Here is a 71,925-nt window from a genome sequence, read left to right as displayed (position 1 = left end):
TTGGGAAAGCCATTACATGGCCATGCCTCAATTTTCCATCAGTAAAATAAAGTTAATACTTCATTTATCAAAGTCCCACCCTTTTTATGCCTTGTCTATTTAAATAGTAAACCCTTCCTTCAATGCTGGTAGTGCCTCTTATTATGTGTCTACACAATTCCTGGCACAATGAGTACACACTGCAACAGCCGTCAACAATGAGCGGTAGATTCTGCCCCACTTTTTAAACCTTTAAATCAAGACGGACTGTCTCGCTCCAAGATATTGTCTATTTCAAACAAAAGTTATGGGCTCAATGCAAGACTTACTAGGTGATATTCAATGGCCCATGTTATGAAAGAGCAGACTAGATAATCATACTGGACCCTTATGGTCTTAAAAACCTATGAATCAGACTCTGATTATAATTGGAACCACTGGCCATTCTGTAATAAAATAACCACTCTATAACAAAGTATAAATCAGGTATAAGGGAGAAAAACTTTAAAATCAGCAGGTGTGCAAGTCTGCTCTGTGAGAAGTCTGGGGAAAGGACATAAAAAAAATGAAATGCTGGGGCAGACCGATTCCTGAGTTTTAAGTGTTGTGTCTGTTAAACCTGGTTTGAGATGGTGAAGATAAAGCAGTGTCATTGGCCCTTCCACCCTCCTCCTGGTAAGGCTGGTAACTGAAGTCAGTTGTTGAGGCAATGCTTGATGACCACCCAGGATGCCATAGTGGGACTGACACTAGGACTCTCGCTCAATGCTTGAGCCTGAACACTTTTGAAGAATATTACTTATTAACCTCTTAACAAAATCACCCCAGTGCACAGCTTAAGGAAAGAAACTATATTTATTTTGATTTTATTTGGCAATTTATCTACTAAAAGATTAGCTCTTCCAGTTACCAATATTTACCCTGTTTAACAGTTGGCTAAAAACCTTTTAATCACTTGGCACTGGCTAGATTTGTCCATAAAGTGGGTTTTTAGTTGATACTAGGCTCTTATTACCATTCATAGGCCTTGGATTATGTGTCTGCTCCAGAAGGCATCCCCCAAAAAGTGGCCAAGTTGATTCAAAATATTCCATTGTGCTGTGGCATACACCCCATGATGATTTCACTTTATTATTTATGTCAAGGGTCCTGTGAAATAGCACCAGAGGATTAACATGAAAAAGAAATATTCTCACAGTGTAGTAGGGTTGGAGCGTTGTAGTAGTTGTGATGGTCCAGGAGATATACAAAAGCTGACTGCGATACCATTCATCTGCAGAGATTTTCATAGATGGCTTCACACCTGTATGATATGACATCTAGATGTCCAGGGTGGGCAAAGAAAGTACTAAGCTGGCATTGTGTCACTTGACCTGCTCTCCCCACTACTTCAGCAGGGAGGCAGCTGGCCCAGTGCACGACCCAGGCTCAAGAGAATCCAAAATCAGACCTGAGTTATCTTAGCACAAGTTGCTAGAATATGACCTCTCTTCCCCATTGAACAACACAATGAAAATATTTCTCAGTTCAATAAATGCTCATTTTAACTATTTCAGATCAGTGGCATTCATAGATTCATAGAGTCAGAAGAGACCCAATGGATCATCATGTCTGACCCCCTGTCCCTGGCAGGAAGGAATACCGTAAAGGAAGAGACGGTCCTGGGTTTCCCAAAGATCCCTGCTTCAGCAAGGATGTTTTATGATACAGTACCTTCAACTGGATTGTTTGCGCAGTTGCAAAGCTGGGAGGTCACCTGAAGAAGGGCAGCTGATGCCCAAAAGCTTGTTCAACAGCTCTCCCAACTATGCAGATATTGCAATAAAAGGTATCACAAGAAATGCTCGCCTATTTATCTCATCTAAGAACAATGTGGTCAGCTCATGGGTGTTTCTGGGCTTGTATTACTTGTTGCCCGAGTAGTAGGATGGGCCCTGGGTAGTGAGGACGATGTTCATGAATTTTGCAAGTTCCACGTGCCCCAGCAGGGATTGTTTTTGCTCTCAGATATGTGCATCTGAGCTACTGGGGTGCTGAAAATATGGAAGTATGCAGAGAATCAGAAGGCCAAAGTGCAGATAATCTGGAAAACCATTGGCATCCATTAGCATGACTGTAGTGGTGTTTGTCTGTTAAGCAGAGGCAGCATCATTAGTCTTATACGGTAGATAAAAGACATAATCTTTCCTCAGGCACTTGCTTAGAAAAGGAGGTTCAGACCGTCAAGATGTTACCGTATCCTAATTCATTTCATCATAGGAAAACCCTATGGTGATGGCGAAGAGGCTTCCCCCGGATGAGACAATCTCTCAGTAACAGAAATAGCATCACAGTTCGCTGGCACCCTGTACATTATTTATTAAACGAGCCTGCAGACTGCGCCTCAAGCACACGGGTTAAGGATGGGATTTTTACCGCAAGGTACGGTGCAGGGTGAGGGTTGGGGACGTAAGAGAAAGAGAGAAGCTGTTTGTTCACTGGCTTCGTAGCCGTGCGACTGACTGATGTCGGGGCCTCTGAGCTCTCGGAAAGACAGCCAGCGCCTCAAAAGGCAGCGAGGGACAAATCCTCAGCTGGAGCAATCAACACAATAGCTCCATTGGTATAACTCTGTTGAAGTCCAATAATTCAAGCTGTCAGTTCAACCCCAGGGCTCAGTGGAGGGGTATGGCATGAGGTTTGTTTTTCCCTGCTTCGCTCGAGTCATGCTTCCAACCCTTTCGGTGCTGGCTAGCCTGGAAGTCTCTTGGCAAGAAGTGTGAGTTGTAATAAGAGGGGCTAAACGTGTAAGCCCCGCAAGAAAAAATGCAACCATCAAAACATTATTGAAGGTACAGCTATTCCCCCACCAACCTCAGGATGTCTACAACTGCTGCCTAAACCATTTCGACAGACGTTCTCTTCTTTAATTGGAACAAGCTGCTGAATTATGTAGCACAGGTTCTGACATGGATTTTTTTTTTATATAAAGTTAATTACTTTATCTTGGCTCGCATGAGGAAGCGCACAGTTTTGTGCGAGCTCCTTGAATTGGAGACAGTTTCTATCCATGTTCACAGAATTAAAATCAAATTGCATCAATGCCTTAAAATGCAGCAGAGGCCCCTTTAATAGAATCCTTATTGGACAATCGGATATAATGCCACCTCCTCTGAGAGGGGCATAAAACATGGGGGTTTGCTAGATTAAGGAGCACTGGAATTATTTGCCAGAGGAAGTAGCTTTGGAAAAGAAGTGTTGCAAATTAGGAGCAAAATCAGAACAGACTCCACCGATGAGCCAGACGAATGGAAAGATTTGCTTGCATCGGCTGTTGCAGGACAGAAGAAGGAAGAAACGATGATAACTTAGTTTCTCTCTGCTAAACTTCAGGGAGCCGGGAGGATTTTTACTCCCATTTCACTTCCTATGAAGCTTCTGTCATGTTTGTCCAAGGCATTCATAAATAAATGATGCCAGCCACAAGTGTGGGAAAGCGTTGCACAGAATATATTGCAAACATAAAGTAAAATTATACATGCATCGGCATTATCGGAGTCAACAGAAAGTACCTTGAGATTCACACGAGCAGACTCGACATATTCAGATACTTCACGGCTCCTCCCTGTATAATCTCAGCGCTCCTTTTGCTCTCAGATGATTTCAGAGTGCCGTAAACTGCTGTTTTACATTTCGTCGGGTTTTTTCCAGTATTATATGGTAATTCAATACTATCAGTATGCGTCAGTGGGGACGAGTATGATAACGTTTCATTGAGAATTGGGCACGCTCCCAAACCTATGCAAACCTGAACGATCTAGTTTGGGGCTGAGAGTTTGTCAGGGGAACAGGTGAGGTTTTCACGGTTCCGTGTTTTTGGCAGGAACATTTTGCAGTTTTATCCCTGCCCCCACGTGGCGCTCAGTTTGTGCCCTGAAGCAGGAGGATTGATAGCCCTTGTCATTCGATCCCGCCTAGTGCAACTGCAGTTATCTTAGTAAAACACACCCCACTGTCACTGGACTCCCCTGGAGGACAATTAGTGATGTAACGTCTTGCAGCAAGGCAGCTGAAATAATGATACCACGGTAGCCTTGAAGTGCGGCAAGAGTCAGGCGGTGCAAAAAAACTGGAGTCTTCATAACACAACAGACCTGCTCTCTGTACGCCTCTGAGCTCTAGCTGCCTACTTGACTAACAAAAATGCGTTCATGTTGTGTTTTCCTCCTGCTGCAGCCCCTGGGGCACGTGCGGGGATGCTACTCTGACTTTACAATGTCCGCTCCGTTCTGGCTGTGGGACCTGAGCCCGAAAGAGCACAGCTCTAGACTGAGATTATGCATGAGCGTATGGGAGTGAAGTAGTCAAATGTCATCACAATTCAGATGTCAACACTAGTGACTTGGGGTGCTTCATTTTTTAAGGACCCCACTTGAGATATTTTGAAAGGCTTCAAGTTAGACACTCAGTGGCGACAGCTTCTTGTCAAGCTTTGGCCCGTGAGTTTCAACATTATGATCCACCTGAGGCTGGTATAGTTGAACTTGATACATAAGGCCCCTGGCTGCACAGTTGGATGCAAGAGTCTAGGTATATTTCCTTCAATTTTATATGCTATTTTGGAGAGTTTTCTTGATCAAGCATGCCATATCCAGGCTGCATCACAGCGTGGGCTGGATGTACTTGCATGGCCTGGATAACTCAATAATAATGTGTCCATTCCAAATACATGCGGATTTTAAACTTTTACCATACGTACCTACATGCCTCAAACACATTTTTCCCCAAAATCAGACTTCCAAAATTGGGGTGCATGTCTTTAGCAGGGAAGCTGGGTGCATGGAGGGGGTGGTTGATGGCGGTGGGTTATTTTTTGTCTGGATGAGGAGGGAAGAAGTATAGGTGACCCCCACTTAGCGCTCTTAATTGGTTCATGAAAAAACGAGTGTTAAGCGAAATGAGTGTTAAGCAAAAACGAAAGTATTTGATGACCCCAGATGGTGACCGTGAGCATTATAGCAAAATGTGCTGAGCGCTGAGCGAAATCAGGTATCAATTTAAAAGGAGCGTTATAGTGAAATAGCGCTAAGCAAAAGAGAGTTAAATGGAGGTTGCCTGTAAAGGAAGCAGACACTGTGCTGAAATGGCTGGCCCCAGCAGCAAAAGGGGCAGAGTCCTGTGTCAACCCCCTCAGAGCCACTGGTGAGGCCGTAGCTTTTGGCTCAAGAGCCACTAAGATGGATGACAGTGAGTGACCTGCTGCACGTGTCTTCATGAGGCCTGCAGTGTGGAAGCAATGCGTTATTATTTAGAGGAACGTATATACTAACTAATACAATAAACAAGTAATACGGCATTTGCAAGGGTCTGGGATCCGGCCATACCAGGAAATTCCTATTGCCTCACCCAGGCTGTGTCCTGGGATCACGCACTTCCTAGAGCAGGGGTGGGCAAAATGCAGCCCAGGGGCCGGAGGTGGTCCGCCAGGCCGTTCTATCCGGCCTGCAGGGCCCCTAAAAAATTTAGAAAATTCATATTAATCTGCCCTGGGCTGCCTGTCATGTGGCCCTCGATGGCTTGCTGAAACTCAGCAAGCACCCCTCTGCCCAAAATAATTGCCCGCCCTTATCCCACTGCCTACTCTGTGTTTCTAGGAGGACTTACTGTACGTCACACAGTCAGCTAGGACTCCAGAAAAATCATTTTTTCTGCATTCTGCTTTTCAAAAACAAGGTGCCTGCCTCATTTGGGGCATATGGTATGGAAGAAAATACGGTATATGGCACCATAACATAAAGTACCCTATAATTTTGCTGTGTGTCCTCGCTCCAATTCTTCCTACCACTTCTTCTCACTCTATGCAATTGAATTGGAAAGAGAGAAACCCACTTCTTGTTTGGATCCTGAACTGCCTTTGGAAGGATTGCCTCCCTTCCCAGCACCATTGCTTTGGTAAAGGACTGCTAGCAGCCAGGATCTGAGAAGTAAATCATGATTTAGCCTCCTATCCTGGCTCCCAATTCAGTACCATAAGGTTTAGGCAAGGAGAGACTGACCAAGAAGATTGGCAAAGGGATGACTGAGGAAACATTTGGCTTTCAATAAGTTTGTTGCCAAAGCCTATGGTATTGTAGAAGGAGCTTCTCCTCGGCTGATTAAGTTAAATGGGGATACAAGTAACACGGGGTAGAGAAGGAAGACAGTACATGAGTTTCCTCCCTCCTCTTTTCTTTTCTATCTTCCCCTCTTGCACAGAATCAGCTATGGAAAATTCCTCAGTGATTTCCCAAGCTTGCACCAATGGAGTGGACGTGTGACTACGGCATCATCCAAGTGACCCAGTGGGTCTGTCAGAACCGAGCCTCGAACAAGCAGCATCTTCAGCCAGGCTCCCAGGGTGCAAGCAGAAGTGCAGCTCCCTGCTGTAACTGAGAACGGCTTGCAGGAAGCGCTCCGAGTTGCAGCGGTGCCCCGGCCCAAACAGAAGTTCGCTCTTGGTTCCAGGGGAGCGGGGGATCTAGCCGCTGGTTTCCTCTAGCACCGGCCCCTCCTCCTTACGAGCCTGTGCTGCTTTCAAAATGGGAAGGGGGAAAGGGAGCAGAGGGAGCTTGTTCTCGGGGCTCCCCAGCCAGTGCTAGAGAGCGGGGGGGCTGAACTGGACCCCCCACCCACCTCATAGGGCTCTAATACACCTGCTCCACCCTCTAGCAGAAAGCAGAAAAGACTCCCTCCGCTTCCCTCCTCCCGCGCTTTCTGAAACCAGCAGCAGGCTGGCAGGCAGCGCAGACAGAAGTTACAAAAGGTGCTCTGTTTCAAAACGTCTTCATCTGACCCCTCACGCAATGAGGGTTCAGATTTTCTCCCAATCGGCCATTTTTGAAGCAGTATCCTTATGTTTGGTCACAGCTATAAACCGTTTTCTGCAGCCAGATCAGGTGAAAATTGTCACTTCTGTCTGTGCCCCAAGAAAGCACTTCAGTCTCCATTCAGCAAAGCACTGAAGCACTTACTTCCCCCCGCTACTTAGGTGAATCCAGTTCTTAATCAGTTATGTGAAAGGCAAAATCATTTGACTAACAGCTGACTACGAGGTGGCACACAAGGGTATGAAATCATGTGTTGCACTGTCCGCTCAAGGTTTCCACTGGCAGTCCCCAGACCCGTGTAGTTCAGAGTTCGCTTTGGTCTGGAGGCGAGTGAGGCAGGACATTTGTTACTCTCTTCTGAACAGATTCCCCATCCAGCCCAGGCAAGTGGCGTGAAAAAGAAAAGTGTAAAACCACTTGTTCCCTAACTGAAGGAAGCATATTAAAACCGGAGGAGAGTTTAAGCTGAGCTTGGCATCCCGTGGGGAAGCTTTTTCCTGACAGCCCAAGTAATGATATTGAGCACCATCATTCTCAGCTGTGCACATCTTTGCCTGACCTTATCCTGGATGTGTCCCCTTTTGACTTTCTTCGTTAAAGAGCCTAATAGATTTTCTTTAGCTTGAGGCAGAGCAAACCTCTGCTGGTTTGAACTAATGTAGAGGTATTAGAAAAGATTGGTGCTGGGAATTTTTTTTTTCCCTCCTCCCCTTGCAGTGCAATGGGAAGAAAATATATGACCTAAATCTGCCAGGCACCTTCAAAGGGAAGGAAGAAACGCATGTGGAAAAGCATTAGCAAGCCACCCAGCACCCTTTAATTATTATGAGAATGCCAACATTGCTAAATGAATAGAAAATAAATAGAATAAGTATTAAATGATTATGGTTTCCCTCGCTTTCCTTTTCATCTATTCACCAGCAGATAGTTTTACAACATAAATAAATCTTTTCAGATGTAAACAAGTACCCAACACTCACCGAAGGAGGTGGGGGGAGTATTGGCAGCTCTCGATAGACCTAAATTGCAATCTCTAGCATCCCCTGCAGCATCTTTGCAAAATAACAGTCTCACAAGTCCTTACACTAAGAAACTGGACATGAACTAGACCTTATCTATTCATGTTCTTTTGATTTCGGATCATAACAAGGGCCCAGGCAAAAGTATTAATGTTGTTCATTACTTATAGTTGGAAAGACATCTTGCAGCTCAGTCCACGTAGCATCTTTTAGTACAAAACACCACTCGGTTCATCGCCACTTCTTCAATTTCCCTTGACTCTATTAAGCAGCCACATAAACCCCATGGGGTCAAGCAATTTGTCCTCAACGATGGGAAGTGCAAGGGGTGCTGGCCCAGCAGCACGCAGGCACCCCAGGAGCCTGGGACCCTTAAGTAAAACCCTCCCGGAGCAGCCCCCGGTGTGCCAGAGAGGAGCCCGCACTCTGCTCATCGCTGCTGTGGCAGCGGATGGTGAAGACGGAAGAAATCAGAGCCTCTCACTGAAGCTTTGCTGATTCACAGCAGCTGAGCGTCTGCCTTCTGATTTTCTGGGGCTTTTTAGGAGAACAAATAGGATGCAAAAAGAAAATGCAGTCATGGTTACTTGTTTGTGACACGTCATAACCAGACCGGGATAGCGTCAGCCGTAGCTGCAGAGCAGAATCTCGCTCCCCCTTGGTGCAGCTGATGTAGCTCCTTTAAGGGCCAAAATCTGGAACCATTTATATAGCACGGCATGTGACGCGTGTTACTAATGTGATGTTCATATGGCAGGGAACGTGCTTCCCTAGCTTGTCAGAGTTAAGGAAAGCAGAAGACAGCCCTGTAATTTTTCCCGCTGAGGGAAGAGGTCCTGTCACAGCAAGCAAAATTCATTGCAAGCTGGCATACAAAGCCCATCTTTTCAGGCGTTGAAAATAAACGTGAGATGCTGCTCTGAGTTGCCTCGTGGGTACTGGGCAGAGCTGCCGAGGACTTTTTGTTTGGAAAATGCTGCGTTGTCAAAGCTGTTGTCCCACTTGAACCCGACGGAAAAGTTTCCGTCCAGGATGGGATGGATGGTCAGACTGAGAAAGAAAGAAAAACCTTAGGGTACCTAATGGGCTGGTGATTAGAGCAATCACCTAGCCTGTGAGACCAGTGAAGTAGGGACCCTGGGTCTCCCCCCCCAACCAGATGACTTTTGCTGCAGGGAGCAAGCTACCCAATGAATAGCAGAAAGAGGGAGTTAGAGGGGGTTAGTCCGAAGTCAGGCAGAAGCCAGGGTAGAGGTGCTCTCTGCATGTCCTTTAATAGCATCGGATGAAGTAAGCTATTGCTCACAAAAGCTGATGCCCCTCTGATTCAGGTAGTCTATTAAATGAATAGCAGGTTCGTGTGACAGGGTGCCAGGAAATGTGGCATCCCAGGAGACTGTCTGGATGAGGACCTCCTGGGTGGCAGAGCAGGAACAGGCCAGCCCAAGACCCATGCACTAAACCTGACATTTTGTTGTAAACAGGTGTGCATGCCATTATAGGGTTGTTCCCTCATCAAGATTTGCTTCCCATGGGTCTGTGCATCATGCACAGCTTCCATAGGCCATGGCTGGCTCTCCGGCCCCATGTGTAACGAGCCGTGCTTTTCATACCCGGGCTGCCCCGCGCAAGACTGTCATGCATGCACTGCCCCATGCACGGAGGCAATGAGATGGGGCAGGATCATAAAGTCCTGTTCAGTCGAAGTTCACTGAAAGAAACCACCCCGTCAGTGGTGCGGGTCAAGCGCGCCCCAGGGAAATGGGAGGGCAGGTTCTCCCCTGGGATAAACGCAAGTGAAATGGAACTGCGCCAGTTTGCACCAGCTCAGTCTCTGGTCCAAACCAGTCAGCAGCCAGATGTGGTCTCTTTCTCAAGCTCTGTCCCTTTTAAAGGAAGCAACTGAGGCACTGAACTGCATAGCGGTGCACTGACTCTGACCCAGATCGCTTCCGTGAAGATAAAATCGGACTGTGTATGCATGCGTTACAGAACCCAGTTGCAATGAGTTTGCTTTCTCCAGTCCTAGGCAGCAGAAAATCTACAAAGCTGTTCTCCTTATAGTCCAAATGCTTTGCAGATATCGAGTGAAGGCATTTGGGCTGGCTATGCTGCAGTCGGACGTGGAACATCTCATGGAGCTGAGGGCTCGGGGGCGGGGGGGCATTTACATTTCTGCTGCTTGTAGCCTGATCGTTTTGGGAACCAACCTTCACCCACTGCGCTTCCTGCCTGTTCTCCAGACCCACCCCCCGCCCCCCAATACCCTCTCCTTACTGCTAAGCCATCCCCCTGCATCTGTGAGAGCAATTGCAAAGTGGCTGAGTAAGAGGGGATAATATCAGCTGTGACACCAGAGCAGAGAGGAAATGCATTTTGGGAGCATATAGATTGCTCACCCACGAGGACAACAGCTTCCACCATCACGCTGGAAGGAGCCTCCTTGAAGTTTAGTATCTGTCTGGATCTAATGCCCAAGCAAGTTTAAATAACTCTTCCCTCTTGCCAGCCAAAGCACAGCTTGTGCTGACTCTTCTTGTGTGACCTTTGGCAAGTTACTTACCAGCCTCACAAGACTGACTATTAATAGTCTGCAAAGCACCTTGGAGGGCCCTAAATGGAAGGGCAATTATTTCATGATCTCTCTCTCAGCTCACATCTTTATACCCACGTTCCTTTGGTGACTACAGCAGGGTGCTGTAACACTGGTGGGAAGGCGATGCGCTTGCTTCCTCCAGAGGGAGAAAGGATAATAGTGCGGCTAATGAATCCCCCCGGGCTTCACAGCACTTCCCCGCTTTTACTGGAGCAGGCTTGGGGAGGGGGGCTGGCCAGGTGCTGGGAGTGGGTAGTTAACAAGCAGCTACAGCAATGGCAGATAGACTGCTTATTGAAAGGGGATGCTGAACTGATAGGTCTGCAAGGGGGAATTGTGTTCGAGGAGATCAACTCAGACTGATGAGCTACTGGGAGGAAGGTGAAGAGTCCTCTGAGTCAGTGTCCCTCACTGTGCAAGTGTGTCCAGGGTCACATCGCCTGCTCACACTTCTGTGTGAAGCTCCCCACTCGGATACCTTCAGGTCCAATGCAAATTGGAGAAGCAGCACCGTAACCAGAATGGCTGTGCTGAGCTTAGAGGAACATGAAATGCCGGGGAGACTGGAGCTGGTCTCAGATTAAGGGGAGGTGTTTTTTCCAGTGTGAACGTTGACAAGAAACTAATTTGTTTTGTCCAAAATTTCCACATACGGCTGAGTTTTCGGTGAAAAAAAATGAAAAAGCCAGTGCGTTTCAGTCAAAGCCTAAATTTGATTCTGAAAAAAATGGAGTTTGATTCTGAATGATCACCGAATCAAACTCCCCCCCGGAGAATGGGGGTATTAGATCCTGATAGGGGTTGTGCTTTGGGGATCTAATACCCCCATTCTCCTGCATGCACCGGTCTCTGTGTTTGGAGGGTGAGCATAAGTATGTATATCTCCCATGATGCACTGCTGCCTCCCCCTTTTGGAAGAGGAGTCTCATGGGGAGTCCAACCTGTTGGTGTAAAGGATACCGCAACAGCACGTCACCATCAAAATATTTCGTTTTCAGCTTCCAGATCTGAGCGCTCTCACTTGTCAGGCACTTGGCACCTTGGGTAGAAAGAAGACACATTTTGACATTTTACTCCATTGAAAACATGGTCAAAAAAACAGCTGAGGTGGAAGATGTACCACCAACCCCAGCGTGGTGTCTCTGAAGGTGAGTGATACTGCTTCACCGTAGCAGTCGGATCCATGTTCCTTAACAGCAGACCAGACACGGGCACCCTGATAGCAGACCTCTTCCAGTGTGTGAAGCCAGCCGATGCAGAAATGAAAGTGCATGCAATATCAAAGCGTGGCCTGGGAATCAAGGACGCGTAACCAAGCCACGGTTCGCAGCGCTCGACAAAATGTGCCACGTGCTCACGCGCTGCGTTTTTATTCAGATCCTTCACCCAGGCGTTTTCGCCGCCCTCTGACACATCAAGCACCAGCCACGTCTGCAGAAGAGCAACACGTGAGAACAACCGATCGGCTGGAAAACTCTTCGTGCCCATACCAGAAGCTCCCACTGCTCCCCCTTTGTTCCCCTTTCAGGATGATGTTTTTTTCATGAAAAAACCTCTCTGCCACATCTTGGAAGAGCTTTTTCCCTGCTTTTCTAGGGCCAAATTCCCCCTCGGTGTAAGCAGACTCTAACGACTGCAGCGGAGTTGCACTTGCTAACACCGTCGGCAAAGGGCTTACTGCCTCCCCCGGATAGCTTCCTGAATCTCTAATGGAAAGCCCTTTTCCAGCGATGGGAACATTGCTGTTTTAATCACTCTAACAAGCATTGCCTTCAGGTTTCTTTTTAACCTGTTTCTATGCCCAGTTTCTTCTCGGGATCTGGTTCAACACGGCATGCACAACTTGCAGTATTCTGCTTGGGCAGAAACCAAATAATGAATTCTCCACAAAGAGACGAGAAACGAAAGTGTTTAGATAACCTTAGGCTTTTTCTGTTCAGAAAACCAATGCAGCTAGGAACTCAAAAAATACGGACATCGTCAGTGGAGTCCAGCTACAGCGCCACGGAGATCCCTATATAAAGCTATGCAACAGCTTGGCTTTTACAAATCAGAAAAGGCTCATTAAGGTACCTTTGTTTGCAAAAGTTGCATGTGTTATTTGCCCACTAGTGCAGATGGTCCTGCATTTCCCAGAGGATACCAGGATTTGGGGAATTTTCATCCTAGGAAATACCAGACTGGGTAGGACCACAGGGCCACGTAGCTCAGTATCCTGCATGTCTCAGTGACAGAGTTGGTACTAAGGGGCAGCCTCCAGGGACTTTCTGAAGTCCCTAAAACAGGTGACGACTATTGAGTTGGTCTAATGAAAGATGTCGCATCTGCCCAAAGACTCTTGTCTGCCTATGACCGACACGGCTACAACCAGCAACCTAAAGCAGGTGAAAGTCCCACCCCTCTTCCCCCTGTGCCCAGAGGTATGTGCCCTACCTTTCCCCACCTGCTGCTGCTGGTTTCCCCACGCTGTCGGGGGTAGTGGGAAGCATCAGTGCCGGCTGGTCGGGCAGGAGCTGGGCTCACCTGGGGAGGAGACAATGGCATTGGGGATGGGTGAGGGGCTCCCCTTCCCTGTGCCTGCTCCTGCGGGGACCAGGTGGAGAGGAGGGGACCACTTTCCTGCCTTGCTGTTGCCGCTCTCCCAGTCCCCAGCTGAGCCCAGCCAGCCCCTGTGCAGCCTGGCTGGCTCTGGTGCTTCCTTGCCCCCAAAACAGCAGCAAAAGCAGCAGGGGCAGGCAGGAGGGAAGGGGGAAGGGAGGGGAGCTGTGCCTCTAAGCACAAAAGGGAAGGGAACGGAGATTTTCACCTGGTTTTGAGACTTAAAAAAGTCTCTGATGGCTCTCTAGGCGAGGTCTGCCTGTACTAGCGCAGGCCAAGGGGGCTGGGAGCAGGGGGTCCAAACACGCCTGCAGCGCCGGTTGCTGCTTGCACACCTCCTTTTTGGAAACCTGCGTCCGCCCCGGTCCCTGCCTCCTTTCCTCTGCAGCTTCCAGCATTCACAGACCTCAAAAGTCCTAACTAGGAGGTTGCACACCTAACTATAATGTTTAGCACCCTGGGGCCGTTTAGCCCGAGCGTCCCTTTCTTTTCAACCACTTCTCATGATATTAAATCATCCTTCTAATCAGCACAGACGTACGTGCAGACATCCCCTCGCACTCAGAAAGCGCCACCGTCTTTCAGAACTGTACCGTGGCACGAAGCACAAACGTCTTGTGATGAAAAGAAGAAGAAAAAAAAACCCCTGTTGTCAAGTAAAAAGGATGCTCAGCTCTTTAGAGGCAATTTGTTCTCTGCTTGTTTTCAAGTTCGTTTTGCAGAAGCCTGATGTGGCTAGCTGATCACGCTCCTTTTTATGAATTATTTTGTCTCTGAATAGGAAGGGCCCAGAAGAGAATCAACTTGAGACATTAAGGGATTTTAGCATTTCGTTAACACCCTCAAATTTGATTCCCCAGCAGCTGTCCAGCTCCAGCTGTGGGACCCCAGAGTGCAGCCCTTTCCTGGGCTGGTCATGCAAAGCATAGCATAGGCCAGCCTCAAACTTCCCACCCCTTTCCAAGCACTTTTGCAGTGCTTGTGTGACTGTGCATTCGTCGTAAAAGGCTAATTTTCTGTCTGGTTCTTGTGGTTTGCTGCAGGGAGTGAAATGAAAGAGTACTGTGCTTATCCGAAACTCAGAGATTTCCCTGTAGTGGCCAAAGATACAAGCATTGAAGTGATTGCTAACAGATGAATCTCTAAAGCTGTGATACTAAAGGGTGCTTTTTTTTTTTTCTGTAAAGGAAAGAAACAGGGCTGAGCAGTGTGAGATGAATCATTCCTCATGCTTCCCTTGCAGCTCATTAGGTCTAAAGAAAACTTCGATGCTGTTTCTTCCAAGCAAACATGGGTCACCAATGGATGGGCGTTTCACCTGTCTAGTGACTGGATCACTTCAAGATCTGTATCACACTTGACACGCATTAGTCCAGACAGCCAAAGTGATAACACATTGGTTTGGGGATGGAGGATAGTTGTCAAGGGAGGTTTCCTTTGTGGTGGATTATCTTGTCCAACGGGAGCTGCATGCACAAGCGAGTGGTGGCCCAAGCAAACCCCTGAGTGTCTTCCTTCATTGCCCAAGCTGCACAAAGCTCATCTGTTTTGCTGGGTGAAACTCCCTGGAAGAATACCGTCACGGGAGTTTGGATTCCCTTGAAAAGCAAATCTCAAAATGAAGCCACCAGAACAGATTCGCTTTGCCGCGAAGCAGTGATTTTGCTCGAGTTCCACGTAAAAGCAAAAAAACTGCCCGGATTCACTTTGATCGGGACCCAGTTCATACATGGACGTGATGGCAGTATTTGGGAACCGTCATTTGGATTCAGAGCAGTGATTCAGTTCAACCCTGTGTCGTGTCTCTATCAGCTTCTGACATTTTTCTGCAGCAAACATTCCTGGAAACATATTTTTGCTTGAATAAACTTTTGGGAAGTGATTGTTTTTTCTAGGCCAAAAATGGGATTCATATCTATTCTGGGCTTTGCTATTTTAAGTTCCATTCACCCGTGCAGAGAACAGTATCATGGGCTTTGCATGACCGATCTGCCCCCATGAAAAATATTGGCAATAACCAGAATATTAGTTCTGTCCAAAATATTTTCAAATTTAGATTTGTTTTGCTCAAAATTCAAACATATGAAATGTTCAGGTACAAACAATAAAATGTCAATGCTATTGTCATTAACAACCTTCCTCTTGTTATGACTAGCGAAATGTTACATGTTCATTCAAAAAAGGTGTTTTGAAAATTCACTCCCTCCCCTTATATTTTCAGTTAGAGTGAATACCTTTGTAAATGACCTAACTGTCTTAAAGTGAAATAGCAGTGAGTGATTAGATGAAGTTCTCTGGAGAAACGATTTGCAAACAGGAAGACAGACTACCACTATAATCCAGAAAAGACAACATGCTTAATTTTATGCAGCCGATTTGTCCCTGTGTATTAAAAAGGATGAAGTTAAGTACATACTTAAGTCTTTATTGAGCCAAAGCTTGAATTTGCAACAACGTGTTTTTGCAACAAATAATTTGCTGGGGTCTGTTTGCTAGCATCCAATAAAACCACACGGCCTCTCTCTCTTCTGCAACATTTTTTAAGTCTGGTGTGGTTTCAGCTGGAGAAGGTCAGGACACCAAACGTCTTTCTCATGAAAAGCTGCAAGCAAAAAAAAAAATTCCATCTCAAACGTTTAGGTGACAAATATTGATTTTCCCATAAGGAGTTTCAAACCAACAAAAAATATCATTTTGAATTCACTTAAAACATGTTTTTGTTTCCTTTCTCTATAAAAAATGGCATTTTACGTTGATATGAAATAAACATTTTCATTTTGCTTGAAAATATGCATGAGTAACAAACTGTTTTAAATTGTCCTAAAAGAAAGCCACAATTCTGAGACAGAATTAACATTTTCCTGGAAAAAAAATCAGTTTAAACTAAGTTGTATTTTTGACAGGAAAACTTTCTGCGTGAAAAGTTTTGCTTAGCTCTAGTTTTGGATTGTTTTGCATATGTTTTTCTATAGCTGTAATTCAGAGGGTGACGTACTTTGGAGATGAATGAACAGATCCACCCAAATGCCTATATGAAACCTAATACTGCATATAGATCTAACGTATGGTTGCCCAAGCCAAAAACTTGCAAAACCTGAGACTTAATGAGTACAAACATTTTTTTCCTGCTATAATATAATTTGATGGCTGTTTTTAACCTATAAAATCTCTTCAGAATACCTAGGAGGCTTACTCTACATATTTCCCGGATTTGAAAGGAAGCAAGCAAGACACGTTATTAAAGAAGCAAGAAAATTACAGAAAATAGATGAAAATCACTCTCTGCAAAACACTTGCAGTGGGATGGAACAGCGAGTCGACCGGGACATGAAAAATAGGGAAATGTTTTCCTGAACAAGTCAGCAAACCCTATAAGAAAAAAAGAAGATGAGTAACATTTGGGAACATTAACTTTAGCTGAAATAAGGTAGTATAATGCTTCCTATAATGCTTCCATCCCCGCCATTATCAGCTTATAAAGAGTCAGGTCTGCCAATGTTTAAATTTTCCCTGCAGATTAAACTGAAAACAATAAGCTCCACTTCCTATGCTAAAGCTGTTGTAGACTGCTGCTAGTAAAGAGCCGGTGCCACTGGTGGTTACTTTCCAGTGGGGAGCGGAGTGATTCCTGCGTTTTGTTTGTCGAGTGCTTTGGCCTCTTTGGCTGAAAAATGCTCCATAAATGTACTGCTAGCTGTTATCTAGTTTTCTAAAAAAGATTCACTCCAGGGATAAGATCTTTTATGCCAACTCTGAGTGCAAAGTAAACTTTTATAGCCAGAATATAAACTTCTGAATATAGGGGGTTCTTTATAATGGAAAACTTTACTGACTGTGGGGTCAGTAGGAACAATGGTACAATACAATTTACTGCCCACTCAGCTTAGATTTACTCAAATAGTACAGTTTATCACCACAGTCTAATACCAGGAGCAGCTCCTACGGTGACAATCGTCCCTTTCTGTTGCTACGTGAAAGCAAAATCTAAACCAGAATCAGTGTGCGTGTTTAATATGAATCAGTCGATCAGTTTGCTTATGCGCACGACTGATTGTCAGTCCACGCAATGCAGAATCATTTGAAAAATACAGAAAGCCAGGTGCTCAACTGATGTCGATCTCCAAAGCACCACTGAATTTATCAGAGCTAGGCTCATTACGCCATCTGACTATATTGCTCTTCATATTTTCTCTTTAGAGCATCTACGCAGATCCATTTTCTCATCACAGTAAAACTCGCCAGGACAAACGCCTGGTCTCCAAATAGTATTTCTTATGGCGCCATAGTGTTCATCCAATGTCTCAGCATTCGAATGAGGCTTGGCCTCCTTCCTCCCTCCTCAAATCATGCCTGATTGTGATCGATCAGTTAAACAGCACCTAAGTCATTCCAAAGTCACCCGGGCAAAACCCAGTTGCTATGTTATTTTTTCCCCCAGTCCGAAAGAGCAGCCCTCAGTGTTTCAAGCCTTTAGCAGATAGACAGGGACTAAGTCCCCTGCACCACTATTGAAAGGGGATAAAAACATTTGCTGCCTTAAGGAGTTTCCTAACAATAAAAATATTTTGTCTGGTTTGAAGCTAAGTGTGTTGTGTGTGACCTTTTCTATGCAAACTATTTATGTCTGGCAAAACCTCTTCAAACTCTTAAGGGAAACCAGCAGCAGTAGACCAGCAGTTAGAGCAACCAGGGAATGGGAAACCTGGATTCTGGGCCCTCCTCAGCCTCAGGGGTGTCAAACCCATATCTCCTACTCCCCCAAAGCATGCCATAGCCACCAGGCTTTAGGAGCACCCTCTTTCTCTTACCCCCGTATTGAAGCTGGGCAACGCAGCAAGGGAAGCCCTGAGTTGTCACCCTTGCTCCTCAGGTTATTTCTGATTTGTTACCAGTGACGGTGTAATCGGAAATGCACACACACTCGTGGGAGCAGGCCTGGGACCCAGGACTCTTCCTCCCAGCTGAGTCCTGAACTGGGTTATCAGTGAACGGGATGTGCTCCAAGCTGGTATCTCCAGGGATTTAGGCTCCATAGCAGCAATCCAATCTTTGATGCAGCAAGTCGTCTTGTTCTGTGTTTGCATGACATCTAACCTGGCTCCTGCCTCGGTCTTTGACATGCTACTGAAGCACAAATAATAATATCTCACAATTTCCTTGGTAATCCTGCAGAAGCCAGTGAAATTGGGAGTTGTCAGTATTTTGCAACAAAAACAATATTTGCAATATATGATTATTTTAGCCTTCTTGCCGTATCTGTGATGAGAATGCGATTTCTTCAAATGTTCCTGGTGCTCAAACGTGTTTCTGGCATGGCTGAACCTGAGTACTTCGTATTCCAGCAGGGTTGCTAACCTTTGATTGGTCAGATAAGTCATGTGTATTGTTTGCATTCGCTAACTGCAAAGGCACACGCACACAGGGTAATGAATGCTCGCACACGTCCCTCTGAAATCCACTCCGTGTGACTAGTGTCATCAGCAAATCTAAATTGCTCAAAAGAAAAGCAAACACCAAAGGTGGAAGGAGCTTGACTGGACCAAAGTCCTCTAAGTACTTAAATGAATATTTCATAAGTAAATAACCCTGTGGCAGGAACACTCTTTTTGCTCTTTGTTTGTGCAACACCTTATACAACAGGATCCTGGCCCTCCAATTCTGGCTCTGAGGCCCTACTGCAATACAAATACATATTAATATTTAGAAAGAATGGTTTGCATTTATTTACCCATCTTCGCTAAAGACAAAAAGGTAAGGGCCTGACATGGCAGCATTTAAATAATTAATTCAGGAGCTAGCTACTTCAATACATAAAAGTAAGAGACTGCTCGACGGAAGTTGCTCCATGCTCAAAACTAGGCTAAACTTACCTCTCAGAGGCAAAGTGAAGCCTGAGAGGGCCTGTTTCTGTCGGCTGCATTTTATCTATTAAAAAACCTACCTCCAAGGATATGTGAAGCCTGTTTCTGCCACTCAACGAGCCAAAGAAATTAAATCAGCCCAGTACATTTGTTGGTGTGTTTGTGTCAGGCCCAAATCAGGCCTAACCCAAAAAGGCCTCTGGGAGGAGGCCAACCTGACACCCCAGAGGGGGGATCAGTGTCACGAAACCGGGAGGCTATAATGACCTAATGCATCTGTTGCAATGTGTCACCACAGAAAAGGGGAACTGCCCTAAATCGACCTGCTGGCCCCAAAAGTCACGGACTTGGCAGGATGCAAAGATTGCAAAAATTCAAATTAGAAAATAACTGCTTGCAAAATGAAATAACGGTTTAGCTCTAATCCCAGAAAAGGCAGTAAAGCTAAAAGTTAACCCCCCTCAGGGAGGGTGGGGACAAGGGAGAGAGGAAAGGTACTTAAGTTACAAAGAGCTGGGTCCCAGTTGGAACTGCTTCGGGGAGGACAAGGCTGAGGACCCGATAAAGGAGGCAGTCTCGCCACCCTGGATGCAGGGTGGAGTTCCCGAGACCTATCAGGTAATAACTGGGGACAGGGTGGGGAGTGCCTTTCCTCCAGCCCGACGCACTTGCAGCTTTGAGGCTTGTTATGATAATTTATGTGTGTTATTGACTTTTTGTTGCAATAAAGAGTGGCACTTGAGTTTTACCTGGCGTGTGACTTGTGAGTTACTCACCTATCCCTGTTGGGAAGGGAGAAAACCCCTAACAAGTGGTGGAGAATGTGGGCATAAGACCCCTCTTTGAGACAGCCTGGCCAGCTGGACTCAAGGAGTAGGAAAATATGTTCACACACCGGGATAAAACCACATGTCTCTCTGAACTTAGTAAAAAGGTGCACCCGTAGTCCCCCTCCGGAGTAAGGGACCTCAGGTCCCTTGTCGCGGTGGAGGGAGTTTTTGCCCAATGGCAAACGAGCAGAAAGCCTGGGAAAATGGCATTGTTAGAAGGCGCTATCTCTTTGTTATGAGATCTAGTGGGAGTCTTGTTGCCCCCAGAAGACCTTAAGCCAGAAAAGGGACAAAAGGTGGCGTCGGTGATTAGCCTGGTCAGGGATCAGAATGACCAGCTGACCACCCCTCCTTCTGCGGGAACTGTGGTACAAAAAACTCTGCTGGAAGAGCTGGAGGTAAGTGTGGTAATGCGATCCAAGGTCCATAAGGGGGCTGATGACCAAAATGCTGGACAAGAGTGGGAAGTGGTCCCCTGGAAGCCAACCGACCTCCAGACTGAACTGGCCTGCTGGTCGAAAGATGCAAAAGACAGCTGGGGCCAGTGGGCTAGCAGAATAGCATCCCAAGGGTTGGATAAATTCTTCACTGCCCAAGAATCACAAGCAGGGCTAACTAGAATTTTCCCAGGGGAATGGTATAAGTTTGCCCCAGCCTCTACAAGGGTAAATCATAACAAAACAGGGCATTATGCCTATCAGTTGATGGGTTTTGCAATCAAGGCACTGGATCATTGGGAATTGTCCAAAGATCAACATTCAAGAGAACCAAAATGAGCAGATTGGGGAAGAGCTACACACCAAGTGAGCGGGGGTGCATTCACTGAAGCAACAATTTATGATCAGTTAAACAAGGAGCCCCTGAATGTTATTGTAGACGAGACCGCCTGGGCAAGCACCCTTCGCAAGGGGGCAGGTTCCTTGCATAGTCTCCTGATGCAACGGTATGATAATTGGCAAAACCGTTCAGTAAAAGACATTATCAGAGGGTTACAAACTGTGATCAATTTGGCCAGGGAGTACCCAAAATCAAAACAAGTAGCAATAGTAAAAAGAATATCAGCAAAAGAGGGGAAGATTCCCCGTCGCCAACTTTGGATCGAGCTTAGGAAAGCGGGCATCCCGTTAGAACAAATTGATGAGAAGCCCACTGGTGAATTATATCGGCTTTGTAAAGAGAAGAACCTTGGGGGGAAGGATAAAAGCAGTTGTGAAGTCGCAGCTGTTACCCCAGCTATAGCCCTGACCCTACCTTCGGCTCCCCCTGCTGAGGGGTTGATACACAACCTGAGCTGTATCCTGAGTTAAAAACCTTGCTCCTAGATTTAACATAGGGAGGCCCCGAGGAAGGGAGACAAAGTACACCCCCTCCCTCGATCTTGATCAGGCAAGTCCCTGGAGATTCAAGAGGGTATTTGCTTGCTCAAATTCAGGTTCAGGGGGCCCAGGTAGCCGAGTGGTTCCTCATGGACACAGGAGCCGAAGTCATGGTTTTCCAGTGGAAGCACCCCCCACAAGGGGGGTGCCCTGTTGTGCTAAAAGAAGTTGGGGAAGGGGCAATCCAGAGAAGAGAGATTGAAGCAGTAGTGAAGCTAGGAAGGTGAGAGGTCTTCACAGTCGTGACCGCTACTTGCCATCCACTATGAATATTGAGAGCCAATGTCCTAAGCCACTGTATAATAGATGGCCCTCACCGGAGGGTGAGGGCAGTTGGAAAAGTAGACCCAATGCCGAAGATTAAGCCTTGGGTTCGATCAGAATGGGATGTGGGAAATACCGAGAAAGAAGTCTGAGTTGAATTGGAAAAGGGGGTAAAACCTCATTTTGTGTGCCTTTACCCCCTAAAGCCTGAGGCTGAAAAGAGAGTGAGTGAGATGCTTCAGGGGATATATATTGCAAGCCGGGTTAGTGGAGCCCACTATATCCCAGTGGAACTCCCCTTTATGGCCCATGCATAAAGCTAGTAGAAAATGGAGAATAGTGATAGAGTAGCGAGAACTAAATAAGAGCACTAAGAAATTAGGGCCAGTGGTGAACAACACCCTGCCCAAAATGTGGGACACAGCCCAGAAGGCAAGTGCCTCCCATTTCACAGTGATTGACATTTCAAACTGTTTCTGGGCAATCCCCGTTCGGGAAGATGATCGAGATATTTGTGCTTTGATGTTCAAAGGAAAACATTATCGGCCGTTGCGCCTACCACAGAGATGGTGCAACTCACCGATCTTGGCACGTCAACAAGTGCAAGAGGCATTAGAATCCCAGCCACAAGTTCAGAGTTATGTGAATGATATATTAATTTGTTCAAATACACCCGATGAGTGTGCGGATATTTCCTGCAGAGTGCTACAAACTTTAAAGGTGGCAAAGTTCCGAGAGGATCCAAGGAAAGTTCAATGGGTACAACGCTTGGTAAGATACGTGGGAATGCAGCTAGATGCCCAGGATTTAGGAATCTTGTAACAGACCAAGGAGGCATCAACCCAACTCCCCCCACCCCGTTCTCCAAAAGAACTACAGTCCCAGTTGGGGCTGAGGAGTTGGTGCCAGGCAGTGGTCCCTGATTTTGCAGTTTTGGCCCACCCGCTATATCAAGCACTAAGGGTCAAAAGTGAGCAGTGGGAATAGAGGAAAGAAATTGAGGGACTCTGTCAGGAAATGCTGCAAGCCATATTAGAAAGCCCACCTTTACTCCCGCCAGACCTCAGCACCCCTAAGTATTTAGAAGCAGGAGTCCTGGGTGATACCATCAGCGCGGTGCTATCCCAGCAAAACCAGCAAAGGTGGAATAAGTGGGAACTGTTGGGGGCCTAGAGTCGAGTTGTGTCCGGTGTAGAGGCTCGTTACAAGCTTCTGCAAAAGGAAATGTTGGCAGTAGTTTTTGGATTAGAAAAGGGGGAAAAATTGGTGGGAAACGCTCGGCTATGGATTCAAGCGTGACCTGGAATTCTGACAGCCCTGAAGAAAAGCCCACCTGCGGGATCCTCCCACCAAACTCAGTAGTTAAAGTGGAGCTTACAACTGGCAGAGTACCCACACTGAGAGGCAGGGGGCATGCTGAAAACCCGGTACTCTTGTGGTTAGAGGCCCTTGTGGATGGAGAGACTATAAACCCCATAAAGCTTGCTAAAAGCTTTGACCCAACCGACCCCCATGCCCTGTTCACCAATGGGGCAGCTGAAGGCTTAGTAGTAACTGTCCTTTCTCAGAGGAATATGAGCGGGAGGACATAAAAGAGAGCGGTCAGCTTGCAGAGTTAAAGGCAGTGGAAAAAGCAATCGCCTATGGAATTAAACAAGGTTAGGAAGAAGTGAGGGTGTACACCAATAGTTGGGTATGTGCAAAAGGAGCCAGCAAATGGATCCCCTATTGAGAAAAGACTGGCTGGCACTTAAAAGAAAGGCCAGTTTGGAGAATGGAGATTTGGCAGCACATTTGGAAAATGAAGGATCAGATCAAGGTGGCCATCGGCATGTAGCCGGACATCAGAAAGATGATTTACCTGAGGCGCGTGCAAACACTTGGGCAGATTCCTTGACATGCCTTTCCATTGTTAGTTCTTTAGAAGAAATATGGGCAGCCCATGCGCCTTTGCCCATGAAAGAAAAAGAGGGATATGAAGAAGGCTCTGGCAAGAAGAAAAAAGGGTTACCAAATCAGAGGTATGGCAGGCCACAGAACAATGCCTGGCCTGCAGCACCCACCGATGATCCCCATATCCCAGAACAAGGAAAACAGACGTTCGAGTACTAGAACCTAGAGAGGAATAGCAGATGGATTTTATAGGCTCATTGAAACCCAGTGAGAAAAAGAAATATCTTGGTGGCAGTGGATGTAGCCTCCAGCTGGCCAGAGATGTGGCCAACATCCAAGGCTACCGGAGAAGTAGTGCTACGGGCTCTGAAGGATTTGGAAGCTCGTTTCGGGAAACCATGCCGTTTAAAAACAGATAACAAGTCTCACTTCAAAAATACAGGAGTCGCGCAATGGTGTGAAAAAAGAAAGGTAGAGCACCGCCTTGGTATCCCCTACCATCCCCAGAATCAAGAAAAAGTAGAACGCTTAAATCAAGAAATAAAAAGAAAACTGAATATTGCCCAAAAAGTGTTTGGAAAAGGGTGGGCTGAACAGGTCCCTTGGGTATTGTGGGCCCTACAGCCTCGGGGAAGAGAGTAAGGGATAAGCCCTTTTGCCCAAATGATGGGCTGACCCCCTAAGTACTGGTGGTAAGAAGAAGCAGAGTTAAGTTTGGCACAAGAAGATTTGAGCCAATCTCGCCGGCCTCCCGTGGAGACCCACGTAAAATTTCATGTCCATCCTGGGCAAAGAAGGGAACTAATAAGTCTCATCCTGGCCTGGGGCCAAAGAAACACGGTATTAGTCGAAACCCCCACCGACAAATATTGGGTTCCGGCTAACCAAACAGTTGTCTTCCAAGAATCACCATGAAGACTAAAATACTACTACTCGTAATGAGACTAATGAAGTTAGAAGCAGCAAGACCCCCCTGGCTCTGAATAGTAGAAGGGCAGATGTTGGAAAAAGTACTAAGATATGGCTACCAAACTGCAGCTGCTACCAGCTACCTGGCCCAATGTCTCTTGCCCCCCCATGGCCCATCACGGATTCATGTCAAAGATGCTTTTGTATAAAATCTGAAATGCTACTGTGAAACCTGATTACACCAATTAGTTCTCTGTTTGGCAACCAGCTGGCACCATCCAGAGCCCCTACAGAGCGCACTAGTGAGTTACCACCACCAAGACTAAAAGATCCCAGATTTGGAGAAACACTCATCGAAGAATATATGTCTCTAACTCCTGAAAAAATATCACATTTCACTATAAATTGTCAGCACTTCCAATCTGGGAATGAAAACCTTCCACATAAATTGTCCCGTTCTCTGTATTTGTAGGATTAATCCAGAGGGTCTGTGCAGAGCACAGCAGCTTTGACTTTTTGGGTGTGATCAAGTCCAGAACTCCTGCAAAAATTAATTTAAAGTAGGTTTTCCATAGATTCCTATCTACCAAGGCTAGAAGGGATCATTAAGACCATCCAGTCTGATCACTGGCCAGAGAACTGGTTTGCTGTGCCGGTGCCATACATGTACTGAAGATAGAAGAAGCTGGTCTTGAGGCCAGGCAACCTCATGCTTTTTATCATCGCTAAGCTAAAAAAAAAATGAAATTCAATGTGAAGTCATGGGATTCTTTCCTGAAATCATCTGTATCACAGAGAAGACCAAAGTCCCTAAATCTTCTAGACATAAACTAAAATCTTGACATGGCTAAGTGCCACAGGACACACAATTTCTGAGATACACATGCTTCACAGTCAGGGATCTGTGCACAGTGCCAAAGCTCAAATAATAATTTGGCATAAAATAATCTCTTCGAGTGAATAGTAAACAAGGATAGAAGAAAATCAAAAATAATAAATGACTCAATAAAGTGGGGAACAGTGCTTTTATTTAGCTTCTCAGGAGTTGTATGGGGCTTTAAAACCATGTTTTGGCCACCCCTGTTATATATTATATTTTTTCTCATTTAATATATTGGCGATCACTTTCTATCTTCAGTCTGAAAGAACTTAACTCCTTTAACTATCAGGGTTCAGTGCAAAACTAATTGGTCCACCTTGGCTTCTATTAATGGCGAGAGGTATTTAACGCATGAGGTCCTGAAATTTTGCTCGACAGAAGAGTTCTTGGCTGACATTGTGTCAGGGGTGATTATACAACGTGATGTCTAGTATCATCTCAGAGTGTGCCAAAAGCCAGTTTTCAGAGGTGTGTTGTGTAAATGGAAAGAATAAATATACAGAGATGCTCACGCGCCCAAGAAAATGTGCAAGTCTCTGTGTGTCACTCAGAAATTTAATGTGACTGACAGATAATCAAGCAGAGCCTCCCAGCCCTTACTGGACTGATGAAAACCCTCTGCAAGAGAGCCTCTCTGCATACAGAGCTGGACATGAACAAGTTCAAACAGCCTGTCACGCCAATAGCATCCAAAGATTTTTAAAAGCTGTCCCAGAAAGACATTATCTGGATTTGCACAAAGGGTAAAATGCAGGAGATGCAAGGAGAAGGTCTCTGAATACCACAAAGTGCCGCTGGAAAGTTGAGGTCTGTCACACTGTGGAAAAATGGTGCCAAGGCTAAGGGTTGAAATTTCAGAAGCTGGGCTGGCCCAGGAAAAAACCAAAAGGAGTCTAGGAACTAGTCCTAGGAGATGGATTATTAATACTGCTCTTCTGCCATTAACAATAATAGCCATGAAGGGATGTGGTAGATGCAAAACACAAACACGCTCCTGGCAGGATCTGAAGTGAGGTTGTCATCAGATGTATTGACCTAGAATCGAATGTTAACTTGACTGTTAATAAATGACCCCTCGCCCCTTGCCTCTCCTGCTCTATACCATCACCCATACAAAATAGTTTAGTGCCAAGTCTTTGCCTTTAGGCCCAGATTCATACTGCTGCCAGTGTCTGAGGTTTCTCCGTGGACATCCAACTGCTTCCATGGTGTATGTTGAAATTCTCACCTTCCTTTTTTAACCACCCATGACATTTCCCCATTTCTACTCCAGTTAGGTTAAACCAGTTTATTGAACTTCTGTCCCAGGTCACCAAGGCCACTTTAATCCTGCCTTTCAGTACTTGAATTGGGAGGCTTTGTTATAACAAGTACATATTACAATCCCTACTCTGTAAGTAAGGAAACTGAGGCACAAGCTAAGCATTGACTTCCCTTAGATCCCACAGTAAGCCAGCAACAGAGCTAAGAATAAAATTGCGGTCCTAAATGTATAAGCAGTGGCACATACTTTTAATTGATCCATTTATCTATTTTGGCAGAACAGTAAAACAGGGTCATACATTTGTTGCAAAACTCAGGTCTGCAAGACTGGGATTATGGCTAAGCAGTACTATCCGCAACACCTTCCACGCAGCTTCACGTAGTCCTGCTAGGAATGTAAATGTATACGTGCAGAGAGCAGTGCAAACGGGTTACTGCCACAGCAAGTCATGTGCATGCATAAATATGCTGACCAGCCCCTACCCAGCATCACAGACTGCCCTTTCCTGCCCACTGCATAGATTTTAGAGGCAGAAGCAGAATACAAATGACTGGTTACGGTCCCAGTGTGAGGATAACGCTCCCCCTAGCACCAGCCAGATTTCAGCTGCTTGTTTGCAAAGGGCTCCCAGAATGTTTTGGGGGGTTTTATTTCCCAGCATGCCGATTGTGATATAAAAACATCCTTTGTATTCATTCCCCTTGCCTGTTTTCATTATACTGTTATCATTGCACATGGATCAGACACCTAACTTAGCCTGTGATGGTCTTGATTCAGCAAAGAACTTGGGCATCTGATTAAAATGAAAGCAAAATCTTTCCCTATGTCCACAGATTCATAGATGCTTGGGCTAGAAGGGACCTTAGCAGATCATCAAGTCCAACCCCAACTCGATGATCTATATATGGCACATAACCACATGCATAAGCCTCACTGAAGTCGCGTCAAGCTTGGACTTTGGTGCTTTGCTGACTCTTGGCCTAACTTCTCTTCCATGCTTAATTGTCTGAAAAACAACAAATAGGTTAGCGGATATAGCAGCCTCTTGACTTCTGCCCCATTAAATAGGTTAAAATATAATGGAAGCGAAAGCTTTTACACTGCTATCCGACCTCTTCCCTTTTCCAATTAATTCAAAGTTTGATACATCTTGCTATATGGGATTAATATCTTAACAGAGTGGTAATGGGCGGTATGACATTTAATCTCTTTGATTAAATTCCATACTAAAAACGTCCTATAAATAAAAGAAACAATTGAAGGAGCCATAAATTCCCTTCATTGTTGCAAAGTGAAGGATTTAGTGGTTACGCAGGGTGAAATTTCAGAGCCCATTAAGAGCTATGAGGTTTTTTTCCCTCCCACAGCCCTGAAAGACACTGTGGCCTAGAGCAGGTTTCCTCACATTGCTTTTACTTAATCAGCTGAGACCTTAAAAGGATGCTGCAGATTTTGTGTGTTTCTGCCTATTTAATTTTCTAACTCAAAATGACTAGAGTGGCAACAGTCTGAATTTTATGTCCTTGTTTAATTTACTTAAATAAATAGTTCGCTATGTGCCTGCAATGTGTTCAGCACAACGTACCAAGCAAGGAAGAGCTGCCGTTAAAGCACGAGATTAGACCTCCTGAGTTCTGGGTTCAATTTCTACCTCTTCCATAGACTTCCTCTGTGAATTTGGGAAAGTTTCTTATGACCAAATAGTCAAGAGTCAAAAACCCAGTCAATGTGAGGGGCAGAGTATCTCAGTTATACTTCATAAAAGGCAAGGCTTAGAGCCATCCCAGTGAGCTGAGCACTTCAAAACGTTTGGCCAGAGGGAGGTGCTGAATGCTGAGCTCGACCCAAACGCCGATGCTTGACCCTTGAAAGATTTCGGAAGGCTGCAACCCTGAAGGCTTAAATTAACCGTTGCCCTTCCTCCTGCGGGAAGACACTAGTCAAGAGCAGAGGTTAAACACTGATTGCTCCATTTTGCATTAATCTAGGCAACAGAAGAGAAGTCCTTTGCAATTGAATCTGCTTACCTGAAAACTCAATTTGCCACCAGTGCAGAATCAGTTGTACTCCTTTATCTCAGTTTTCACAGAACAGTGTTATAGCTGCTTATCAGGTATGACTGAAGAGGATGCTCAGATAGCTTGGCTATAGGACTGTGTTTGCATTGATGAGACCCGTGTGTACCCATTTCCTGTTTACTAATATTGGTGCTACTGGTTTAGGATCAACCACCACAACTGGGTAAACACCATGAAATTTGCCCTCCTTTAAAAACACAGGGCGTGTCTGCATGTGCAGTTGGGGGGCCTGAATTTTCTGCATGGAAAATTCAGGGACATTAAACTGAGCCTCTGCACACATCTGAATATGCACCCATCAGGAGCTAATTTGCTTCTGATGAAAGCAGTTCAGTCTAGGACTGCTCCTACCCTGCTCTGCCCCCCTTCAGCAACCAGGGAGAGCTCCAGGCTCCCTTGGGTGCCAACCCCAGGCTGGCAGGGTGCACCGGGGCTGGTCCCTTTCTCTGTGGGGAAGGGAGAGCTGTCCTGCCTGCCAGGCAGCTGCCTCTCAACCACATGGAGATTGTGGACCCGTCCTGACCTCCTTAGGGCAGGGAGGTAGCTGCCTGGCAGCTGGGGCTGCTTTCCCTGCCCTGTGGAGATTGGGATGAGTCCTGATGTCCACATGGCTGGGAGGCAGCTGCCCGGCACCTAGAACAGCTCTCCCTGCCCTGCAGAGATGAGGACGGGTCCCAGTCTCCATGTCACTGGCAGGCAGCATCCTGCCAAGCTGAGACAGCTGTCCTCACCCCTTGCTGCCTAGGCTGACGGGGAGCAATTTGTTCCCAGTCTACACATGTACTTTGGTGCCTTAGTTTAATGTGCCAATTTCTAGTACCTGTCTTTAAATGGTGCACTAGACTAATCTACTGCACAGTAATTGCTGCACATGTGTAAATGGTGATGCTTTAGTCTAAGGCACAGTAAAGCATCTCATGTAGACGCACCCACAGAGAAGCAGCCTGCCATGGAGAGCCCTGCTCTACAGTCTGTCTACCCCACGCTTCATCAGACAGCCTCAGAAATTCAAATGGGCAAGGGTCTTCCATGACGTCCAAGAAACCTTTGCTGATTAACCCCAAGAGCTGAGGCTTTGTTGGATGAAAGATTAAAATGAAAAGTTTTACTGTGGAGAGGTCTTGTTACTGTAAAAGGCTGCTGGCTGCGAAGTCCCCCACCGTGCAATCTTCAGGATCTTGTACAGGTTTAAGGAGATTAAGTCTGTAAATCCTTTGCATCTAAGCATCTGCGTGGCCCACTGTGTGACTCTGTGCATGCTTTACCCGGTAGACTGTGGGGGAGCTGTTGTATCGTCTGGTGCTACGGGCCCAGGCATCAGAAATGAACATTTAAACTCAGGTTTTAAAAGGAACCAGGGTGAGAATGCTCAAAACAGATGTTCAACACAAGGCTCCCAGGCCAAGCATTGCAAAGGTGGACAAATGATTTGAGTCCCTAACTTGAGATATCTTTAAAGGGTTTTCAGTGAATAAGTATGCCCTACTGGTCACTTACTGATCATCCATGCCCTTTAAGGTTTTGGCATCTTGCTAGTCCCTTTTGGACATCTTGGCTACCCACCTCCTTAAAAAGCGCCTGACAAAATCTTGTCAGCAAGTAAGTATTCTCCCATAATGCCATTTCTGGGGGAAACTGCAACTTTTCACAAATTTTGCTTATGTTTGGTGAATAGTTTCAAAGGGAAGGGGTCTCCAAATATCACTAGGCCTTGTCTTGACATTTTTTTAAAACAAAACTTTAACTCTTCTGGAGGGGGGAAAGTTTAAAAAATGGCACTTTCATTTGATGGAATTAGGACTAGCTTCTTAGATTAAGGACAATAAGAAGTCTTTTTTTAAATACATAGGAGGCAAAAAGAAGGTCCCGGGTAACATGGGGCCCTTGCAGGGCACGTTGGGAAATTTGGTCATCACACCAGATGACAAAGCTAACATGTTTAACGATTTCTTTGCCTCTGTCTTCCTAAGTAGGGGCCATAACAGCCACCTCCCTGCTGGGACCCCCTCGGGCCCCGGGGGAGGCGCACCTGGGCCAAAGGTTAGCGTGGAACTAGTTAGGGGGCTTCTGGAGGGGCTGGACGTGTTCAAGTCAGCCAGCCCGGACGATCTCCACCCTAGAGTCCTAAAGGAATTGGCTGAGGTCATTGCAGGACCCCTGGCACAGCTTTATGAGCACTCGTGGTGCTCTCGTGTGGTGCCAGAGGACTGGAAGAGGGCCAACGTGGTTCCCATCTTCAAAAAGGGGAGGAAGGAGGACCCAGGAAACTATAGGCCAGTTAGTCTTACCTTGGTCCTAGGCAAGCTGTTTGAGAAAATTATGCTAGCACACATCCAGGAGGGGCCAGCGGGGGACTGCATGCTTAGGGGCAACCAACACGGCTTCATCAGTGGCAGGTCCTGTCAGACCAACCTGGTGGCCTTCTACGATCAGATCACCAAATCCTTAGACGCAGGGGTAGCAGTGGACATCGTCTTCCTAGACTTCCGGAAGGCCTTCGACACTGTCTCTCACCCCGTTCTCATTAAGAAACTGGGGACTGTGGTGTCGACACCCACACAGTCAAATGGGTCGCCAACTGGCTGGAGGGCCGCACCCAGAGGGTGGTAGTGGATGGGTCCTTCTCAACCTGGAAGGACGTGGGCAGGGGGGTTCCCCAGGGCTCGGTCCTCGGGCCCGCACTGTTCAACATCTTCATCAGCGATTTGAATGTGGGGGTAAAAAGCACCTTTTCATATTTGCTGATGACACTAATATGTGGGGGGACGTCGGCACACTAGAAGGATGTATCAGGCTTCAATCAGACCTAGACAGGCTACAAGGGTGGACGGATGTGAATAGGATGGGATTCAACACAGACAAGTGCACGGTGATACACCTGGGGAGGAACAACTGGCACCATACCTACAGGTTGGGGAACTCCCTTCTTGTCAGTACAGAGGCAGAAAAGGATCTTGGAGTCATCACTGATGCCAAGATGAACATGGGCCGGCAGTGTGGGGAGGCAGTCAGGAAGGCCGACCGCACCTTGTCCTGCATCCACAGATGCATCTCAAGTAGGTCCAAGGAGGTGATCCTCCCCTTCTATGCGGCACTGGTCAGGCCGCAGCTGGAGTACTGCGTCCAGTTCTGGGCACCACACTTCAGGAGGGATGTCGACAGCATGGAGAGGGTCCAGAGGAAGCCACTCGCATGGTCAGGGGGAGCAGGGCAGGCCGTACGAGGAGAGGCTATGGGACCTGAACCTGTTCAGCCTCCACAAGAGAAGGCTGAGGGGGGATCTTGTGGCCTGTTACACGCTAGTCAGGGGGAAATCAGCAGGCATTGGGGGAGTCCCTGTTCCCCCGAGCACCGCCAGGAGTGACCAGGAATAACGGTCACAAGCTGGCAGAGGGTAGATTCAGACTAGACATCAGGAGGCGCGACTTCACGGTCAGGGTGGCTAGGGTCTGGAACCAGCTTCCAAGAGAAGTGGTGCAGGCTCCTACCCTGGGGGTGTTTAAGAGGAGGTTAGATGAACACCTTGCTGGGGTCGTCTGACCCCAGTACTCTTTCCTGCCATGGCAGGGGGTCGAACTCCATGATCTGCTCAGGTCCCTTCCGACCCTACAAACTATGAAACTATTTTATCACTGATTTCTTAGTTTTAAAAAGGGGGTTAAAAAAAAACAGGTAACAGAATAACCTACAAACAAGACACCCTACTGAAATACTATTTTCCCCACTGTGTGTTCGGTGCACCTAAATAACTGGGCTCATTTTCAAACGCCTGAAATCAAGGGGGTTGTAGAGTAACACTCAGCACATAACAGACCGGATGCCTAAGTCTGACCTCAAAATTACACCCCTAACTAGGTAGCCTCAGAGTTTTTGAAGACAACTTCTTATTTCAGGGTCTAATTTTGAGGTCAGACTTAGGCATCCGGTCTGTTATGTACCGAGAGTAATTTATATATTATGCACTCCTGCCAATAAGTGCTGCTATTCTGTATTAAGTTTGTCTTCCGTTGCTGCCTGCTGTTACGCTTGAAAAGCATTACGTCCTTTTATTGGTACAAAAAGATGGTTTTCTTGTTCCTCCCCTTATGATCTATCCGGGGGAAACAAGCCTCTGCAATTCACAACAGTCGATACAAAAAAGTGGCCCCAGCTTTCATAAAATATTTGGGTCACTATCTAAAAAAATCACTCCTTGCATCGACACAAGTAAGAATTGAACACAGGGGGATTTTTCTACACAGTGCAATGGTCATTTAGCCGCTAGTCCTCTTTTCCTGGTTCCCAAATCTATCAGTAAATATACCAGGGAATGACAGCTCTGCTCTGGAAACCAGTCGAGTAGGAGCTGAACAGAGCCCGGCAAACACATTTGACACCGACTTCCTTAACACCATTGATATATTCTGACCTAAAAATATCTCTTGGTGCTAATCTTCTCCAATATCTAGTTCCACTTCCTCCTAAATCATGACAAACCTGCTTAGTGGAGATTCTCGGAAAAGGGCAGCTCATTAACAGTTGTTGGTAAATCATTTTTTTAATTGCTTATTGATAGCATTAGCCTGTTTTCTTGTAATCCACGCTCTTTTAGTCCCTTCTGTTTTCACCCTAAAGGTCTCTTGGTAGGGAAAGGTGTATGAGGTAGGTAAATGAGACCCTGAGCTTGATAGGGTCCAAAAATGGCATGTTCGTTACACCGATCTACAATCTTAATGAGGATACTGAGACAACTGGAAGAGCAGCAGGGCAACCTAGGCTAGCACCAATAGCACCAGCCAGTATTCATTTCAATAGCGCCTCAGAGAGATTAACTCCAAACTCACCCCCAAAAGGGAAAGCAGAATCATAGGTTGGTGTCCTTGGCGGCTCCTTCCTTTATTTCAGTAAATCTCCATATATATAATTGGTTCACCTGAGACTAAACCAACGCAGTCCAGATTGACTGTGGTAACCTCTGCCACAACAAGCCTCTAGGAATTGTAATTTTTCCTGTAATTTCCCCGAATCCCATCCTCTTCGTAACCTTGTAGGGGACTGATGTCCCCAGGCTGGATTCTGCTGGAAAGAAAGCGGATGAAAAGTTGCAGACTGCTGATGGAAATCCCTCTTAGCTCATTTTAAATTATTTCTGTTTATTCAAGAAAGGGGAAGAAAAAGGAAATGTGGCTTAAATTTGAAGAGACTGCTGTATTTTTTTTTTTGTATTTTTTTAACGGTTCTTCAAAAAGAAGGCTTTTATTGGATAGCAGCTCTTTAAATCACACAGCAAGCTACGTATTTTCACTCTCCTCCCCCCCAACTATTGCCCTCCTAAATTCACAAGAAAGGATGTGGAGCCCACATACGTTCCTTTTTTGCCAATTAAGGAAGCCTCTGTCAAAAATCAGCAGGTAACATGACTTCCCTTTTAGCTGATACAATGCAAAAGTATCTAATTTACTTCTGTGAGAGAGATTCTGGATCTGTGTGTTTGCAGTTGGACTCCTGGCCTTTCAAGATTATAAAGACTGGCAGATAATTTATAGAGGTGACCTGAAAACAGTCGTATTTTTTCACACAGACAGTCTGATGAAAAATGCTTGTGCTTTGATCAACTTTTTCAGTGCAAAATTTCAACTTTGCTGCAAAACTATACCCACAAGCTTTTCAGTTATCAGCAACAGATGATTTTGTTTTGTTTTGTTTTGTTTGGGGGGGGGGGTTTGCCTCAAAACTGCCAAAAAACAGAAAATAATTTCCCAAACCCTCACATTTTGATTTCAGCAGTTTTGGCTTTTCAAACAAAGAAAAAATGTTTGCATTTTTCTCCAAAACATTTTGCTCCATTTGCAATCCAAAGAAGTTTTGACAAGAGATTCTTCCACCATCCCTTATGGTTTCAACTGCCTGTATTAGTGCGTGTGAATGGATGGCATGGGTTAGGTGAATTGTTAGATGCAAGGATTGCCGTAGCTCCAGAAGTATCTCTGAGGGGATCATATACATCAGCCACATTTTCAAGTCTCTGCTCAGGCCTCAATGTCATCCAGAAGAAAGGAGAAGACTGGTGTATGAGATGAACTGAGCCAGTTCCCAGGGATGTACAAGATAAGGGTTCCTGGACCTTTGAAAAAGCATGCCTTTCTATAATACCAAGTGCGCCGCACCAGATCCTTCAAAAACAAGGACTTCTCCAGAGATTTCACTGGGAGTTTATCCAGCTCTTGAGATAAGTATCAGCCTAAGCAGATAGGCTACAACATGTTGGTCTTAAGTGGAAGCAGTATGTGAAAAGCAGTTTTAAAACTAGGGTGGAAAGGGATCGTTTGCAATGGATGACCCCAGCTGGACTGAGTTAAAGCAGTAAGCTGGAAACTTTAATACAGATCATAAATTTGATTAAGTTTTGCACTGGCGCTTTTTCATTACTTTGCCAAGGAAAAGTAGATTACTATGAACTGGCAATAAATCTGGCATGATGATTTGCAACTAAATATAGTCTACACACTAAATTTGGCATTTCTTTTGCTAACCGCTTTCACACGCTTCTGAAGCAAAGCCATATTGGACAGACGTGCCGTTCCCTTTTGGTGTCAGGTATCCAGGTATTGGTCTCGAGGAAAAAGCAATTGGGACTCGTAGTAGAGATGATCTCTTTTATTAGACCAACAAGATTTTTGCAAAAAAAAATTCTTTAATTGCAAGATTTAGGGTACAAACACCCTTCATCAGGCATTGGAGAAAAGATTGTAAAAGTTTTTCTGGGTAGAAATGAAAGTTCATATTTCATAGGATTTCACAGAGAAGTCAATAAATGGAAAACTCCTGTGGGCAGGCAGTTCATAGCTGCCCTGCAGCCTCTCACCTCCTGTGAGGATGTGGGATGATGCAAATTACCTTGAAACAAAGGCAGGAGCAGGATCTCAGGAGCAGCATCTCACCATCTTTTCTCATTTGATGTCATCAAGGTCTGAGGCCATCTCTTTTTTATATCTGCTTAATTGCACATATATAAAAAAAAAAGAACTAAATTCTTGAAACAAGTCATTTCTTGTGAATTATTTGATCAACTCAAGTTGTTTGTTCTCATTTGCTTCCTTTTCATTTAAAGTAGATTATTCATCTTCTCTTCTCTTCCTTCCTTCCTTGAGAGAGAGATTTCAAATGTTTTTTTAATTGCTTTGTGCATATCAAATGCCATTAAAAATCATCATCATTCTGTTGCTTGAGAAGCCAGTAAAATGGTATAGTACCCATTGAAGTAAATAAACCTTATTACCATCATTAACTCGCGGAATCACAGAGTCAATAGCACTAGCAATGCCCATTCTGAAGTGTCTGGTGTAATTTTAGCACCACTACTAGACATCTAGGACCAAATGCATCCCTCTTGAAAAGCCATTACTAACTTCAATAGATTTACATCAGCTGTGAATATATCCCCTGATGCTCTTGAAGACTTAAAGGAATGCAACATTTTTTCATGAATTTTTAAAACATAAATTAAATGGAAAGAGGCCATAGAAGCATTTAAACGTTCCCCTACAGGGCTGTGATTGCAATCCCCAAAGCATTGCGACTGTGGAGAAGAATCAGAAAGTGAAATTGCAAATCGAAGGAGGAGCTAACCAGACTCCTCTCCTTCCCCGATCCAGGTGAAAGGCAAACATTTAAAAATGTTATAAAAGGTGAAAAGGAGTATAAAACTTTTTAACCCCTTTTCTTTTCTTGTTTAACGGTGTTTTAATGAACAGTGTTTTTAATGCATTATTGGGGTTTGGGGGTTTTTTTGACAAGATCTGAAGCTAGTATAAATAAGTCAAGCTCCATGGACTTCCATAAAACAACACTGTTTATATCAGCCAGGGATCTGTCCTTGTCTCTTTAGTCTGCTAAAATACTAGTCACAAATTTGTACATGGCTGCACGCTATTCCAGTGGTACACACATAGCAAATGCCTGAAATGCAGCAATATAGCAATCATATATATTAAAATCTTTGCAGGGGTACGTTGCTTTTTACTTCTATCTTCTTTGTACTTCATTGGACCAATCACCAGTAGAAATCCTGCAGTAAAATTACATGCAGTAAAAGCACAGACATATGTAACATTTAACTCTATATTCTGAAGAGCAGGAGTAGAACTCGCCTCCAGAGCGCTAATGCTTGCGTTAGATGTGCATAAATTGCAAAGGAATCATAGTGCCAGAAAATATCCAGTCCCTAAATCTTCTTTGTTTTCAGAGCAAGCAGAGGGTTTTTAGTTGATTTCTCCATTAAGATTTTAAGAGGCATGAGGATTTCCTTAACATCATACATCGCACTGTTCACGCATATGTGCGTGACCTTCCTGCTCTGACCAGCAGGCCAAACAACCTTCCCGAAACGCACAAGATGCTGCAGGTGGCTTCACAGGAACGTGCTCATGGCTGCAGGAGTTTGAAACGTAGAAATTACAAGTATGAATTATGCCATGTTTAATCCAGCAGTCAAAGGGTTATATAAGCTCTGCAGTGTAGCGCATGGGCTAAAGTGAGGGCGATCAGCCTATTGCTCTGGGTACCAACTTACACACGCTTGGCATCAAACTGATGCAGGGAAGTTTCACACACTTGTGAAATCACTTGTCACCCTCTCTTGACCGATTCACAGAGGACAGCTACCTGTGTATTACTTCCATGAGATGGACTTTATTCTTTAGCTCAGCTAGCAGCAGTCTGCAATGGCACTGGCTAGGTTTAAACCCCAATGATGACCAATTTAAAGAAAAAGAAGTAAGGTGCAGCTCTATTTTACCTTCTGCCCAATTGAAAAAAAAGTCATTTGGGTCAACCTTACCTTCAAAGGACACTGACTGAAACCATTTAGCAGAGGTAAAAATCCTAGGGCAGTTCTTTTCTCCATTTCTTTCACTGGATGGCAGGGAAGCAGGTTTGAAGAAAGAGCTGTCCTGGAATAAGCTGCAAACAGACAACATCTCTACCAGCGTAATTTATATCTGTATTGTTTTAGCCTTGGATTAATCCAGAGTAATTCTGCACCAGATCTGAGAAAACTACACCAGCATAGTGTATTGTCTCTCCTCTCCCTGTTTCCACTAGTGTAAAGGCTGATTTAACCAGCATCAGCATGTCCTGTGACCAAGCTCAGCATTTTGCAAAGGGGAGAAGAGATGTAGCAAAGTTTTCTGGCAAAACATTCAGAAATCAAGAAACACAAGAAATCAGGGTGAATGCACCATTTGAATGCTCACATTAGTGCATCTGCATTATTACCCTGTTGTCTGATCACAGGTTATCTTCGGTGTGCCAGAATACTATGCTTGTCCATAGTTAATGCCAGCCCACAGTTAAACTTTGTTATAATGGTTAGGGGGAAGGATAAGATTTACTCCCATCTGTCACATTGGAAAAGGATGTGAATTTTCAGGAAAAATTCAGCCCATTTTTTTCTGTTGAAATTTTGCTGAAAAAAATGTACCAGTAATAGGGGGAAAAAAATCAAATTCTGGAAAAATGTCAATGGTTCAACTTGCAGGTTCAACTTCCTTTTCTGCAAAGCTTGCAGTCCCTCCCTAGTGTCACACCACTGCGATGTCTTGTGTTAAGTCTCGGTGGTTTCAGACTCACCTATCCGCCACTCTGTTCTCCAGGCAAGATTTGGCAGGGCCCAAAATACCTTAAGCAAGACCTGTCTTCCAGGAAATCCGTACTGCCAAAAGCAGGAGCAGCCAGCAACGTTATGAGAGAGACAGTTTTGCAAGGAGACTCAATCAGCATCTGCTACTAATAGTACAAGTGAGCTTTCTATTTGAGGTGCACAGTCCTTCCCTAATCGTCCAGCCTTTCCTTAGAGCATTGCCCAGCCTCGTAGGATAGGAGCAGAGCCTTTCAAAGGAGCCAATCTCCTCCAAAGGAGTTACTGTATCTTGGTCCCTGGTTGTGTAATTTTCAGCGTTAAAACAGTGTTGGGCTTGGGATCGTTTAGTTTAATTGTTTTTTCCTTTGACAGCAAAACCTGAAGCCTCTCCAGTGTGCCATTTGCACTCCGTCAGTCAGCCTGAAAGCATTTCCCCAATCATGTTGCTTTGCCAACAAAGTTCCTCTCTGTTCTGGCATAACGATTTAGCAAAAGCAGAAAAATATCCAGAAGACACTAAAACTTTAAGCATGGCTTCGACTCAGCCTTTGAATCACTTACCCTTTAAACATCAATGTGACTACCTTCCCAGGGTCTTTCCAGTGACTAAAGCTGGCGAGTATCTCAGTGGGACGTAGTCACCGATCGGATCATAAATACAGAAATCCCACTACTGAGGCTGAAAGATGAAGCTGTATGCTACAAACAGCTGAAGTGTGGTGTGACAAAATAATGCGATATGTGTCCCCGGGCCTTCTCTTTAACACTGTCAGCTTCTCCAAGACCTTCCTGTTTCTCCTGTTTTAGAAAAAAAAATCATTTTAAAAAACAAGGTGTTCTAAATTCTCCGGGGAAATGCGTTTTGCACAGAGATGGGCGGGCGAGGCTGAAGGTCAAAAGTAGGAAATGATATTATTACATTATAAAAGCATAAGTAGCTGATCCGTTTTGTTAAGCGTCGGTGGTATTTCTGCGCTAGAGCCGCCTGCACTGTCTGCCTGAATTTCTACGAGATAAAGCTATAAATGAGAACAGCTCATTACTTCAGTGCTTTATCTCAGTCTTCTAAGAGGTAACTAAAAAGCTGTTTACATTATCTTTACCTCCACTGGCCCGAGGCTCAGGACAACGCAGAAATACGTATTGCCAGTAAAACACAGCTGAGCCACTTCTTGCTGTCGTGGGGCAGGACGTTGGCAGGCCGTTACTTACTGCCACGCACTGGAAAATTTTTGTATGAAGCATCTCAGAGAGCACTCAATGTGTACTGGTGACTGGAGGCTGTTTTCAGCCCTGCTATAGTATCCCGCGATTGAAAAGCGTACGAGTCAAATCACTATATGCTGTGGGAGTCGCGTCTGCATTTTTAAACTCCAGCATTTCAAAGGACAGCGTTTTCTACCACTTCAGACACAGTATCCAGCACCGCGATGGACAATTCTCTGGAAAGAAGAAGAGTAAAGTAGTGGATTGGCTCCATTTTTTATTGTTAGTGTTGGGCCACGTGAAGACAGAGACCACAGGTTTTCAATGAGTTAAAGGATCCTTCTCCTGTGATCTGAGTGCATTAACCAGCTACTTCCCTCTGGTAGCGGGGGCAGTGCCCTCGTCTCCTGCTTTCACCTAGAGCGGTGTTTTTCAACCCATGGGTTGCAACCCAAAACTGGGTTGAATACATCTTTCTTTATTGTTTTTATTCTAAATGTCTTGCTGACTGTGCAAATGTCGGATGTAGGTTTTTCTCCTTATGAATTTTCATATGTTTTCATATATTTCATAAGAACATATGAAAGGGTCGCGAACAATCAAAGAAAAATGTGGAAAATCATGGATTTTTTCCTTTAAGGGGGGGCAAAAATGATATGTTAGTGGGGTGGGGGCGTGGAGAACACTGCCTATACCTCCTCCTGCTGCCAGCCCCTTGTGCACCGGGCTCAACCCCACCACCATGGCCTGGCCACCACCACCGTGCCCCTCGGCCACGGCTCTACCCCAGAGAGGAGGTGGGTGAGTGCAGAGCAGGCAGCCTGAGGGGGTGGCAGCAGTGGCAGGGGTGGTGGCGGCAGTGGAGGGGTAGAGCACGTGGAGGGGGTGTGGTGCATGTGCGGCTAGCAGCTGGACGAGGTGAGGGAAGTGCAGCCCTACTCCCTATACTGCATCCCTAGATAGAAGGGGGGAAAGAAAACAGACTGCGAAGCATTTCTGCATCTTGAGGAGACAACGTGCCCGTACAGAAAGCAGCATGACTGACCTTGCAAGTTTAAAAATCAGAAATCAAGTCCCCTCCTGTGCCCTCAGTAAGTCTGGATTTACCTTAGCCCTCTGGTTTCTGAGCTTTCAGGCTCATTTGCATCACATTTTGGGGGTGAAAGGGGGTGGTTCTTCAACTAGCTTGGTTGGAAACTTTTATAGTGAAAGGGGCTGGGGCTCCAGCTAAAACTCGAACATGGTAATGTAAAATAACGACGTTGGGAAAGTGTCAGCTGTCACTGGGCAGAGGATTAGCATAGAAGCCACCTGAGATTGAATAAACATCTGACCCTGTGTGAGCTGGATGCTGAATTATATAAGGACTGAATTCAGCACAGGCTCAGACCTGTTCAATTTAAAACTTTTATTGTTTCACAAAGCCATAAACTAAAGGAGGTCTGTTGGTTCACGAGGTTCCCAAATCAAGCCCTTGCTCTCTAACCCGGAGGCTAGGTGCTGCTGCCTGATTCAGTAGTCTCAGAACTGGTCAACAGCTCATTTAAAAGGAGTCCCTTATCTTTTTTTAGGCAAAAGATACAAAACTGTCCCCATGGTGGAAGCAAGGCATCTAACATAACTTTACTATTAGCTATATATGATAACACTTATACATATGCATTTCTAATTCTTACTTCTATTGGTTATTTAGTTAACTTATCTATATTATAATATCAGGTGATACGCTTTGTATTATAATCATTACGCTTCTTATGTTAATCCTTAATGACCTTTATAGTTCTTATGCTAATTTTCTATAACCTAAATACATTATTCATCTATATGTTTTGCTGGTTTTTGCAGGGTTAAAATGTCAAAACTGACATAATATGTGGTTGTTTTTTCGTCATTGCGGTTTAGCCATGCAGTTTCCTATTCTTAACAATGTAAGCGGCATGTCTGCTATTTTTATCATTGTTCAACGGTCAGAAGTTCAGCATTTTCATCTAAGGGTCAGAAAGTGATTACCAGAATGTCAATCACTTACTTCTCAACCTCCTTGAAGCATTCTGGGAGTTTTAGTGCATTGTTTCTAATGCTAGGCCTTGCTTAGCATAAGCACTCTCTCACAGACCCCAGTCAAATAAAAGGCACCTCTGAATCTGGGTATAATTCAAAACCACAGGCCAAGTTGCAGCAAGCATTTTAGCACATGCTTCTTATTAAACATGTGCATCAATTGATATGCAGCAACCTACCTTGAAACTAGAGGGAGCAGGATGGATCTCCAGGAGGGAGTTTTGGAAGGGCTCCCAAAAACTGCAAACTGTCTTCAAGGGACTCTGCTCTGTATGGGTCAGGATGAGAGCCTTGAAATCCAGTCCATGTCAGGACCTTGTCACACCGTCGCTTGCATCAGTTCAAATCATGGGGATGTAGTGGCCTGTTGAAGTCAGGACGTGTTAAGGAGATAATCCTCGCCTGAAAGGAAACAACTTTACAACAGGAAGACAGAATTTAACATGTGCTAAACTGCTTGGCCGTGCAGGTGCTTGAGTTTTAACTGCGCTTGGTAGGTGTTAAGTTGAACATTTAGCACCCACCTTATCCTTTGCTCAGGAGACATAACCAACTTCTACTGGCCCAGAAAGCCTTCCCAGCTATGGAAACGCAGACTAGATTAGCTTCTGCCCTGAAAAAAAGCAGTGATGGTAACACGCAACCCCAGATGCATTGCTTCAGACCCCTGTTTCTGAAAGGGTCTGTGCTCCAAGGCATGCCTAAGGGTGCTGCCACACATTCAAATTAAAGCTGGATAGAAACCAGCTATAAATTTGTCACACATTTTCAAGCACTAATCATGCATCTGGTTGACTCTTTTTATAGCTGGATGGGCATTTCTATGGCATGATAATGACTTTGCATGTGTGTTAATTGTGTGATGCAGGCAATGTTTGGCAGGAACCTGTCGCGGTAACCGAACACCGGGTGAATCGGGCCCCAAGGGCACGGTGGGCCGGGGTGGCAACTGGAATACGAACAGGTGGGATCGGCGGCTGTGGAGCGTGAGCTGTACGGGAAGTTTAAACAAAGATGATTTATTTACTCACGCTTGGGAAGCGGAGGCTCAGGTATTTCTTCAGTTACAGTACAGCGAACAACAAAGGGGTCTGTCGGCCCACGGGGTTCACTAGCGAGCCCTTGCTTTCTACCCCCTGAGGGCGAGGTGCGGCTGCCCACTAGCTAGTCCCAGGGCTGGTCAGCAGCTCATGAACAGGATAACAAACAACAAAACCTGTAACGTAGTGAATCGAGGAACAGGGTCGCGACGCCAGTCCAAAAGACAGTCGGTAAACCGAGGTCGGAGATGAGAAGCCAGAACGAAGTAAGCCGAAGTCAAAATCGAAGCCAAACAGTCCCGTAACCGAGATCGAAAAGACGAGCCGCTCCACCCGCCGTCCACAGCCTCTGCTCAGGATCGTTCTCTGCCTGTGAGACACCCCTGCAAAGGCAGCCTCTGCTCACAGGATCGAGCACAGTCTCTCCTCCAACACACACGCACTACCTCACCTCACCACGCCCGGGCGGCGGCTCACAAACCTTTTATGAGAATTTAGTGGCCAATCAGAACGCTTTTCACAGAGAAATTTCTAGTCAAATGACATCATGCAGTCAGTGAACTGAGCATGTGCATTAGATCACATTACCTCATGCTCCGTGACTGACAAGCCTCCAGGTCACCCCAGGGCACATTCTGGGGGCCTGGCGTAGTTTCGACTCTCTGCGATGGCAGCACCAAACTCCTTGACAGAGCCTTATGGCCTGTAGTTAATGCATCGGTATTAGTGCACAGGCACCTCTCTATCTAAAAAAACATGGCCAATTCCAAACCTTCCAAAATCATGAGATTATTTTAAATAAATCATTTTTTATTCTCATTTGCCTTATAGCTTTTTTGAATCTTTAGCCAGCATTTGGGCCACTTTTTCAATTTTTCTGTGTAGCCAAAAGGGCTAAAAACTTACTTTTTTTTAAACAGAAACTGGGATTTTTCCATTTTCACTTGAGTCAGACATGGAAGCTGTGTCAAGAACACCAATATTACAAGACGCTCAATAAAATCATGAGACCCGATAATGCAGATTAAGTCAAATCTGCAGTGCTTCCACTCTGTCTTTATACACATGCAGCAGATCTGAAGCCATGGTTGCAATGAACTTCCCACTTCAAGCAAAGTGTGTATCCTTTAATGAAGCAGGATAATTCCCGGGGATCCGTCTCAAATGTGGATTGTTTCAAAAAAAGACAAAGCTGATTGTGTGGGTTCCTGGCACGCCCATCAGACCATTAGGCCTGCGTGAAGCAGCTAGTATTCACTTTGGATTTGGATTCAACCGATTCAGGGAACAGTGATTCGATTTGGTGATTCCCAGCTGCCCCAGCTCCTGGGTCTTGGGTGGGAAAAAGCCCCGACTTAACGGGTGTGGCCAGGCAGGGGTGAGCCCCACTGCCCCTCACTGCCCCAGGCTGCATGGGGGGCTCTGCATGAGCCCCCCTGCCCCCGAAGCCCAGAGGCTGCTGCAGGAGCGGTGTGTCCCGGGGGTTTTCTCGGGGGTTTTTTCTTAAAGGGCTGGAGCTGGGGTGGGCAGGGCAGCCATGGGGGTGGTGGGGGAGTGAGGGGGAGGCTGGGGGGCTGGTGGCAGAGGCCCCGATGCAGTGTGGGGCAGCGGGGATCACCCCCCCACCCAGAAGCACCCAGTGAGTAGGAAGGCATTTTATAGCACTGGGAGCTGGGGTGGGCAGGGCAGACATGGTGGGGCTGAGGGATTGGGTGCAGGTCAAGGGGGCTGGGGGAGCAGCAGGGGATGGGGCCTGGCAGGGTCCTGCCCTGATCCCCTCCAGCCCCCTCTCCCCTGCCCCCTACTTCCCAGCTCCCAGTGCAGCTGCAGCTCCCTGCAGCAGCCAGCGGGGACTGCCCGAATCTTCAAAGCTCTCCGAATCTTTGGAATTCGGACCTTTAAATCAGTCCCCTGATTCGATTCAGATTCAGAGATTCGGCCACTGAATCAGGCTGAATCTCCTCTGAATCGAATCACCACCAAAGTTTCGCACAGCCCTACCTACCGTCCTTCTCAAAGATTAATACTCACTCCTGTTTTAAAGTCTCCAGAGAGATTCTGATTTTGTTTTTCTAACAGATGTTTCTGACCTTTGCAGTCTCAAAAGTTGCACAAACGACACCGCGAACAAGGCTGCCTGCGACAGGCAAACTCGACACAGAATGGCTCGAAAACTTGGGCTGTCATGCAGAGATGGACTTATGTTGCAGGGACTCGGCCCCTACTGATGTTAAGTAGCATTTTACCCTGCCAAGAAACCCCAGCGGGACTTCCTGTCGAAGATAAGATACCTTTCTTCCCCAGTCATCACTAAATACCCAAGTTTCTTCTGGAGCCAAAGTTGGAGGATTCTGTCCATTTATGACACCTGGACCAGCCATTACGCTCCACTTCTGATCCAGAAACCGGATGTCAGAAGCTTAGGGGATTTTTTGGTTCTGGATTTTGATTTAGCCCTTTTTTCATACGCTGCAATCCCGAGAGCTTGAGCAGAGCAGTTGGAAAGAAGAGCAGGCTTCACTCCGGTTCATCGGGAGAGCATTTCCCATCCAAGATGCAAACTCAGTTAAAATGTGGCTTGATGGAGATTTGTCATGTAAACAGGAAGATGAGACTGGAGGAGACCCTGGGTCAGAAGTCCAGTCCCCGGTATTGCAGGCAACTGCATTTCTAATCCTTTCTTTAAAAGGGATTTGTGTAAAAGGGGCTTTTATTTTTACAAATAAGGTGGCAGGGCAGGCCTGTCGTAAGTTGTTACGCTCCAGGACAGGGCAGCGTCCTTGAACAGGGAACGTCACAGCCATGGCGACCTTCGGCGTGGCATCGAGGCCAGTGCCGAGTTGGAGGGGAGCGAGGTGAAGGGTCCATTGTGCTGTCAGCAGAGACAGGGACGAGCTCCTGCTCTCTTCCACTAAAGGGAGAAAGCGTCTGCAGCACTAAAGCATCCTGCAGACCGTGTTGCTCGCTGCCTCCTGCAAAGGCTGGCAGTGGCGCAGCAGCCAAATTGGGTCGGCAGCTAGCCACAGCGAGGAACGAAGCACCTGCCATCTCCCCCTTGAAGCGCGAATGTCATGCAGAGAGATCCATATTGCTGCTGGTGTCTCAGGTCTGATTTCCCGGGCAGTCGTGCGGCACCCCCAGATGGAAAGGGGGAGCAGGCGAGCTGCTCGGGTACGCTCCGGTTGTCAAGTTAACAGCAGCGGCAGAGCTGTCTTCCCCTGCCATCGCCGTGTCAGATGCTGTTCTTATCCGACCCAGTCTTCCTAGCAAAACTGCACGGACCCGGGGAGGGAGGCTTTTCCCTGCCAAACGATGCCTCAGACGAACGGCAGCCAGAAATCTCTTCTTGTCACGGTGGGGACATGACACCAAACTGCCCCGGGCTCAAGAAAGGGTGATGCCGTTATGTCCAGGGCAGGGAGGTCGTCACACGGTCCATAAGGACGGGCCTGGGAAAGTCAGCAGAGCTCAGAATTGGACTCTGAAGCTCCTCTAAATCTCTCAGACCTGCCAGATTCGGATGGAAACTCAGAAAACGAGCCGCTTTGTCGTCTTTTGGCAGCTCCAGCTTCGTGTCCCTCGGGAAGCGGTAGGCTCAGAGTCAGCACAAGGATGAAAGTAGGGAGGGGGGATTTTGAGTAAAGCTCTCCAAAAAGTCCAGGATGCAGCACGGCATCTTGGTTTCCCCTGGATCCCTAACCTTTGTCATCCTCTGAAGAATAGGCATAAAATATGATTGCTATTTGACCAGCACGGTCAGCGATGTGATGAACCAGCTGGACTAATGAGAGAGAGGCAGCAACACAGCAGTAAAGAAAGAGCAATGGAGACAGGCAGGGCTTCTTGTTTTATTTTGTTTTAATTTGTCTCCTGGATCTGGTTGGGATCCTCCATGGTGTTATTGTTCAGGCAGAGAGGAAGCAGCTATAGTTGGGTGCTGAGATGGCTGAGGACCCTGAGCAGTGATGGGACCCACAACCTGCCTTAAATCAGAGGAGAAGCATCAACGATCCCCTTAAGCAAAGAGGAGGTGAGCCGCCCCATCCCCTGGACCTCTAACACTGCGTCCAGAAATGTTGCCAGAAACTGGGAAAATACCTGCTAGCTAGGCAAAAGGGAGGAGAAAGGAGTTCACTTAATAGCTCGCAAATCTGAAGATATGCAGTGCAGACACACTTCAGACCCTTACGGCAATGAGCTGCTGTCACATTGCTCATCAGGGCAGGGGAGGCAGGGAGACCACCTGAGATCCAAGTGGGCCAAATCCTGCTGTACTGGAGCAAATGGGACGTGCTTCTGCTTATCTCATGGTAGAACAGGGAGAGCATTGTATCATACGCTACAAGGTTAAATAAATGTGAGATATGGGCCTCTTTTGAAAAGATGAGCCCCTGCTCCCTGGAGGAGTAGGATACCACCCTGCTTGGACAAATTCCTTTGATCAACCCCAATATTTCTGGAGGGCCACTTCCATCACTCAGGCTGTCCCTGCAGGAGAGCATGGGAGAGGCATTTTCTCCGAGTCCCCAGGTGTTTTCAGCATGGGCCTCACATCTGGATCAGGCAGATCTTCAGGGCAAGTTGCCAGGCTGAGTTTCTCCCCAAACCCTTGAAAAAGAGAGGCAGGGATGGGCTTTGGTAGGAGGGTGGTGAGCTTTCAGGATGCCTGCTTTGCTGACAGCAGGCTCTGTTGAACTGTACTGCTGGAGCAATGGGGGCACCAGGTCCGAGCAATTGTGTCATCTAATTGCTTGCATTAAAAAAGTGGTTTTGCTGTGCTGTCGAGAGAGGTGGGTCTGTGCCATTAGCCTGTATTGTTACCTCCCACGAAGGATGCCAAGCGCACCAGGACTAGCAGCTCTGCGCGTGCACGCCAGTAAACCAAAATTTGTAAACAGGCACGAGGGCCAAATCCCTCCGACGTGGCTCAGAACAAGCTCTCATTGACGTTCGCTGCAGTTCTGGCGGGGGAGTCTCACAGATCACCCATGAATGCAAGGGGCAGCACTTCAATGGTGTCTGAGCCATCTCGCCCTCCCTAATTAAAATGCATGGGCTATTTCACAAGCATTAGCACCCACTATTATTTATTTTTGGATAACATCCACCCCTGTCCTTCCTCTTTTCCCTCCCTGCCTGCCTATAAATAGACTGATAGGATTAGTACCTGACCGGCTGTCGGCACGCCAGTCGTCATTCAACCGTTCTCCACCTTCAACGCAAATCCAAGTTCGTTCACAGATGGATAGGCTCTTACGACTTAATTCTTCCTGCTGAGGCTAGGATGTCACTCCCAAGACAATCAGTGGAGACCACATCCCAGTTTCTGTTGTGCCCATGCAAATCCGGAATAACTCTACCCCTGGTTTTGACGAAGGAGATCCTACCCCAAGGAACGAATGACCTCCTCTCTTTCTCTCATTTCGGGAGTGCTGTTTCTTTCCCATTTGAATTTTCTCCCGGCTGCCTTATGAACTTTGTCCCCTGTTGTAGCATAATGAACTCTCAAAATTTAAAGCAAGGAAAAAGCAAGTTTTTCCTTAATTACGTGTCGTCCTAGGTTGCAATCACTGGCATCTTGTGCCATCTTGTGGTAGCATTTCGGAACTGGAAATGGGACTTTTGAGCCACACTGTTGTCCTTGGCAAAGGCGTCATGCCACGAAGCAGGGAGTTCGGCACAGAGGCACAGGCACCATAAAAGGGATCGTTAATATATACACACTTCGATCCAATATCAATCCTTGCTGGAAAGAAAGGAACTAAAATGGTTTTACTTATGTATTGGCCTTTCTGCAGACAATTCAACTGTTCAGTTCAACAACTGCAGACAATTCAACAAACCAGCACATGGACACGTGCATCAAGGAGCTTTTTCTAATGTGCATTACATATAGTACCTCCAAGGTGAGGCACTAAAGAAATGCACATTAGTATGCAGCAATGAATACGCATGGTTTTTAAGTGACACTTCATGCACAGTAGCCTATTTTACTGCACGTCAGCATGATTGCATGGTTTCTTATGTGAGACTTTAATGTGTAGTAAAGTAGGCTACTGCATGTTAAAGCACACATGTAGATATGCCGACTGACTGGCATTAAGTGGGTGCGATGCACAGAACGGAGAGTCAAAGCCCCCATACTTATTGCAAAAGGGTAAAATTCCTACCACAGCCACAGCCGTGGCTTTTGTACCAAAGAGCCGATGGTTTCATTTACATCAGGGGTTGAAGTAGCAATCGTCCTTCCAAAGAACATCCCTCCTCTCCAACAGCTTGTGGCCGTTATTCCTTGTTATGCGGGGGCACTTGGGGAAACAAGGTCTCTCCCAAACCCTTCTGGTTCCCCCTAGTGAGTTTATAGACAGTCACCAGGTCCCCCCTCAGCCTTCTCTTGTGAACAGGTTCAGGTCCTGCAGTCTTTCATTGTACGGTCTGCCCTGTTGTCCCCGGATCATGCGGGTGGCGTCCTCTGGACCCTTTCAGTGTTGTCCGCATCTCTCCTGAAATGGGGCGCCCAGAACTGGACGCAGTACTCCAGCTGCGGCCTGACCAGCGTCGCACTGGGGGGGAGGATCACCTCCCTGGCTCTACTTGAGATGCACCTGTGGATGCACGACAAGATGTGGTTAGCCCTGCCAGCCGTGACCTCGCATTGTCGGCCCATGTTCATCTTGGAGTCAATAATGACTCCAAGATCCCTTTCTTCCTCCATGCTCTCAAGAAGGGAGTTTCCCATCCTATAAGTGTGCTGCTGGTTTCTACTGCCCGAGTGCAGCACCCTGCATTGTCAGTATTGAAACGCATCCTGTTTATGTCAGCCCACTCCTGTAACCTATCCAGATCTTGCTGCAGTCTTTCCCTCCCTACTCGCGTGCTCACCTCGTCCCAAATTCTGGTAACATCAGTGAATTTAAACAGGTTGCTTTTCACCCCATCGCCCAAATTGCTGATGAAGAAATTGAACAGCGCGGGCCCAAGGACCGAGCCCTGGGGGACTCCGCTGCATACTTCCCCCCAGGCCAAATATGACCCATCCACCACCACCCTCTGAGTGCGACCCTTCAGCCAGGCTGCAATCCATCTGACTGTGTAGGCATCAGTGCCACAGTCGCCTAGTTTTTTAATGAGGATGGAGTGGGAGACGGTGTCAAAGGCCTTGCTGAAGTCTAGAAAGACTACGTCCACGGCGACATCTACATCCATTGCCTTTGTGACCTGATCATAAAAGGCAATCAGGTTGGTCTGACATGACCTGCCCCTAATGAAACCGTGCTGGTTGCCCTTGAGCATCATCCCTGAGGCCGGCCCATTGCAGATGTGCTCCTTGAGGATCTTCTCAAAGAGTTTCCCAAGGATTGAGGTAAGACTGATGGGCCTATAGTTGCCCGGGTCCTCTCTCTTCCCTTTTTTGAAGATGGGGACCACGTTAGCTATCTTCCAGTCATCTGGCACCTGGCCCAAGCACCACGAGTGCTCGTAAAGCTGTGCCAAGGGCCCTGCAATAACCCCAGCTAGCTTCCTCAGCACCCTGGGGTGGAGAGCATCTGGACCCGCTGACTTGAACACGTCCAGCCCCTCCAGAAGCTCTCTAACCCAGCCCTCCCCAACCTGAGGTCTGGAGGCGTTCCCCTCGAGTCCGTCTGGCATCACAGCAGGGAAGTCCCGGTCCCTGCACAAGAAAACGGAGGTGAAGAATTGGTTAAAGAGGTCCACTTTCTCCTCTGGTGCAACCACCAGATTGCCCAGCGTACTTTGCAGGAGCCCCACCTTACCCGGTGCCTTCTTCATGTAAAGCTTATGTAAAGCTGCTTGTACAGTTTTGCACTATGCACATGATGATAACGTTGGATGGACTTAGCAGCTGTAGGAAACTTCTGCCTGACGATTCTCTAATGCATGTAGAAGGCTGTTTTCTAAACCGTGCCCTTTTCTGTGGGATTGCTACGCAAGGGAAGAATCTGTCCCAGAGTCTTACATCTGCAACTGGTGTTTTTTTCCTTTGCACACACACAAAGTGAGAGCTGGACAATGCTGGATCCAGAGGTAAAGGAGTATTAATGTGAATAGGGCCCTACTTAAATTGCAGTGAGACAAAAGGTATTTTGCAGCAGCCATGCCCCTCAGTGCTGATCGGTGGAGAGGCCCTGCCCCTTAACACTGGCTGGCAGAGAGGCCCTGGCGGGCGGTGGGACAAGAGGGTGGCTGCCATTCCTCAGCATCGATCGATGGGGGAGGAGGAAGGACAACGAGGCAGCCATCACCTTGTCTGCTGCCCTTTATGCCACCCCCCTCGGCTGGCGCCTTCTCCTCCCGGCTGCAAGGGCCAGTGGCACCCAGCATTTGATTTCTATTAAGTTTTCTTTTCGTTGACATCGCCGATTTTGCAGACAATCCCAAAACTGCAAATAATGTCAGTCCCTAAATATGAATGCTGCAAAGGGCGAGTGTCCACCGTTTTCTCAGCAGCATTGGTATTCTGCTAAAGCACAAGCCTCACCCGCTTACGATCACTCAAGAAACATCCAGGCTTGCAATTTTATGGCATAAAAGGCCTGGCATGGTCCCTAGAGCATGTCCTGGCACTCACTCAAGAGAATCTGAGTTTAAAGGAAGGCATGGCAGTGGTTTCAAATGTTGGAAAGGCTGCTGCAAAGAAAAGGAAGAACAACTGTTTCCCCTTGCCAGTCAAGTCAGGACATGAGGAAATGGGTTTAAATAGCAGCAAAGCAGGTCTGGATTACATTTCAAGAAAAAAGACTTCCTGGCTGTAGGCAGAGCAGTGGAGACTGGATGTTTCAACTGGCACCTAGGGAAAATGCACTTTTTATACTTTAAAAATAAAGCGGAAGTATGCTGAGTTATGCTTGGATGCATGTTTTGCTGTACAGCATATTTTTGCAAGGAAATACTTCTGCAAGATTATGCTCCAGTAGGGTCAAGCCCACTGTACACATGAGTAAATGTGCAGCTCTAGGTGTGTCAATAGGTGTGTATATGGGTGCCTGTGAGTGTGTGTGTGAATTGGTCAGAGGTGACCAAATAGCATCAAACAATTCACTACGGTGTCCACGAGCACGGAAACTGGTCACTGATGAGCTGTATTTATAGCCCTTTATTAGCTGATCAGGAAGATTCCTGCAGCTAAACCTTTTTTTCATAAGAACATTCACAGACAGAGAGTTTAAATTAACTTAATTAGGACAGATTTCTTTTTTTTTTTCCATAGAGTCTAATATGCCTTTTCACGCTGAATGATATCTGCCAAAACAAATGGTCTCGCTGAAGCTAAGAGGACTTCAACAGCACTAGACAAAGATGTGTAGACAGGAAAACCAATTGATTTTAGGTAGGGTAGTTCATCCAATCAGGGAACAGAATCATAACTGGTTTTTAAAAGACCAGGACCAGGCTTGAATAGAAATCCCCAGCCAGGGATCATCAAATGACTGTTCACTGCATTCAGTCGGTGAACAACCCAGGCCTCAACCACATCTCTGAAAACTGCAATTAAAGACCTTTTTTTGCAAAAACCTAGTTGGTCTGATAAAAGATATCACCTCTACCATGAATCCTGATTCTCTGAAAATTAGACAGTGACCCCCACCTTCCACCCTCCCAGTGGAGAAAACGGAGAGAAAGGTCATGATTCCTTTTCATTTTTTCTCTCTGTGTCTTCTTTAATTTCCAAATCCCAGCATTGTGATCGGCTGTGTGATGGATAGATAAGGAGAAGGGGCGTTTTATCCAAATGTTCCCCTTTTATTTAAAAATTTGAAAATGTGAATGGTTGCATTGCAGTGATGCCAGCCAGCTCTACCGCGGCGGTTGTGAACAATGAACAAATTAACAGAAATCCTTATCAGTTTGCAAGCCATCTGCTACCAGGAAGAGAGGAGCAGAATGACTCAGATTGTCTGGACTGTATGATTTGATCAGTTCGCCTGTTCTCACGAGCAGCCTTGTTTGCACCTCTGCAAGGCTTTGGGCATTGGTTTGTGTTAAGCCAAATTAGAGCTAAAGGAGTTGATTCATTCTGTATTTAAAAAAGAGTTTATTCATATGCAAACAAACCTGTTCCTATTAGCTCATTTTCATCTCTCCCTTCCTGGATTAATTTTCCTCATAAAGTCTACCATAAAGTCCTTATGTTCTCTGACAACTCTTTTTTTTCTTCCAGGGACTAGGCTTTCATACCAATTAATAATTCTATTTAATCCTTCTTCTTTCTTTTCACTTTCAGTTTTATTTCATCTTCTCTATTTCCTCTGCCTTTGACTCCCTGAAACAATCTGGTTTTAGCTTGGAGACGAGTTCCTTATTATTAGTATTTTGGCTCATTAGATTTATCTCTGCTTAAAATTCCTCTCTTTCCCTGGTCCTCGCAGAGACAACTACTACCTCCTGTGATGTCTATTTGTTAGCTGTTGAAGGTCACCCTATAAAAGCTCTGTTACCTTTTTGTGAGTGTTCAGTGTTGAGAAATTTGAGGCGTATGGATTGTCTAATCCTCCTATTTTATATATATATATTTTAACCATAAAGTGTTGGAAGTACTGTGTTGGAGCTCTAATTATTTTTAATTCACACAGTGATGTACTCCCGTGCCTTGAAAAAATACCTGTATACCGACAAGCTGCCATTTCTAGCCTCCTGGGCTATCACAGAGAAAAAGAAACTTTCATGTTCAGGCATCCAAAGAGACGGAGCTGAGGTTAAAAGGGATTTTCATGAAACGGAAGGCAAACACCATTAAAAGCTGTAATTTTTGCTCTTAAGAAATTATGCATATTTAAAAGGGTGCCTTTGAACTCACGCCACCTAAGTAGAAAAACAAACAGCTTTTTGAGAGTTTGGGGATTATTTTACATGAGAATTTAATTTGTTTAAATGGAAATGAATATGGATGAGAGAATTTGAATAGGTTCAATGTGTTCATCGGTTGCAGCTGCCAAGCAGGGACTAATCCTGCTGATTAGTAAGGGCAGTGATAAAAACACGCTTGTACCCAACATGTCCCCTGACTTGGCAGCTTATCACTCTTGAAGACCCAGATGTCAGGAGCCGTATGCTAATGTCCAGCACAGAATAGTCCTCCAGTTTCCATTTCAAAGCGCTATTAGCAGCACTGATGAAGAATAGAAAGGCAGCAATGAGGGGAGACAACAGCGCTCCTGGGAGAAAGGAGCACCAGCCATGACTGTGCTGCTGCTTGACAGAAGTCATAATCCTAGAATTTAAACAAGGGAATGAGTCCAGCTGGCAGATCACAGGCTTTACCACTGACTCCTGCGATCTTGCGATGCTGATCCGGGGAAACGAGCTGCAATTGCATTTACTTTGACTGCAAGCGCAGTGGCCTGGGGAGCCGTGTTTTCTTTGAGCAGCACCCAGTGCACCGGGGTTCCTGGTCCATGAGGGAGGCTTCTTGGCGCTACAGTCAGAAAAAAAAAAAGCAACAATGCAAAACTATGTGATAGGCAAAAATGCATCAAGGTGAAAAGTGCGGTATTTTCTCACCTAGAGCACACCCCAGAATGAGATATGAACCTTATTTTGGAAGGCAGAATGAAGAAAGGGATGTTTCCTTGTAGTAAGTAACCATAGGAGCAGCCAGGGGGGTGAGCCGACTCATGGTTGTGCTCCCTGCAGATAGCATGCAGCCTTTGCTTTTGCTTTTTACCCAGTAAGAGGCAGAAACTGCTCTTACCGTATTTCTGGCATGTAATGCACACTCCAATTTCCAGCAGCTGTCTTCTGGGGAAATGATGTGTGCAGTCAGTAGGAAGATATGGGACCTGTGGATTTCAATGATTGCTTGGAACATCTTGCCAGACGGTTGCTGCCCAATTATCCCTTACCGTCCAGTTCAAGGAGGAAGGCTTTACATCTAGCTGAAATCATGAGCTGGAAGTATAGTATGGAGACTGAAATTGTTCACTCATGCCAGCTGTCAGTGCAGGAAGCACAGATCATAGCTGGCAAAAAAATATTAAAAACTACCTCAAGTTGGTGGGGGGGTTTCCCCAAACAAGGACAGTGAACCAAACTCTGCCCGCCGTTGCACCCAGGGACATGAAGGAGATGACGAGCTATAAGTTAAGGCAGAGCCAGTCTCACTTTCTTCATTGGTTTGTCACACCACCAGTGACAGTTAACATCACACGGGTTGTCTGAACTGGCCAGGGAGACCTACCCCCATTCATACCACCCAATGACGAACCGATGGTGTGGCCGAGGGGCAGCTTGTCCTGCCCTAGCCCATCATGTATCTACTCCGAAGATACATGGGGATTTTTAGACTCCAAGCCCTCCATCCACCAGCCACAGTTGCTATTTCCCTGGCATTTCAAGAGCTCCTCTGCTGAGAGTTTGCCAAAAACAAATATAAAACTCTCTCTGTTTTTTAACAAATTGGTTGGCCTGAATTGTGGCCACTTGGGCTACACCTAAAAGTTGTTATCTTCATTTTACATCCCTTTTATTGTAAAACAAAAAACAAAAAACAACCCAACAAATGCAGATGAGCTCACTTTCGTCCCCAGGGTAATTTCAGCTGCAAGTGCATCCATGGTCACTACATACAACCAAAGCATCTCGGATTCTCCTCTGTTGTGGGCTCACTTCGATGCAGACCAGAAACAAAACTCATCCTAAGAAAGGTCACCAGGATTTTAGATTCATAGACTCTAGGGCCGGAAGGGACCTCAGTGGGCCAGCTAGTCCGACCCCCTACCCCTAGCAGGAAAGAAAAGGGTCACCAAACCTGGAGTCACGTGAGCCCAGCCAGGTGCCTGCCCAGTCTCCTCTTGAAGGACCCCCAAGGATGGGGCAAGCACCACCTTCCTTGGAAGCCCATTCCAGATCCTTGCAACCCTGACCGTGAAGACCTTTTTTCTAATGTCCAGTCTAAACCTTCTCTCCAGTAGCTTACAGCCATTGTTCCTTGTCGTTCCAGGTGAACAGATCGTCTCCTACTTCATGTTACCCTCCCCTTATGAATTTGTACGCCGCCACAAGGTCCCCTCTCAGCCTTCTCTTAGAGAGGCTGAAAAGGTTGAGGTCCCTTAGCCTTTCCTCGTAGGGCCTGCCCTGCAGGCTCTAATCAGGTGAGGGGCTCTTCTTTGGACCCTCCCCAGGTTGTTTGCATCCCGCTTGAACTGCGGCGCCCAGAACTGGTCGCAGTACTCCAGCTGCGGTCTGACCAGTGCCGCGTAGAGGGGGAGAATCACCTCCTTGGACCTGGTTGTGAAGTATCTACAGATGCACGACAAGGTGCGATTGGCTCTGCCGACTGCTTCATCCCACTGGCGACTCATGTTCATCCTGGAGTCAACAGTGACTCCAAGATCTCTTTCTGCCTCAGGGGTGCTGCGAAGGTCATCCTGCAGCCTATAGGTATGGTGGCAGTTCTTCCTTCCTAGATGCAGCACCTTGCACTTGTCCTTATTGAATTGCATCCTGTTGCTCTCTGCCCACTTCCCCAGCCTGTCTAGGTCAGCCTGGATCTGGTTCCCCCTCTCCAGGGTGTTAGCTTCACCCCACATTTTTGCGTCATCCATGAATTTGGACAGGGTGTTTCCCACCCCCTCTTCCAGATCACTGATGAAAATGTTGAACAGCACTGGCCCCAGAACTGAGCCCTGGGAGACCCCACTGCCCACATCCCTCCAGGATGACACCAAGCCATCCACCACCACTCTGAGTGTGACCCTTGAGCCAGTTTGCTACCCAGGCTACCGTATAATCATCCAAGGCAAATCTCCTCAGTTTATTTATAAGGGTGGTATGAGATACCATGTCAAAGGCCTTCTTGAAGTCCAGATAGATAACATCCACCTCAACTCCTGCATCTAAACATTTGGTAGCCTTCTCATAAAAAGAAACTAGGTTAGTCAGGCAGGACCTGCCTGCTATAAACCCTTGTTGGTTACCCCTCCGCATCACATTAGCCCGCCGGCTTCCACAGATGTGCTCCTTGATACTTTTTTCTAGGATTTTCCCAGGGATAGAGGTAAGGCTGACTGGTCTATAGTTCCCTGGATCCTCCTTCCTCCCCTTCTTAAAGATTTGGGTGACATTGGCCCTCTTCCAATCCTCCGGGACTATGAGTGCTCACATATCCCTGCCAGAGGTTCAGCTATGACACCTGCTAATTCCTTCATTACCCTATCACGGGGATTGTCCTATTACAGCCATCGGCTGGGTTTCTGTGCTTTGGAAGGCACCTACATTTAAACCTTGTGCTTTCGGTACATGATTTCAGGGAGATGCCACTGAACAATATTTCATCTTTCCTCCTAATTTTGTAATAAAAGATGTGAAAATTACATCCTTATGGAAAGAAATGCTGCTGCTGCGCCAGAAAAATATTGCGTGCATAGGGTTGGAGTGAGTTTCCCAGTCACTTGGGATGCAGACAGAAGTGCAGCGCCCCGCTGAAACTCATCATAGCACAGGAAGCATTCTGAGTTACAACGATCCCCCAAACCAAACAGAAGTTCACTGTCAGGCCCAGCGGGGAGGGAAGATTGGGGAATCCAACTGCTGGCTGCAAGCTTGCACCCAGTTCCCCCTAGCAATGCCCCATCCGCCCTTCCAGCCCCAGCACTGTTTTCAGAATGGGAGGAGGGAGCTTATTCCAGGTCCCCTCCTCAGCTGAAAAAACCCAAACTGAACTCCCTCCAGTCCCTTTCCCTGGTCCCATTCTGAAAACAGCTCTGAGGCTGGGAGGTAGCACAGACGCAAGTTACTGAAGATGCTGTGTTTTGAAACAACAATGAGGGGTCAGATTTTCATGGTCTTGGGCCATGGGTGACTGGTGCCACGTTAGTCAGTGGGGGCATGTTCCCCCCCAGTTACCAGTCAGCAACCATGGGGGGGTCCCCCTGGTGCCGATCGCACCAACCAGGAAGTGGCCGTGGCACTTCATCCAGCACTCCCACTCCCTGGCTGGTGCTCGCAGGGGCGGCACTGGAGCTCCCACCTGTCCCCCCCTGCCCATCACCTAAGAGGGGAGCACGGCCTGTCAGAGGGCACACCAGCGCTCTCAGGGGGTGAACGTGCACCCCTGTGCCCCCCTATGCATCACCACTGGCTTGGGCCCTTTTAAAGCACTTCTGTTTGGTCACAGGTGCAGAGTGGTTTCAGGGGCCAGAGCAGGTGAAAACTGTCATTTCTGTCTGTGCCTCCAGTACTCTGCTAATGTGATGCAACTCTTGCTAGCTCTCTGTGTGGTTCTTATTATTGTAGCACTGTTACTGTAGGATTTAAACACCTTGCACACAAACCAGGTGTGCAAGGTGATCCGCACCCTTTTTAGTGGTGAGGATCAGATGCACAAAGAAACCAAGTGATTTGTCCAAGGTCACAGAGGGAATTTGACAGACCAGGGATCCAGCGGCTAGATCACTCTCCCCCTAACTCAGAGGACCTGCTTGTATGAGCAGAGACTTGTTCAGGTCTCACGGTCACCTGCGGGGTGGCATCTCTCTGGAGGGTGCCAGGAGACCATGGTACTGGTGATGGCTAGAGTATAGTGATGTCTTAGTAAGGCAGACACTGAGGTGAGGATTTTTTGTGACATCTTTTATTGGACCATCTGTATAGTTGGGAAAACTGTTGGACAGAGTCTACCATGAGTTGAACAGAGACCCACCAATTTTATCTGGGGGTCTTTGACCAGCACTGACCTGAATCTCAATATCTGACTGAGAGGCGGGTGCCCTGTTCCCAATCACGTGAGCTGTTCTTTTTTCCAAAGAGCAGCATAGAGAGAATTTGCAGCTGATGTGATTTTTCTGTAGCTTCCCATCCTGCCATTCCTCACGCAATGAGGCGTATGGGCTTCACACTAAACCAGGTGGGGTAGCTACAACTTAAGAGTAGATTAGTCCCATTTTGATTATGCCTGGAAGGTGTGTATGGTGCAAAGAGGAGTTAAAAGAAAAGCACTTGAAGCACTTTGGGAACAGACAGAGAGAGAGAGAGAGATCATGGGAAGGGCTGGACAGAAGCCAGGCAAAAGGAGAACTCGTGGAAAAGGTGAATGATGGTAGGGGAAATGTGGGGAAACTCATTCTGTCTCCAGAGTTGTTAGTAGCCCAGATTACACTCCTGAGGTTGGTTGAATTTATCTTTCCTTTGTAGAAAGTCATCTCTGAGCCCTGCCCTGGACTGAAGAGCTGCGCTCAGGGCTGTGCTGTTAGCAGCGGTAAGACCGCTAAAGCATCTGTCAACAACACCCCTAAGTCCCTCTCTTTGATTTCTAGCCAGAGCGTATTAGAGGTTAATATTTGTCCCTGTGCTGGTCTCTTCAATTTCTTTGTGCTTGCTTGTCTGAGGGTTAAGGTGGGTTAAACAAGCAAGGCTGCATTAGCCTTGCTTAAAGATGTACTAGCGCGAACCAACCTGATTTCCACCCATTGTGTATTAGGGTGTATTGATTTGTGGACTCGGGCCCCTGGGGAAGCCCCTAGGCATACACTGCGCTGGCGAGCGAGGCATCTCAGAGCGGTAATGCAAGAAACCCTCCTGCTGAGCATAGTGCCTGGAGCAGGGATGTGCCTTAAAAGCCATCCTTCAGTGGGGCCTCGGTGTTTGACATGGCTGCGCACACATGCCTCCATCCGCAGCCTGGCAGACTCCGGACGGGATGCAGTCTATGCATTTCCTATTGATCAGTCACTGGATAAAGTATATAAAACCAGTCACTGGAGCAGGTAGCAGAACCAGGGGCTTCCCATCTACCCTGACCACTATGCTACAGTCCTATTTTCTCATACTCTCTCTGTGTCCCAGTGGGTGTATGTCATCCCCTCCTCCCCAAAAGCACATGCCCTGAAGACCTTGTAGCCTGGGGCTAGTGGTAGTCTCCTGGTATGTAGGTGGAAGGCAATACAAGTTTGAATCCCCTCAAATGGAGGTATGAATTTGAATCCTTTCAAGTACAGATGAGCACCAAACCTGTCTCTCACTTCCTGGCTGAGGGATCTAGCAGCTAAAATATGATATAAAATGTGGACTGTACCTCCTTCCCTGCCCATTAGGGCTAGGTACAGACATTCAAAAAGCTTGAGACAGAATCAATCTGAGTTGCATGGTTTTCTGTAAGTGGCATAATTTAGATCCATAGTGAACAGAGCACACATTCGCCCATTGACCGGGGGGTGGCTAATCTTAGACTGGGTTTCACCATTTTGAAAGCAGTCTACATCGACTTCTGTTCTGTTACAGGCATAGACCAGTTTCTGATGACTTATACTGGTAAAAGTGTCGTGTCAGTACCTGGCCGTAGTGGGAGACGTAGGTAGCTACAAATGCATTTTAGGAGGGGCTGGATCCTGCAAGGCTGTGTTAGATGACTACTGGATTGAGCCTCTCCAAGGACTTCGGTGGAGGAATGTGTAGCTTCCAAATCCCAAGCAGGCTTATATGTACAGTGGGTGCAGAGTAGCACAGACCAAGCCATCTGTATCAAAGTAAAGGACATTAGCAGAAAAGGGCTTATAAGCATGGTATGGTATATGGCGTGGTAAGTCTCACAATAAACAGCAAACTTGAAGGATGGTCTCCCCACCCTCTAAGAGGGCCCAGAAGCAGATTATGAGTCACTCCAGACTGTAGTACAATGCAGGGATACCCAAGTAGTTGTAAACAGTGGTTCTCAACCTTTTAGATTCAAGGTACCCCCTCAATGCAACCTTTTAGACTCAAGGTATCTTCGATAGGCTCAGCCCCCGCTCCCGCCCCCCTCAGAAAGTGCCAGCTCTTAGTTTTCACTCATTGTTGCTTACAAAAAAATGATAGAGCAATTTTTCTATTGCAAAGAACTCAGACTGCAACAGGTCAGAATGCTTTTAGCGCTATTGATTCCTATTTGAAAACTCTGGGTTTGTCTCGTGATTCATGCTTGCACACCCAATAGTGCTAGCACTGTGCAGCACCTCATGGCACTCTTGATGGGATCTCAGTCACCCTGGATGAGAATCACTGGCCTGACCACAGCAGCTTGGATATTGGCACGAGCTCATTTACTCTGCTCCACATCTACATTTACTCTGAGTATCTCTCCATAACACCACCGTTTCCAGTGTAGACATATTCAGTGCTCATTCAATTTCCAGGGGCAATTCTTTTCTTCTTCTCACATGTTCACTGGACCAGCATGGCTACCGACCCCACTACTTGTACAAATCAGTCATGGGTCGAGTAACTTTGCAGTTCGACTCTTGCTTGTGTGTATCTGATGGTTTGATCAATTGTTGACATCTTTCCATACTGAACATGGATTACCTGACTTTAGATTCAATTAATCCATGTTCAGTATCAAGTGATATTGAACATGGATTAATTGTTCAATAATTAATCAGTGAATATCAAGGCTATAGGCTGTACAGGAGGGACAGGACAGGGAGGAAAGGTGGGGGTATGGCGCTCTACATTAAGGAGGAATACACATCCTCACCAGGTAGCACAGAGTCAGAGGAGGGGCACACTGAAGTGCTCTGGGTTAGAATACAAGGTAGTCAAAGGGAAAGAGACTTAACGGTGGGGGTCTCCTACAGACCACCCAACCAAGGGGAAGAGCTAGACCAGGAATTCTTAAGTGAGCTGACGGAGGTAGTAGATCAAAGGACGTGGTCATCATGGGTGACCTGAATTTTCCAGACATCTGCTGGGAAGAGCAGTCAGCCAGGTCTGACCGCTCACGTAGGTCCCTAGCCAGAATGCAGGACCTCTATTGAACCCAGGAGGTGAACAGCCCCACCAGGGGAGACACCTTGTTGGACCTGGTGCTGGCCACCGGCGATGACCTGGTGAGGGGGCTGCGGGTGCTCGACCACCTGGGCGACAGTGATCATCGCCTGCTGGGACTCACCATCCAGCGCAAGGTGGCAAAGGCCTACAGCAAGGCAGCAGCCCTAGACTTCAGGAGGGCGGACTTCAATGAGCTAAGGAGACTAGTCAGGGAAGCGCTGAGGTCCCGGAGGGGAGAGGAGCTGGGTGTCCAAGGAGAGTGGTCGCTCCTTAAGGACACGATCCTCCAAGCCCAAAGGGAGGTAATCCCAACATGGATCAAAGGGAGCAAGATGGTGCAAAAGCCCCCACGGCTCACCAAAAGCATCCGGGAATGTCTCCAACTAAAAGGGAGGAGGCATTCCCGGATGTCATTAGAGTCAGGTCCTGTCAGACGTACACGCAATGGAAAGGAGGGGCCATCACCAGGGAGGATTATACTGTGGTGGCTCAGGGCTGCAGGGGGGGCGGTCAGGAAGGCCAAGGCGGAGATGGGACTGGGACTAGCTACCTGGATCAAGGACAACAAAAAGTCCTTTTTTAAATACATGGGGGGCAAAAAGAAGGTTCCAGGTAACATGGGGCCCCTGCAGGACACGCTAGGAAATTTGGTCATCACACCAGATGACAAAGCCAACATATTTAATGACTTCTTTCCCTCCATTTTCCTGAGCAGGGGCTGGAACAGCCACTCCCCCAACCCCTGAGCCCCCCTCAGGGCCCAGGGGAGGTGCACCCAGGCCAAGGGTCAGGGAGGGTCTCGTCAGGGAACTACTGGAGGGACTGGATGTGTTTAAATCAGCTGGTCCAGACAATCTCCACCCCCGAGTGCTGAGGGAATTAGGTGAGGCCGTTGCGGGACCCCTGGCATGGCTGTACGAGCACTCATGGGGCTCTGGTGTGGTGCCAGAGGATGGGAAGAGGGCCAACGTGGTTCCCATCTTCAAAAAAGGGAGGAAGGAGGACCCAGGGAACTATACACCAGTCAGTCTTACCTTGATCCTGGGCATGCTTTTTCAGAGAATTATTCTGGCGCATGTCCATGAAGGGCCAGCGGGGGAGATCATGCTTAGGGGCAACCAATACGGGTTCATTAGCGGCAGGTCCTGTCAGACCAACCTGGTGCCTCCTACGACCAGGTCACCAAATCCTTAGCTGCAGGCGGAGCAGTGGACATTGTCTTCCTGGACTTTCGGGAGGCCTTCGACACTGTCTCTCACCCTGTTCTCATTAAGAAACTGGGGACTGTGGTGTCGACACCCACACAGTCAAATGGGTCGCCAACTGGCTGGAGGGCCGCACCCAGAGAGCGGTGGTGGACGGGTCATGTTCAGCGTGGAGGGACGTGGGCAGTGGGGTCCCACAGGGCTCGGTCCTCGGGCCCGCACTGTTCAACATCTTCATCAGCGACTTGGATGAGGGGGTAACAAGCACCTGTTCAAATTTGCTGATGACGCTAAGATGTGGGGGGATGTGGGCACGCTAGAAGGGAGGGACAGGCTGCAGTCGGACCTAGACAGGTTACAGGGGTGGGCGGACAAGAATAGGATGGGATTCAACACAGACAAGTGCAAGGTGCTGCACCTGGGGAGGAACAACCGGCACCATACCTACAGGCTGGGGAGCTCCCTTCTCGTCAGGGCAGAGGCAGAAAAGGATCTGGGGGTCATCATTGATGCCAGGATGAACATGGGCCGGCAGTGTGGGGAGGCAGTCAGGAAGGCCAACCGCACCTTGTCCTGCATCCACAGATGCATCTCGAGCAGGTCCAGGGAGGTGATCCTCCCCCTCTATGCGGCACTGGTCAGGCCGCAGCTGGAGTACTTCAGGAGGGATGTGGACAGCATGGAGAGGGTCCAGAGGAGGCAGGTCCGTGACTTGTGCTGGAGATGTTTTGCAAAGCATTGGTTTAATTCTTCTTCTTACTTATAGCACCAGAAGTCCCAACTAAACTCAGGACCCTTTTGTTTCAGGCACAAAACCATAGAATCACAAAAAGTGAGGGTTGAAGGGACCTCAGGAGGTCACATCTAGTCCAACCCCCTGCTCAAAGCAAAACCATCCCCAACTACATCTTCCCAGCCATGGCTTTGTCTATCCAGGTCTTAAAAACCTTCAAGGATGGAGACTGCACCACCTCTCTGGGTAACCTGTTCCAGTGTTTTACTACCCTCCTAGTGAGAGAGTTTTTCCTAATATCTAACCTCAACTTTCCTTGCTGCAGCTTGAGCCCATTGCTCCTTGTTCAGTTATATGCCCCCACTGAAAACAGTCCAGCTCCATCCTCTTTGCAGTCCCCCTGCAGGGACTTGACGGCTGGTATTCAATCCCCCTCGGTCTTCTCTTCTCCAGACTAAATCAGCCCAGTTCCCTCAGCCTCTCCTCAGAAGTCACATCCCCCATCCCCCGAGCCATTTTTGTCGCCCTCCACTGGACTCTCTCCAATGTGTCCACATCCTTTCTGTAGTGGAGGGCCCACAGCTGGACACAGGACTCCAGATGTGGCCTCCCCAGTGCTGAACAGAGGGGAATAATCACTTCCCTCGCTCTGCTGGCAATGCTCCTAATGATGCAGCCCAGATGCCAGTAGCTTTCTTGGCAACAAGGGCGCACTGTCAGCTCATGTCCAGCTTCTTGTCCACTGTCACCCCCAGGTCTTTTTCTGCAGAGCTGCTGCCCAGCCAGTCAGCCCCAGCCTGCACCAGTGCATGAGATTATCTCATCTTAAGTGCAGGACTTTGCACTTGTCCTTGTTGAACCTCATAGGATTCCTTTTGGCCCAATCCCCCAATTTGTCTGGGTCACTCTGAATCCCAGGCCTAGCCTCCAGTGCATCTACTACTCCCACCAGCTTGGTGTCATCTGCAAATTTGCTGAGGGTGCACTCCCCATCCCATCTTCCAGGTCACTGATGAAGACATGAAACAAAACCAGCCCCAGGACCAACCCTGGGGGCACTCTGCTTTATACCAGCTGCCAACTAGACATTGAACCATTGATTACTACTCCTTGAGAGTGAGCCCAATGCTCCAGCCAGTTTTCTATACACCTTACAGTGCATTCGTCCAGCCCGTACTTCCTTAGCTGGCCTGGGAGAATGCTGTGGGAGACCATACCAAAAGCCTTGCTAAAATCGAGGTCCATCACATCCACCAGTCTCCCTGCATCCACAGGGCCTGTCACCCTGTCACAAAAAGCAATCAGGGTGGTCAGGCATGACTTGCCCTGGTGAATCCATGCTGTCTGTTTCTAATCACATTTTTCCCTTCCAAGAATTCGTTGAGGACCTGCTGCATGATTTTTCCAGGGCCTGAGGTGGAGCTGACAGATCAATAGCTCCCTGGATCCTCCTTTTTCCTTTTCTTAAATATGGGCACTATGTTTGCCCTTTTCCAATCCTCCAGGACCTCTTCTGATCACCATGAGTTTTCAAAGATGATGGCCAATGGCTCTGCAATCACATCCGCCAACTCCCTCAGCACCATCCAGCCTCATGGACTTGTACACATCCAGCTTTTCTAAGTAGTCCCTAACCTGTTCTTTCACCACTGAGGGCTGCTCACCTGCTGCCAAACTGCTGCCCGGTGCAGGAGTCTGGGTGCTGACCTTGCCTGTGAAGACTGAGGCAAAAAAGGCATTGAGCACTTCAACCTTTTCTACATCCTCTGTCACCAGGTCGCCTCCCCCATTCAGGAATGGACCCACACTTCCCCTGATCCTCCTCTTGCTACCGACATACTTGCAGAAACCCTTCTTGTTCCCCTTCACCTCTCTTGCTTGGTGCAACTCCAATTGCACTTTGGCCTTCCTGACTTCATCCCTGCATGCCAGAGCAATGCTCCTATATTCTTTCCTAGTTATTTGTCCATGTTTCCACTTTTTATAAGCCTCCTTTTTGTGACTTAGTTTACTGAAGAGTTCCCTGCTAAGCCAAGCTGGTCTTCTGCCATACTCGCTAGTCTTCCTATGTGTCGGGGTGGTTTGTTCCTGCACTCTCAGTAAGACTTCTCTGAAGTACAGCCAGCTCTCTTGGACTCCTTTACCCCCCTCAGACCAGCTTCCCAGGGGATCCTGCCCATGAGTTCCCTGAGCAAGTTGAAGTCCGCTTTTCTGAAGCCCAGCTGCTCTCCATCCTTCCTTTCCTCAGGATGCTTCATCTCGTGGTTGCAGGTTGCCATCCACTACTACACAGCCCACCAATTTTTCCCTGTTTGCAAGCAGCAGGTCAAGAAGAGCATGGCCCCTAGTTGGCTGCTCCAGCACTTGCACGGGGAAGTTTCCCCCAGCGCTCTCCAAACCCTTCCTAGATTGCCTGTGCACTGCTGTATTGCCCTCCCAGCAGATGTCAGGATTGAAGTCTCCCATGATAGGCAAACTTCCACTAGCTGTTTAAAGAAAGCCTCATCCACCTTTTCCTCCTGGTCTGGTGGTCTATAGCAGACCCCCACCCCCATCACCCTTGTGGCTCTCCCCTCTGACCCCAGTACGGGCACAAGCCTGCTCTCAGTTCTGAACTCTGAAGCCCATGGTGCCCTCAGTACCTAAATTAATGTGACAGCATAGTTTAAAGCGGGCTCACGTATGTCTTATATGAGCTGTACTCACACCTCTGGATGCAGCGGCACGGTCTCTGCAGGAGGCGTTTATACATGCCAGTCCTGGCTGATTTCATAACATTGCAGGTATTCTGAAAACCTGCCATACGCACAATTAGGTTTCTTCTCCAGTCTTTGCAATAGGCAGGAAGCAGGGGAGAGAGAGAGTGCTTCGACTTCAAGTTCCTCTCTCCAGTGCCTGACTTCCCTTTTATAGTCCCGTCCCATCCCCCAATTACAGAGAAGGTGCATTGGCACGTCCAAAGTACTATACCATAGTACCGTGCCTATAGCGCTGCTTCTGGTTTTGCTCCTTAATTTGCAGCAGTTATCACTGGGGTTTTGTTTTGCAGATCAATCGAACTGGGTCTGTAAGAATATATCATGTTACCTATGTGCCTCCAATTTGAACCTGAGTTGCTGTATGAGAAGCAAGTGCTGCTAGCAACAGCAACAAAAAAATAGGTGGTGTTCTCGGACTGCCCAAATAACTTTGTAATAGGCAGTATGTTTGATTTTCCTTTCCTTTCTGTTTGTTGCTAATTGCCTTGAATTTATTCCTATAAATAGTTATTTGGTGGTGAATTCTTAGCAAATGATTCATAGTCTTTATGGGGTTTTTTATCTGATGGGCTGCTTACTTGGCAATTGTCAATGTGGCATTGCTACCACTTTTCCCTGAAGTCTCTGGATCTAGCCAGTATCAGATATAAGGTGCTAGATTAATGGCCGCTCTTCTGGCCTGGCACAGCAGTACTGAAGTTCACTGAGAGCGTGTGACTTCCATGTCTTGAAATTCTGCTGCTTTCCATGGGGTATACAGACCACACGATGCATTTCAGTCCCCTGACTGGCTAAAAATGATTCTTAGAATCAGATTTCCAGAGCAAATCCAAAGGCTGAAATTCACCTTTCCCCAAATAGTCACGGTGCTGCTCAATCGAGATGAACAGTCATGTCCCTCTGGGCACTGCTGAAGGGACGTGGATACCATGGGGATGAATGGTCCAAAAACCTGAGAACTTGGGAAATAAATTAATTGATTAGATTGAGGAGTCAGCACAACATGAAACAAACACATTTGAAACGAACCAACTTTAACATTCAAAAGGATATTTGCAGATAACTTCCCATACAGTTTGCCCAGCTCCAGTAATCAAACTGATTTTTTTTTTCCGTCAGAGTCAAGCCAAACAGAGCTCATTTACTCCCGCGTCCTGTATTTTCTTTGTTTCTTGAATCCTCCTTTGTTTCAGGATAAAACAGAAGATTTTGTGCTGTCTCACTTTTTCCCCCCCTAACCATTGAAGCCAGAGAGTTCACACCCACAAGGATGACCCTTTTGAAGTCTTCCTATATTTAAGAGAATATATGTCAATGTGAAGACTCAGTTCGGTGAAGCATTAAAGCTACAACTTGCCTACCTAGGCAGCAATGTTGTGCCTTCCATAATGGTTCACAAACACTGTGTGTGAAGACTGCGACCTGACTAACCAATTGATCTCCAAGCAACTTCCTCCCCTGACATTAGTCTTCTGAAACACCCAGGAGCAGAGCGGCTGACAAGTGTAGTCCTCAGTGTTCACTAGGGCTGAGTGAAGCTTTGGGCGGTGATTCGATTCAGAGGAGATTCGGCCCGATTCGGTGGCTGAATCTCTGAATCTGAATCGAATCAGGGGACCAATTTAAAGGTCTGAATCGATTTGAAGCTCTCCAAATCTTCGGAAACGATTCGGAGAGCTTTGATGATTCGGGCAGTCCCAGGTGCCTGCAGCCAAATCTGAGCTGGTAAGTACTCAGGGAGCGGGGGCTGGGGGAAGGGACCATGGGGGGACCCCTACCAGTCCCTCTGGCCCCACCCACTTCCCCAGCCCCCTGACCCCCCCTGCTCCCCCAGCCCTGCCCTCCATGGCTGCCCCACCCACCCCAGCGCAGTACTTTAAAGAAGATCCCTGGTGCTCACCAGGTGCTGCAGTCCCCGCTGCCCCACACTGCATGGGGGTGCTCTGACCTCCCTGCTCCCCCAGCCCCGCCATGGGTGCCCAACCCAGACCAGCTTCGGCCTTTTAAGAAAAAAAAAGCTGAGAAAAGCCCCGGGACTCACGGCTCCTGCAGTGGCCTCGAGGATTCGGGGGCTCATGCAGAGCCCCCCACATGGTGCAGGGCAACAAGGGGCAGTGGGGATTGCCCCCTGCCAGCAGGAACAGTGAGCCTGGGGCGAGGTTTTGGTTTGTTTTTTTCTTACATTGAATCAGGATAGTGACGCAAGTCACCAAATAAATCACTGTCCCCCGAATCGGCCAACTCCGAATCCAAAGCAAATACTAGCTACTTCACACAGGCCTAGTGTTCACCATGGGAGAGGTCTTTACTTCTGTAGCCTCAATAGAGTAAGGAAAAGGTTTCTGACTCTGTAGCAATAAAGCTAAGAAGTGGATAAGCAGAGACTACCATTTCCAGTAAGCTCTCAGTTTGCTCCTCATGAAGTATCAAAAAGATGAATGCCTAATTTACGGCTACTGCAAAAGGACAGCAGTCTTGGAAAATCAGGCCAGCTGTTTGGGACATTAAACTGGGATTTAGAGTCTGATTTTCTCCAAGATATTTATATGCCCAAAGACACATGAAAGAGCCCAGTGGGAAATCACAGGGAGCTGGGTGGCAGAGGGGGTCTTCACAATCCCAGCAGTGGCAGATCCAATAAAGGACTTAAGTTCCTGAACGTTACGACCTGCCACCCTTAACTTTTAGCCTCCTTCCCCCCCAATGAGTGAAATGCAGCTCTAGTGTGATGCTAACCAGGGCTGTGCAAAACAGCACCGTCCTGCTTCAGCTTCCGCGTTGACGGATCAGGTTTCGTTTCGAGTTTCATTTCAATTCAAAACCACTGTTTGCTGTTTCACCCATAGGTTATAATGGGGAATCATGAAATGCGGCAGGCAGGCAGGCAGACTGGGGGCTCGCCCGGACCCCCAGAGAGCTGCGGGGGCCGTGCCGGAGACCTCCCAGGGGCGAGGCCCCCGATCCACCTGCCGGACGCAGGAGGCAGGTGCTTGCTGCCTGGCACCAGTGGCAGCACTGATCTTCCCAGCACTGGGTGCAAGCTGTGCCCAGCACCGGTCCATCACCCGGCAGGGAGGCTGGGGTTCACACCCCTGGGAGGAGTCCGGCCCAGCCCCCGCAGCCCTCCTGGGGGTGCAGGCGAATCCCCGATCTGCCTGCTGGATGACAGGAGGTGGGTGCTGCCAGCTGGGACCGATGCTGAAGCCAGAAAACTCAAAACGTTTCGAAATTTTTGAAACATTTCGAGTTCCCCTGTTTCGTCTCAAAGCTGTTTTGAAGGCTTTTGTTTCATTTCGATTTTGCTGTTTTGAGCCCGAAATGCATTGAAACAGTTTTGAAATGAAGCACCAGGCGAAATTTTGCACAGCTCTAATGCTAACTATGCCAGGGTGGTCATTTTGTTCATTTTAGTTGAAATGTGTTTGAGGGATAATGAAATACAATTATCCTTACTATGTGTCCGAGGGGCAATCCAGGATAACCCCGAGTGAGGGTTCAGCATGGCCAAATCCCAGTTACGTAGCACTGGGTAGTGGATCTTAGACATAAGCCAGACAAAAAGAAAGGGAAAACAGGATTTTCTACTGGATGCTCTTTGTGTTGTATTGACAGAACTGAAATGACTATTGCTAGTATTAGCCTCTGACCATCAAAGCTGAGTGGAATGAGATTAGGACAGCTACAGGTGATTGCAAACGAGGTGTGATGTCACAGAGGTGTCGTCATAGCTAAAAGTGATGTTGCACGACCCTTCTGTCAGGGATCGTGCTGCTTTTGGAGGGGAAGTTCTGCCTCGGGGCTCCCCAGGAAGCATCCCCTCTTCAGAAGGACCCCTCTGAAGCCAGCCCTGGTTTGCTTCACAAAGGGGAAACCTCTGGCTTGAGACCCTGGCTTTTCTCTGGCTTCCCCAGGGACCTGCAGCATCCTCATCTCAGAGACCTCCTTTGTAGTCAGCTGCCAGGAGGGGGGTGTTTCCTTTTTCAGAAAGTGGGGGGTCAGAGTGCTGACATCCCACCCAGCACAGCAGACATTGATAAAGATGATCAGTCTTTATCGTGACTTTGCGATTGCCTCTGTTCCTCCTCAAACCCCACTCTCTCCTCCCTGGGACTGCACTCTTCATTGTGTCCCCCCTGGGCCTTCGTCCCCTCTGGGATGACCCTTCCTGCACACCAGTGAAGTGATTCCCAACAGATGTGCCCCCAGTAGTCTGGCAGGCCAGATATAGCAGCTCCATGGGCCGGATCAGGCCCCTAGGCGATACGTTTAATACCCACGCGTAATGGTGCCCCTTCCCCATTAATGAAGTGAAGAGGGGGCCGGAGAGCAGCTGGCTGTCTCCAACCTCCTGGGGGAACTGATAGTTCAATCAAATGCCACCTGCCCCAGGTGTGGCCAGTGATTGCCAAGCCTGGGGCAGCAGTAGTGGGTCCGGTGCAGAGAGGGGATTAGAGGCAGATAAGCCCAAGGTCTGAGATAAGTCAGGGGGTCCAGCGCTGCACGCTACAAAAAGCAGAGCTCCAGAGGGGAGAGGAGAGGAGAGGAGCCAGGCTGGCCAAGGAGGAAGGGTTGTGGGGCCTGCAAGGAAGCCCCTGCATCACCAGGCAGCAGAGGTTATTATTTTTGCCTTTTGTAATAGCTTGTTGCCACGGTGCAGTGTTGAGCCAGGGTTCGGGGAAGCTTTCATTTCAGCGTGGATGCTCATATTGTTCCTTTGTGTCGAAGCTGGACCAGAGGACCAGGGATGTGGCTATAATGGAGGAGGCCACTGAGAAGCAGACCAGAGGCATCTCGATCCTAAACCTTTCCGAGGGGTGGAGCGTGAGGCAGAAAGGACTGAGAGCGTGCGAAGGGCAAGACCAGGGCCAAGGGACCCGGAGCCCGTGAAGGGCAAGGCTGGAGCTGGGGCATGGGAGACTAGGGTCCTGGGACAGTGGACCTCAGATGGAGGGACCCAGCCAGAGCAGAGTTGGCCAAGGCCAGGGCATCTCAGCCCAGACAAGGACCTAAGACCTGAAGCATACCCCCACCGCCGCCCTGCCTCCAGTTATACCACCGAGGTGTGGCATGGACCTGAGGGTACCTGAGAGCCGGTGTCTGAGTCCCTGGACTGCACTGATGACAGCTGAGGGTGAAACTGAGGCTCTGCGGACCGGGAGAGGACTGTGCGGCGCAGGGAGCGTGTCCCGGAGGAACCGTGCTGGGGGGGGGGCACGGCCAGGTTAAACGTGCCAAGGGCAAAAGCCCAGAGGACTGCATTAGGAGAGAGGCGCGCCCCGGATAACTTTCCTGAGGACAGGAGACGGTGCGTTGTGGGTGTCGTGATGCTAGGATTCCCGTGTAGTTCGACAGTGCGTGCACAGTGAAGTTGCGTCGAGCATGGGTGTCCGTGAGAGGACGTGGGCTCGCGAGTGAGCAAGTTGCTAGCGGGTCCCGAGGGACTGATTTTTCCCGGCTGGGCAGCGTGTGAGTGAAGACAGCAGACAGCGGTGATCCCTGGGCAGAGAGCAGCATCTCTGCAACGGGTCAAGCCGCTGCCCAGGCTTTCTGGCCCCGCCACTGCGCAGGGCGCTCGGCAGCTGCTGCACGTCGGGGGTGCCAGGGGCAAGGCTGCATCGAGCCAGAGCAGGAGCAGGCAATCTCTCCTGTCTCGGCATTGAATTCTTCTCCATTGTTTGCGGCGGGTCTCAACCTCCATCTGCCTCTGACTTGGGACGGGAGAGAGATCGTGCTGTGTACCCCCAGGTCACCGCCGACCCCATCGCTGCATGCAAGAGTTATCCCCATCTCCTTTTCTCCCTCTGCTTCTCTTCATAAATCTTTGCATTTCATCCTTACATAGGATTTATACTTTAAGGCCTTTACATGATGAACATCAAGGAGGGCCTGTGCCCTGGTACTGACAGATCTGTGGTGCTGGCCACCTGCATAGGTGATGCATGGGGGGGGCATGCTGAAGGACCCCCTCTCCCTGGTCCCCACGATCAGCCACTGGGGGACCCCTCCCAAGTTGCTGGCTGGCCGCTGGGGACCCCGTGGTTGTGCCCTGCTGGTGCCCCCCCCAGCCTCGGGAGGCACCAGTCGCCCATGGTCACCTCAATTAACACGGAGCTGTTTTTGTTACTGCCTCACCTATCCGAACCTTCATTTT

General features: G+C 47.4%; 1 long non-coding RNA gene across 1 annotated transcript; it reads right to left on the bottom strand.

Moving 5' to 3' along the window:
* Positions 1-15,446: 15,446 nt before the first annotated feature.
* LOC149867741 (uncharacterized) lies at positions 15,447-41,822 on the bottom strand. The gene is made up of 4 exons (XR_016441651.1): positions 41,458-41,822; positions 38,002-38,809; positions 37,211-37,332; positions 15,447-15,639 (listed from the first exon to the last, which is right to left on the bottom strand). It is a non-coding gene; the product is annotated as an uncharacterized LOC149867741 (long non-coding RNA).
* Between the last annotated feature and the right edge of the window lie 30,103 nt (positions 41,823-71,925).

The sequence above is a fragment of the Crocodylus siamensis genome, chromosome 4, assembly GCF_052110815.1.
Source record: "Crocodylus siamensis isolate JL-2025a chromosome 4, ASM5211081v1, whole genome shotgun sequence".
In the NCBI taxonomy this organism is placed as follows: Eukaryota; Metazoa; Chordata; order Crocodylia; family Crocodylidae; genus Crocodylus; species Crocodylus siamensis.
Note: the sequence above shows the minus strand (reverse complement) of the source record. Positions and strands in the feature narration are given on the sequence as shown.